Raw genomic sequence first — 72,089 nt, 5'->3', positions numbered from 1 at the left:
AGCTCAGACGATGACTCTGGGGACGATTAAAAGGGCGGGATGGGTGGAGTATTTTTTGGATCACATTTTGGTTACCGTGGGAGGGACAGGGGATGATGAGAATCAATGTGTCAAATGCTTAATAATTAATGTGATCTTGAAGCTTTTACATGCGAATTGTCTTACCGATGATTGTTATATAACCAATAAAAACATTTTTAAAAAAGTATGTTTGTAATACTGTTCAATGTTTTTATGTTTAGTGTTTTTGAAAGCCAGAACCAGGAGACATCAACGTTTTTATTATCTACTTTGAACTGGCATTGGTTCCTTATTTGTCTTTCTCCTTGGTCAATATATACTGTGAGTGTATCCACAGAACCTCTATTGCGCACAGGGTCATTCAAGTGAGAAAGGGAGGAAGAGGGTTGACTTCCCTGTATGACACCTGTCTTCGAATAGGGGATGAGGGAGACACATATTGTATTTCTATGACATCAAACCCATTTATGTGAAGCCTTTCACTGCCCTGTAGCACTATTGTGAGAATTAAATTTGGCCAAAATTCTGTGTGCACTTTGGAAAGATCATGCTTGTTGGGGTAGGAGCCCAACTTTATTTCAGAGTAAGAGAGGGAATGGAGTTGTGGAGACATATGTAATAGCCTTAAAGAATTATTTTTCTATTTAGTAGATCATTTACATTTGCAAAGAGATCCATAATCTCAAGAACTTACTGTCGCAGTTTACTGACGACTTAACATGAGCAGATTGCCTGCTTTCCATAGGGAGTTTAGGACTTGTAAATTCAGGACCAAGCGGATTAAATGTAGCTTGTGTGTCCTTTGCAGATGCAGGAAAGGAAACGAGAAATATATGTGCATCCTGAGTGATTTCCTTTTTATGGTTGTTCTGCTGCTAGCTCCGTTAATTCCAGAAAGAGAATGGTCATCTATCCATGGAAATTATATTCTTCCGGACCTTCTTTTAGTGATTCTCTGATTTACCATTTCCTACTGTTACTCTTTTCCTTTGCCTTAGCCTTTCTTGATTTAACTTCATTTGTTATTGGAGTACCTTGACATAGAGTGAAGGAATTTCCTTTATTATTTGAACTTTTGTGAATGTTAATAAATTGTGTAAAAAGGAGGGGGAGCCAAGTCAGAATGCAGCTCCTGATTTAAAGATGATTCTGTAAATAATTTACTAACGGAGTACACTGTTCCTTTCTCATTCTCTTTCCTTCCTTTTGGTTTTGTCTTGTGTGTTTGAGTTGCACTAGACTTTTTTGAGAGTTCCAATGGCAATTTTATGCCAACAGCGTCTTTACTTATTTAGTTTGCCACTTCCTTATTTACCCTTCCAGCAGAGCAGATATGGAATTGTTTGGATTAGTTAAAGTTTTTAATATCACATTTTGAATTTATAGTGTATGATCAGAGTCAGAAGTTGCTTTTTCTAGTAGCATGAAAATGAATTCAAGTTCCTCTGTAGCGCCTGTAATTATTACATGATCATTTGTGGGGTGCAGAGCAAGAATATTGATGGGGAAATGTCGACAAACATAAATATCGAGGTAAGAATGTCATCTGTTTTAAATATCGATGTAATTAATATCGATGTTGGAAATATCGATTTGTTAGTTGTGCAAAAATATTGATATTGTGAAATATCGATGTAATAAATATAGTTGAAATAAATAGCGATGTAAATTACATCGCTATTATGTTTATAATGGAATTTTTATTTAGTTGTTTAATTAATTTGTTGTTTTTAAACACATATTTGCCCAGGCTCCACAGGACTCGGTCCTGAACACACCGCACAGCTGCCTCTACGCTGTTAGCGGGTTTCAAAACATTCACGGCGCCATTACCGGCGTGCCGATAGGCCACGCCCCCTTGGAGGCCACGCCCCTTTTTCGAGCAGGTACTTAACGCTGCATACTAGTGTTGCCTGCCAGAACCCACGAACCTCCTGAGGCGGAAGCCGGGAGCTAGATGTCATTGCTTTTAATATTTGAGCGTCACTTTGATTAATTTGTTGTTTTTAAACACATATTTGCCCAGGCTCCACAGGACTCGGTCCTGAACACACCGCACAGCTGCCTCTACGCTGTTAGCGGGTTTCAAAACATTCACGGCGCCATTACCGGCGTGCCGATAGGCCACGCCCCCTTGGAGGCCACGCCCCTTTTTCGAGCAGGTACTTAACGCTGCATACTAGTGTTGCCTGCCAGAACCCACGAACCTCCTGAGGCGGAAGCCGGGAGCTAGATGTCATTGCTTTTAATATTTGAGCGTCACTTTGATTAATTTGTTGTTTTTAAACACATATTTGCCCAGGCTCCACAGGACTCGGTCCTGAACACACCGCACAGCTGCCTCTACGCTGTTAGCGGGTTTCAAAACATTCACGGCGCCATTACCGGCGTGCCGATAGGCCACGCCCCCTTGGAGGCCACGCCCCTTTTTCGAGCAGGTACTTAACGCTGCATACTAGTGTTGCCTGCCAGAACCCACGAACCTCCTGAGGCGGAAGCCGGGAGCTAGATGTCATTGCTTTTAATATTTGAGCGTCACTTAGACACGCCCACCTCACCTGGCCACGCCCCCGTGACGTCCTCCCTCTTAGGTATAAATCATGTGCCTCGCCAGGTTGCGCAGCGGACGGGCGCAGCGGGCGCGCCGTCAGCGCGCCGAAGGCGCGCCAAAGGCAAGCCCGTCTGGGCCCGTCCGGGCCTGGACCGGGCCCAGGGCCTGTCCCCCTGTCCAGGCTGCTGATTCCGCACGTTGGTGCTGGACCAACTCCCAGCTCCACTCTCTTAATCCCTCCCTCTGTGCGGTCACTACCTGCAACCCTACCCATCTTGAATCAGCTCCATTTCACTGCCCTCAATGCAACTTCACTCTCCCGCCCTTCCTTCCCCATTCGCTACCTGATCTCACGCCGCAACTCTCAACCTCTAATCATCGGACGCTGAAAGCAGGCTTAGTCAACTGCCGGTCTCTCCCCCGTCATGCCAATGACATCTGGTTGTTGATTTCCTCCGAGGAGTGGGACATTTTATTCCTCACGGAGTCTTGGATGACTGACTCCTCTTCCCCGGACATCTATTTAGCCATTCCATCAGGCTATGACATAAAATGTGTCAATCGTGCAGGGGGAAAATCGGGAGGCGGACTAGCAATCATCTTTAAATCTTATTTCCAGCTGACCATTACCAAACTTACCAACATTGGTATTATTGAAGCACTCTACTTCTCAGTATCCGATTCCGCGGCTGTTATTCTGGCTGGCTCTTTAATCTACAACCCCCCCACGGCGGCTTCCCTGTCTCTTACTGCTCTCACCCACCAGTTAGCTGATCTAGCCTTGAAACATCAATACTTTTTAGCTTTAGGTGATTTTAACCTTCATGTCGATAATTCCCTCTGCGCAAAAGCGAATAATTTACTGGAAATCATGGATAGCCTTAATTTCACTCAACTTGTCACCAGTCCTACTCATGTGGCGGGTCACACCCTGGACCTCATTTTTGCTAATTTCCCCACTATTACTGTTTCCCCCTCCCTTCCTCTTACATGGTCTGACCATTACCTTATCCCTTTTTCTTTGGCCTTAGACCGTAAATCTATCTCTCCTGTGCCCAGGAAAGAGCTGGGAAGGAAGTGGCACAAAGTCACTTGCGCTTCCCTGGACCCGATATTCCATTTCCAGACGGACCATCTATCCCCGGATATCGATTCTAATATCGCCAGGCTCAACTCCGCCCTCATCAACGCTATTGACCACATTGCCCCCCAGAAACTCATCACTTCCACTAGATCCCGTCCTTCCGCTCCCTGGTTCTCCACCTCCCTCCGCGAGGAAAAAAGTAGCTGCAAAGCACTCGAACGGAAGTGGAGGCTAAATTACGATCTTGAAGCTAAGCTTGCCTACAAGGCGGCCTTGAAAAAATTTCTCAAACATAAAAAAACAGCCATGAAAGACCACTTCTCGCTCCAAATTGCCAAGGCCAAAAACTCATCAAAAACCCTCTTCTCCATCGTTAAAGATTTTATTACCCCTCCGGCCAGGACCACTCAGGTCTTAGCTAGCCAGAAATTATGTGAAGGACTCTCGGACTTTTTCCTCGAAAAGATCGATAAACTCTGCGTTTCCTTCCCTAAAGGGCCAATACCTCAGCTCGATAAACTCTGCGTTTCCTTCCCTAAAGGGCCAATACCTCAGCTTCCGTCTACCGATCCCCCTAACTCTCCGTCCCTTCTTGCTTTCAATAAACTTGCCCAGGAGGATGCTATCAGACTACTCATTCATTGCAAGTCTGGTGCACCCTCTGACCCCGTTCCGGCCAAAACTATGGGTGAATTGGCCCCCCTGCTAGCCGACCCGTTCCTCTCCATCTGGAATGCCTCTCTGCACCATGGCTTTTTCCCTACCACCTGGAAGGAAGCCCTGGTGATCCCAATTCTAAAAAAGGCAGATGCCGATCCCACTGTATTCTCCAACTACCGCCCTATATCCCTCCTCCCCAAACCTGCTAAGGTTTTGGAAAAAGCCGTGCAGTTGCAACTCACGGAGTACTTGGAGAACAACTTACTACTGCACGACTCGCAATCTGGATTTCGGGCGGGATACAGTACGGAGACGGCTCTGCTGGAGGTCTCGGAGACCATTCGAGAGTGCGTGGACAGAGGCGAGGAGGCCATGCTGGTCCTCCTCGACCTGTCCGCAGCATTCGATACTGTATCCCACTCCATCCTCCTTGACCGACTACGGCATATGGGCATTGGCGGCACTGCCATCAGCTGGATCGAGTCCTTCTTCTCTGGAAGAAGTCAAAGGGTGCTGTTGCGGCCTTTCAGATCGGAGGAAAAACCCTTATCTTGCGGTGTGCCACAGGGCTCGGCCCTCAGCCCTCTGTTTTTTAACATATATCTTGCCCCACTGGCCGGCGTGGTGGAGTCCTACGGAGTCAGGGTGGTCTCTTATGCTGATGATACTCAGCTAGTGTTCTCCTTTAGAGGCCACTCTGACTCCGCGTTCTCCAACTTCCGCCGGTGCCTTAACAACATCAGTGATTGGATGTCTGAAAACCATCTAAGACTCAACGCAGACAAAACAGAGGTGCTGTTTTTTAACCAGAAAAATTCCATCCCCTCCTCCTGGTGGTGGCCCACGGCACTCGATCCCGCTCCCTCTCCCGTCCATTCGGCCCGCAACTTGGGCTTTCATTTCAATGACTCTCTATCATGCAAGACTCAGATTCAAAAAGTGACCTCGGCCTGCTTCCTGAAGCTACGCATGATCAGGAAAATCCTCCCCTATCTCCCTTTGGATTCCCGCCGGACAGTTACCCACACTCTCATCACGTCCCACCTGGACTATGCTAATAGCCTTTATGCCGGAGCTCCCCAATACCTGATTGACCGGCTGCAGATTGTCCAGAATGCGGCGGCGAGGCTGATTGGTAATATTTCTTATCGTCAGTCAGTTGCCGCATATCGTAGGGAACTGCACTGGCTACCTGTGGCCAGCCGAATTCAGTTTAAGATCCTCACTCTGACTCATCGAGCCATTAATGATCGCGGACCAAACTATCTAAAAAAACGAGTTTCAATATCCCGGTCCATCAGATCTTTGAGATCCAATGACCTATGCCTTCTGATCTCTCCCCGCTTTAGACTGTCCAGAATGGGTGGCAGAGGGTTCAGTGTCATTGCTGCAAAACTATGGAACTCCCTGCCAGTCGATCTCAGATTCTGCCCTTCTGAATCTGTCTTCCGGGCCAGACTCAAAACCTGGCTCTTTTCTAGACTTTGATTTATCATGTCACTTCCCCTGTCCGTTCCTTCTTTCCCCTCTAGGACTCAGGTTCCAGCGCCGGGACACCCCTCCGGGGGTAGCTGTGCGCTTTATAAGCTACATAAAATAAATAAAATAAATAAAATAAATAATAGTTATATTATCTGATATATTCTACATTTTTTTATGTTTTAATGGAAAGAATAAATGTGAATTATTTTTTTTATAATTTCTACATTAATTTTTAGGAGCGGTATGTTTATTTTATGGGGGATAAGGGTGGGTAGTCATTTAATAATGTTAATTTAATTTTTATGTTAATTTTTAAAATTAGTTAATATTTTAGGAGCGGGTTGGGTTTATAGGGGATAAGGGTGGGTAGTAATTTAAAAATGTTGTTTAAAATGTATTAACTTGTTAGAATGTGTATATTATTTAGGAGCAGAATGTTGGGTTTATAGGGGATAAGGGTGGGTAGTAATCTAAAAATGTTGTGTAAAAAGTTTCAGAATAATTTAAAATTAGAAGTAAAAAAAAACAAAATTGATATTTCAATTTTTATGAAACTATGTATTTTAATTTAAAATGATATTTGACTATCCAGCACTTTCCCTGAGTTATATTGGACTTAGAGTTAGAATAGTAAATTATTATGGTTTACTATCCAGCACTTTCCCTGAGTTATATTGCACTTGGAGTTAGAATAGTAAATTATTATGGTTTCCTATCCAGCACTTTCCCTGAGTTATATTGGATCTGGAGTTAGAATAGTAAATTATTATGGTTTACTATGCAGTACTTTCCCTGAGTTATATTGGATTTGGAGTTCGATTAGTAAATTATTATGGTTTACTTTCCAGCACTTTCCCTGAGTTATATTGGATTTTGGAGTTAGAATAGTAAATTATTATGGTTTACTATCCAGCACTTTCCCTGAGTTATAATGGATTTGGAGTTAGAATAGTAATTTATTATAATTAACTATCCAGCGCTTTCCCTGGGTTATATTTGACTTGGAGTTAGAATAGTGAACTATTATGGTTTACTATCTAGCATTTTCTTTGACTTTAGTTGTATTTGGAGTTGGAATAGTGAATTATGAGATTTGATTTGTTTTTTTTAACTATGGGCGAATTTTGGGGCTCTGCAGTCCACGAGAAATCACAAAAAATATCTGCGAATTCTCGGATTTTCCTGCGAACTCGCCGATTTTTCTACTGGCTAATGCAGTAAGTGCTACCTCGTTGGGTAAATGTATAGTGCTTTTCCTACACTGCAGCTACGTAAAGGGCCAGATTATTTGTCTCCACTGACTTTGTGTGCCTGTAACTTTGCCACCGCGCCAAAAGGCACCGAGGTCCCTTGAGTGAGCTGTCCATCATAGTTGGGAAAGGGCAGGAAGGCGTTTGATACCGCTAGTGTGTGGTGCCGGGCCAAACGAGCGGGGCTTCCATGCGTGTCAACATGCCACTTGTGTATAAAGGGTCAGAGAGCGAGCAGGGCAGCAGGTGATTGAAAGCAGCCTCCTGGACACAGGAACTACACAGGGATTGCGCTTGAGAAACTCATGGATGTAAAGACCTCCCTCGAGTATTACAGCTAATTTTCAAAGGCAGATATGGGGTTAAAGCACACTTGGCCAGCCTTGACCGTGCTCACTAATGTTTTGGGCTGATTAAAACGTTACTGAATTTGAGCTTCAACTCGGGCACCTGCTTTATTTATATCTGTAAGTGCATCATGTTGAGGTTTAATTTTTGTGACAGGAGCCTCGTGCCAGAATGAATACTGCCCTGCATAGTTATCCACGAAGATACCACCGTTTTGTGCAATATCTCTACTCAACTGGAGTACTTTCTACTGGCTAATCCAGTAAGTGCTACCTCGTTGGGTAATGTATAGTGCTTTTCCTACAGTGCAGCTGCGTAAAGGGCCAGAAGATTTGTCTCCACTGACCATGTGTGCCTGTAACTTTGCCACTGCACCAAAAGGCGCCAAGGTCCCTTGAGTGAGCTGTCTATCATAGTTGGGAAAGGGCGGGAAGACGTTTTATACCGCTGGTGTGTGGTGCGGGGCCTAACGAGCGGGCTTCCATGCGTGTCAACATGCCTCTTGTGTATAAAGGGTCAGAGAGCGAGCAGGGGGCAGCAGGTGAGGAGAAAGCAGCCTCCTGGTCACAGGAACTACACGGGATTGCGCTCGAGAAACTCATGGAAGTAAAGGCCTCCCTCGAGTATTACAGCTAATTTCTGACGGCAGATAACTAGTGACTCGATCACTGCCCTCTTACCACATACTCTGCCTCTAAATCCCTTCTTTCCTATGCCACAACTGCATAAAGTTTTTGATACATTTCCTTCAGTCACTAAAGCAATAAACATCTTTAACACTTACCTGTATGCTGTGTACTCTGTTTTGTATACCTACGTTTACAGATGGTTACATGTTACAAATGAAATGGAATGAATTGGAATGTGTGGTAAATCTTGTTCATCTAGAATACAAATCTGTCAACATGCATAGTCACACAGAAGCCACACAAGGAAAACATATCCAAGTAGAATTATGTAACTGATAATATTTAGGTAAAGAAAACATGGAGACAGTCAAGAAGCATGGGATCCAGAAATAAGTGGAGGGGACTGAGAGGAATAAATGTCCAAGAGGAAGGAACGACTAACGTAATTCCAAAGTCCAGGTAAGGAGACTGAACTTGGAGTGGTTGGGTAAAAGAAAGTAGAGGGTAGTTTGCAAGGGAAAAGTCTATATTCTGAAAGGGGGAAATATGTCAAACCAGAGACAAAAATCTAATTGAAATGTCCAAGCAGAAGTCCGAATTTGCATCAGAATTTCTGAAACAGTCCTGACACAAATGCAAGGTCAATCCCCCAAACCAGTGGTGTGGAATTCCTATAGACCTATGCCCAGGGCATTTTGTTTTGGGTCAAGGACAACAAGTTTTCATGTTTATTTTGTCCTTGGGAGGGACAAGTAGACCCAACTCCTTGCAGCACAAACAAAGGCTTTGGCTGATAATTTACATTACCACATTATGAATCAGAGTAGTGCATTGTCTGCAGTTAATGAAATATTTGTGTCCATACGCTAAAGCTGTTTGAGCTTGTATTTATGGTTCATTAACGCACACCTTTATTATTAGGGTGAGCACTCTAAGGAAATGTTGTAAGCTGGGACTGCACTACTGACAGTGTTTTCAATATAAAAATGGGTACACACATTTGCAAAGTTTAACAATATGAGGCTACGAACAATGCCCCTAGAATGCTCTATGGTTAGATGCAAATATTTGCAGAAGCTTGAAAGCAAGATTGGTAATTCTGTGCTTTCAAACTAAAATGTTCCCAAAAACTGAATCTCGGAAAAAAACGAACTGCTAAAACTAATGTAAAATTTTAAGTACCATTTCTTTGAAGCATCATTTAGTAAAATGTGTTGATGCATGCTAGTATTTTCCCCAAAAATATTTATAGTGGAAAATCAATGTAATCAGCTTCAACAAGTTCTTGGCAAATATGAAAATAAACAACCATTGTCAAAGCTAAGAGGTTTGACAGTGGTGTTCAGCCTTTTGGCTTTGTCAATAATGTGTCTGTTGTCACATGGTTTTTACAAAACGTTATTATTGTGGGAGCTGCCGTGCCCTCACCATCATACCAGACATTGAAAAAAGCTGAAATAAATTTTGGTCTCAAAAAACACATCAACCAAAGAGAACCTTGGACTGCTTAACCATGTGTCCTACTGAGAGTCAAGTGCAGAAGTGGTACTTGGTCCAGTTGCTCAGAGTTGGCTTGTATTGAATAAAGTAATTACAGCAATTGTATCACCCAACAGAACCAATTGATTTCTATATTACCAATACCCAGTAGCGGCCCATGGTGGGAGTACTGCTGGGCGCTGACATGGGGCGGGGGAGGGGCAGGGTGGGGGGTCGTAAACTACGGATTACGGCCGATTAGAGGTAAGTAAACATAAATAAATGAAACAAATTTCGTTGCACGCGCTGTATCGCACTTGGAGATGCAGCGCCTGCAACGAAATTCATTTTATTTATTTATATGTTTACTTATCTCTAATCGGCCATAATCCATAGTTTACTACCCCCCACCCTGTCCCTCCCCCGCCGGTCAGCGTCTAGCAGCACTCTCACCACGGGCTGCTACTGCCAATACCCAGGTTCTGAGGGACACCAGGTCGCCCCATTATCCTTAATGCAGAGTCCATAGTAGGCTGTGCCATGGGACATCATGAGTAAAAGGCTTCAACTCCCACAGCTGGGCCCATTAGCCCGTGCATGCCCAGTGGTCCTCTGAAAGGGGTTCTAACTGGGTGTCAGAAATATGTAAAATTCTTTGACCATTTTTTAAGCATTGTCCTTTTTGCTGGTATTGTTTTTCCCTGACCCCAACCGATTTCTATGAGATTCCCTAGTAGAATATGTGGGTGGCCTTGTGTGGTGTGTGAAGGTTTGACTAGAGGAGATGTGTTTCTAGTTGTGTAGATGTGGGTGCAAATGGCCTATAGTATCATAGGTGTGTTTTTGTAATTGTGTGGCCCTCCCGGTCCACGCTTTGATTTTCACTTTACTCCTCCATCTTAGTAATATATATTCTCTATTTTCCAGACACTCTCCCTTGTCACTCCCACATTTACACCTAAATGATTGATTCACACGTACGTAGCTCTCAGCAGAGTACTAGACACATTAGGCTAGTCGTGGATATCTGCCCATATGATACCTTTGTGAAATGCATTTATGAGCATGAAAAATTGCAGTACCATTTCTTTGAAGCATCATTTAGTAAAATGTGTTGATGCATGCTAGTATTTTCCCCAAAAATATTTATAGTGGAAAATCAATGTAATCAGCTTCAACAAGTTCTTGGCAAATATGAAAATAAACAACCATTGTCAAAGCTAAGAGGTTTGACAGTGGTGTTCAGCCTTTTGGCTTTGTCAATAATGTGTCTGTTGTCACATGGTTTTTACAAAACGTTATTATTGTGGGAGCTGCCGTGCCCTCACCATCATACCAGACATTGAAAAAAGCTGAAATAATTTTTGGTCTCAAAAAGCACATCAACCAAAGAGAACCTTGGACTGCTTAACCATGTGTCCTACTGAGAGTCAAGTGCAGAAGTGGTACTTGGTCCAGTTGCTCAGAGTTGGCTTGTATTGAATAAAGTAATTACAGCAATTGTATCACCCAACAGAACCAATTGATTTCTATATTACCAATACCCAGTAGCGGCCCATGGTGGGAGTACTGCTGGGCGCTGACATGGGGCGGGGGAGGGGCAGGGTGGGGGGTCGTAAACTACGGATTACGGCCGATTAGAGGTAAGTAAACATAAATAAATGAAACAAATTTCGTTGCACGCGCTGTATCGCACTTGGAGATGCAGCGCCTGCAACGAAATTCATTTTATTTATTTATATGTTTACTTATCTCTAATCGGCCATAATCCATAGTTTACTACCCCCCACCCTGTCCCTCCCCCGCCGGTCAGCGTCTAGCAGCACTCTCACCACGGGCTGCTACTGCCAATACCCAGGTTCTGAGGGACACCAGGTCGCCCCATTATCCTTAATGCAGAGTCCATAGTAGGCTGTGCCATGGGACATCATGAGTAAAAGGCTTCAACTCCCACAGCTGGGCCCATTAGCCCGTGCATGCCCAGTGGTCCTCTGAAAGGGGTTCTAACTGGGTGTCAGAAATATGTAAAATTCTTTGACCATTTTTTAAGCATTGTCCTTTTTGCTGGTATTGTTTTTCCCTGACCCCAACCGATTTCTATGAGATTCCCTAGTAGAATATGTGGGTGGCCTTGTGTGGTGTGTGAAGGTTTGACTAGAGGAGATGTGTTTCTAGTTGTGTAGATGTGGGTGCAAATGGCCTATAGTATCATAGGTGTGTTTTTGTAATTGTGTGGCCCTCCCGGTCCACGCTTTGATTTTCACTTTACTCCTCCATCTTAGTAATATATATTCTCTATTTTCCAGACACTCTCCCTTGTCACTCCCACATTTACACCTAAATGATTGATTCACACGTACGTAGCTCTCAGCAGAGTACTAGACACATTAGGCTAGTCGTGGATATCTGCCCATATGATACCTTTGTGAAATGCATTTATGAGCATGAAAAATTGCAGTACAGGACTACTACTCCTCTTAATCGTAAATTGCTCCTTAACCAGTCTTTACTCCATATTTCAATGTATGTAGGTATGTGGGTGCTCTGTTTCATACTTTAGGGAAAATAATTTCTTTCAATCTATTGGCTGGGGACATTGGCACAATTTTTGTGGAATTCTCACTTCTTTATAAAAACAAAACAACCAACTGGTGAAAAGTAACATGCTTTGTTTACTAAGGTTAGGGGGTTGCCCTGCCTTATATTAAAAAACTGGGCACAAAACACTAGAGCTGTGGAATCACATTATTCCAAAGGTTACGATAACAACTTTTCAAATGCCTTAAATAGCGTCAAATGTCCATTTTTAAATATTTCTGAACGCTTTCCATGGCATTTCACAAATCTGTCCATTTCAAAATTCATCATACTTGACATGCACAAAGAACTAACTTGGACCTGGTGCACAATTAAACAATTCAACAACCAGTGAAAATGAAGCGTGGTTTAAGGGAAAAACATTTTTTAAAAACTTACGGATTTTACTATTAATTGGATATGCACAGAAATAACCGCATCATATTCTCAGACCTTTTGAAAGTACGACATGCACATTATTTCACAAAACTATTAAGAATTCAACTGTGGTTACTCTTTGTTATAAATATGAAATGTTTATTAGATACAATGGACCCACTGATTTTGCAGCAAAAAATGTACATTTACACAGTCACCACACTATCTGAGAATAAAACATGTACAATGTGAACAAAAACATATTTGTTCAGCATAGATAAGCATACATATTCCAATTGTGCACAACTAAACAAATGCGAACAAATAAATACTCAGCTTGGGTAACTCCATACTGTGCACCAAACAACTCTTTTTATTCAGCGACTGCAGCTGGGAATATTACTAATGGGAGATAATTGTGCAACTGACAGAGTACAAAAATGTAAAAAGTCTCAAAAACACTGAACTGCATTTTAAATTGCAAAAGCATAACTGAATAAATTCAGAAGGATAACAATAATTTAGTGAAATGTATTTGTGTGTTCATGTGTTTATATTGGGGTAAATGTTTTATTTACCCCAATTTTATGAATATAAAAACGACCTTATATGATCAACTGTGACAAAAGTACTGTTTCCAGATTAATGTAAAGAAGTGCAAGGCTTGGGGGAGTATATACAGGAACGACTGTGTTACAAGATCTGAGACAGAAATGTTGTAGTTGAGGCATGAGAGGTTTCAGAGTATGACCAAACACTCTCTCTGCTAAAGCCCACCAATTTAGAGAAGTTTTTGCTGCTCCTATTTTCATCAACACCAGAATTCACACACTTTTTTCTGATAAACTTTACCTTTCAAGCTTTGAACGAAACGTGTTGGTTGAGCGGGGCTTTCTAAAACGGACGTGATATAAAGTGGGATGAAGACGGGGCGTGGCCACAGAAGCATTAAGTATGAATCATTTTTTAAAGGCATTATTTATGTAATTACAAGTGTAGCTTATAACACCTAAAGAACAGTTATGTGCTTCCCACAGCATAGCGCCTGACTAGTGTTTAAGTGTCTCTCTATGAGCTTTCCGTCATTGCATCCAGACACGTCACACAATAAGACAAGCTAGACTTACTAGCTTTGCCAAGCTTGTTAGCTGAATTAGATAAGTCATTGGAAGTGATATTGTTGGTAAAAATTCGAATTGAAAATGGCTCAATTCTGAAAATGTGTTTTCAACATTACTAAGGTCTGTGTAAGGATAGTGATCTTCAGAGTATCGTAATCGCTTCTGTTCTCCCATCACACCATTTACCTCTGTGGCCTTTCTCTCAGACAAGTATGATTTTCTCTCCCCACATCACACAAATCCTTCAGCTTCATATTTCGCACCTCATCTCTTTTTCATCTTTCATGCTCTCTTTTTTCCCTTCTACACACACTTCCTTGCTTCTATTTTACGTCACCATCCCCAGACATTAACTTTTTAAGCATTTAATTTTCTTTTACTCCGTCAATATTTCAACAGCTTTGTATCCTTCACACACTTTACTAAACACGTACAATTACAAGTAGCACGTCACCATTGCTCTGTGTGCTCTGAGGAGAAGCCATGGGTGAGATTGTTGTGTTTTATACCTTTCTCTATTTCCACTACTTACAAATGCGCGAGCTGTCCCCAGCGCGTAATTGGTTAAGCCGACTGGAATGTTGACAGCTGAGCTCTGTTATGACAGTTGTGTCAGTTGGCGCCAGGCTGCGACCCTCTCGCTTGCTGTGGTGTGTAGTCTTAAGTAATAAAGCATATCTTAATTGCACCGATCTCTTGAGACTCTACTTAGCAATGTTGGCGACGAGGTAAAAACTACACACCACGAACCTATCTGAAGCTACTCCGGTAAGAGAGGAGAATTTAAAAGGAGAACGAGTTGAAGTGAATCCTGTGTTTGAAAGCAAGTGAGTAAATGAGGAAAGGCAGCAGGAAAAAAAATCATAAATGAATACAGCTATGGACGTGTAGCGATTAAGAATTAAGAGATATGAGAATTTATGTGAAGCATTTAAAGAAACAGTAATGGATTGTACCATCGTCGTAATATAGCCAAGAAAAAAAGGGAATGAATGCGACGAGATAAAAGAAGAAATTACTGTGTTGGCCCAATCTGTGTAAACGAAGAGTGTATCTCGTCAGTGTGTAGTCGAGCGTCAAGCTGATTACTCCATGAGAGGCACTGTAGGAGTGGAAAGACTAAGTGTGTGAAGCGGCACGATTGGGGGAAGAGCACTGCGACGTCGGCTCTGTGTGACCAAAGGAGCGTGAAGATCTCCTCGACGTGTGGCACGAACAGCTGCGCAACGTCTTTGACGTGATTGGCGCCACCTAGCGATTGAAGGAAGAATGAGCTGAGGCACACTGAAGTAGAACGAAAATAAAAAAAAGAATAACAAGTGATTTGAATTGAAGCTTTGCATTAAGCAGGGAAAAAAAAGGAATATAACATTTAGGGTAGTAACCCACCAAGTGAATTTACAATGAAGGCAGCAATAGTAATATAAGGTGTAAAGAGTTATACAACCAGTGAAATTTACAAGCAAGATAATAACTCTGCGGAGGAAAGATAAAATAATAAGGGATTTGGTTAAGTTTGTAAAGGAAGAAAGATGGCTAACAGCATCAACTACAATTTACAACCACCAGAACCTTTTCTAAAAGGAACAGGCACACCACCAGTAAAATGGGAAACGTGGAAGGAATATTTTTGCAATTCCAATTCAACATTTGAGAAAGAAGATGAACCTATTAAACCTAAGGAAAAGAAAAAAAATATTATTGCATTGTTTAGGTGCAGGGGGACTGGATGTTTACAAAAATATTAATAAACGGGCACGCGCTGGATACTACAAACCCATGATTTGTGTGGCAGTCCACAGATACAAATTCTACAGAAGGAAACAAGGGAAAGAAGAAAGTATTGATGACTATGTGGCTGCATTAAAGAACTTAGCTTTGACTTGTAAATTTGAGAACATGCATGATGATCTAATTAGGGATCAAATAGTCATGTGTGCAGCAAATTCGAATATACAGGATGCACTGTGGGCTAAAGGAGAAAAACCACTACAACAAGTTATTGAGATAGTGAAAAAAGCAGAATTGTCAGGGAGATGTGCAAAGGAAGTAATTAATGAAAATAAAGGCAAAGATGATATTTCCAATGTTGTAGCAAAAGTGATCGGAACAAGGAAAAAGAAAACGGACTGCAGAAGTCAAGGAAAAGAGAAAACAAAACAAAGTAATTATGGGAAAAAATATGAAGAACTAAGATGCTATTGTTGCGGTAGCAGTAAACACCTTTCTAATGATTGGAATTGTCCAGCAAGAAATAACAAGTGTGGAAAGTGTGGTCCAATAGATCATTTCCAGAAAGCATGCATAAGGAAAGAGAGAACAAGAGTCAAGTTCGTTCACGAAGAAGAAAGTGAAGATGCAAGCGAGTCATCTGATGACTCAGAATATAATCTATGTGTACTTAATGTCACGGACACAACAGAGGATAAGGATGATGATGAAAACATAATTTTAAAAAAACAGTGCAAAATGACAATTGATGGTGTAGAGATGGAGATAATAGCTGACTCCGGTGCTCCGTGTACAATTGTGAACAAAGAAGTGTGGAAGAACAAATTTCAAGGAGTTCTAGGGAACAAAATGGAAAAACCAGACCTAAAATTGAAAACATTCACCAACCAACCCATAGAACTCGTAGGATATAGAAAGTTACATTTCGTGTTCAAAGAAAGAACCATGGACAGTAAACTGTATGTGGCAGTGACTGGCCCTGCTGTTTTAGGGTGGAGAGACCAGGGGAAACTAGGCATCACTCTCAACCCTAACAGAGCAGAACCAGTGTTAGTCATGCAACTAGACACGGCTACGAGTGAGGAACTTGTGGAGAGGTTTCGCAAAGTGTTCAACAGGAAAATTGGGAAATTGAAGGGTATCCAGCACAAAATCAAGTTAAAGGATAATGCTAATCCATGCGTTCATAAAGTAAGGCATGTACCTTTAACCCCTTCCATGCTGATGACGAACCCCAGTCGTCATGCACTACGGTGCTCGTGTGCTGATGACGGCTGGGGTTCGTCACGGCCCGCCCCTGTTCGTGCTGTTTACAGCACACCAGGGGAATCGCGGCCACATGGAAAGGGTTAACACTAAGAGAAGAAGTCAGAAAAGAACTGGATAAACTACTGGATGAAAACATCATAGAACCCACAGAATCAGCAGAATGGGTCGCGCCCTTGGTGGTCGCGAGGAAATCTAATGGAAAATTGAGGCTCTGCATGGACCTGAGGGACCTCAATAAAAATATTCTCATAGATCAGTACCCTTTGCCAAGAATTGGAGAAATGCTGTCTCTCACAAAAGTAGATAACAAAAGAGAGTTGCCAATACCGATCACCAAACGATTCCTATACTTTTAAGTACAGTACTTGAAACAACATTCAAGACCAATAGCTAATTAATAACTTTTATTATTCTTTGAGATTTTATCAACTCAGAAACTCATATTTTTAACAAATGCATATTCCAAGAGACATACATGAAAAAACATATTCGGCAAGGGGTCAACTTTAAGATTCATTCAACACATCACACATATCACAAGCATACACAATGCAACCATTCAAGATAGGGAAGGGGTACAATAGCTTAAAGCGATACAAAATATACAAAAAGTTTTTCAATATTTACAAGATAACACCAGACGAAGGGGGAAGAGAATTGAGAAAAGAAGCCAAGGTCTGCGGGGCATTTAACACTATGGTCACTTGATAATTAGTCTCGCTCAAGGTACATTCCTATAGCAAAATTAAATGTTATTTGGAAAAGGTAATGTACACGAAATGGGGACAAGCAACAAAAAAATTCTTAACATCAAAGCTTGTCACTCTTGCAGACAACTGTGTGGCTATGGCCTACGCGTTTCGAATCCCGTTGGCTTGTGGGGATTCTCTTCAGGGCCTTGGGTTTTCTCTGGGTAGAAAAAATCAAAAGGAAAAAAGAAAAAAAGAAAGAAAAAGAGTAAATTTCAACATAACTCAGTTAGTTTTACCAAGTAATCAACATCAGACGCAACACATAGTGGCCACCCTTTTCTACACAGACTTACCCAAAACGCGACAAAATGCGCGGGGCTAGGGGGCCTCAACTTTATAATAAGATGGAATATGGCAGAATCTGGAAAGGTTAAAACATAAAGGGAGTCAGAGGATTAAAACCATGGTTGGAAAGCTGAAGCTTTCACGGCTCAGCCTTGCTGATTAGAGCCAACCCTTAGTTGTTTCTTGGTTATTATAGCGGGCGCTGGCTCGCGAGGTTTTTTGTGTTTGTCCATTAAATTTTGGATTAAAGGTTGACCAGGTGCCTCCTTTCTCTACCTTTCCCCTTGAAATTTCCCTGGGGATGGTTTTTTATTGTAGTGTTGTGATTATATGTTGTAAAAATTCTTTTCCCTCTCTTTCTTCTTTTTAGTTTTCTACAGAGTAATGGCAGAAAAAGATACCTTCGCCTACTCAGAAGATCACATTAGAAACTTCCTTAGTGACCCACCTGTTTTCTCCTCAGTCACCCTAAGTGAGACAGCTACCACATCCAACGAATCTGACAAACTCATTCGTTTGAAAAAGAAGCAGATTAGGACAGACCTTCATGCTCATTTTTTGTTGCAGCACCTCCGAGAAGGCACCATCCCGGCTGGACTACAAATTAAGAACATACCTGTAATTTTTACAGAAGATCCGATATTCAAAAAAGGTTTCTCCATGATAGAAACCAAATGTAGCAGAGATCTTATGATGCTGACAGTTGAGACAGCGGTTAGAATATCAAAAGAGGAATTAGTCGAAATCGCTAAGTTAGAGTCCGAAATTAGTGGTAATCCAACTATAGCAGACGCTAAGGCACTCCTGGAAAAGGTAGCCAAAGAAATACAAGAGTTTAAAGACCACACTATAACTCAAAAATCTAACCAATTTGAAAAAGATAAAAAAGGTTTTTCATTAGAGAATACATATCCCTACCTACAAGCTGATTTCTATTCCAAAGCGGAATCTAGACGTTTCCTCCAAGGAAACCAGGGCAGGTCTCGTAGACAATTTATTTCTTTTTCTGATACCTCCTCGTCGGGTACAGACAGCGAGCCCACTGGTAATTATAATCGCCCAAATAGAAACCGCAATTGGAACACTAACCAGCATCAACAACAAAATCAATCGCCGAATTTTTTAGGGAGAGGCCAGACACTCCCCAGGGGCCGTGTGAGAAACAACATCCCATGGGAGATGAAAACAAGACGGCAGCACTACAAAAACTAAACGCGTCGCCTATTTTCAATCTTTCCAAAAAAGTCCTTACACCGGACGAGGAAAGCATCTTAGCTAAAGGATTGTCATTCGTACCCTCAAAAAGGACTGACTTCGTAAAAATGAAGTCAGAATTTATCGAATTTTGTAGAAAATTACGTTTGACTTTGTTCTTCAGTGAAAATCCCACTACCCAGCCCTCTGAGGTTACAGGCCTAAGGAATAAGTCCATCTTTTGCCCGCCAGCCAGTAAAGTCCCTAAAAACCTTTTGATTTTTGAGAAAAGTGTTTTGTCTGCCATATCAGCCATGGAAAAAGAAAAGAAATATATTAAATTTAATACCACCAAAAACCAAATGACGGCTCTAAATAATCTGAAAAATGACAATACTGTTATCATTAAGCAGGCCGATAAGGGCGGTGCGATTGTGGTGTGGGATAGCCAGGACTACACCACTGAAATAATGAAACAACTAGGAGACACTACCTGCTACAGAAAGATAAACAAAGATCCTACCACGGACCTTCAGAACGAACTTTCTGCACTTGTGCAGGAAGGTTTCGATCTAGGTTTTGTTGGTCCGAAAGAACTTGAATATCTGAAAACTAAACACCCTAAAGTCCCCATGTTTTACATATTGCCCAAAATACATAAAGACCCTGACCATCCGCCAGGCAGACCCATCGTGGCAGGATGTGGTTCTGTGCTAGAGCCGGCATCTAAATATGTAGACTGTTTTCTCAAAGACTTTATGATCCAGGTTAAATCTTACCTTCGGGATACCACTGATTTTATCAAGAAATTGGAAAACATTGATTTCAGTGAAGGCAGAGACAGATTAGTTACCTTAGATGTAACTGCTTTATACACCCAGATTCCTCAAGATGAGGCCATAGCAGTTCTTTCCTACTTCCTTGATTCCAGACCCAGGCCCATGCGTGTGCCTACTAAATTTATTGTGGATTTGGCAACATTCGCATTAAAAAAGAATTATTTCTGTTTTAATGGTGAATTCTACTACCAAGTCAAGGGGGTAGCCATGGGCTGCCCCTTTGCTCCAGAATTGGCAGTATTGTTTATGGATATGTACGAGAATGCATATATCTATAATAACAATCCTTTCAGTCAATACATCGGAGCGTGGCTCCGTTTTATTGACGATGTTTTTATGACATGGACAGGCGATAGTGACACCCTTACCAACTTCCATCAATGGCTTAATACCAGGACTGCTGATATTAAATTCAGCATCTCAGAATCTACAAGTAGGATCGCGTTCCTTGACGTGGAGGTCTTCCCTTCTGAAGGGAGATTGGCCACCTCCCTATTTATTAAACCAACAGACCGTAACAAGTCGTTGATGTTTAATAGTAACCACCCACGTAATCTAAAAGAAAACCTCCCCTATGGGCAGTTCCTGCGTGTCCGCAGAAACTGCACCTTCACAGAGGATTTCAAATTACACTCAGAAAATTTAACATCTAAGCTGTGTGAGAGGGGTTACCCCAAAAAACTTGTAAAAAACTGCATGAGGAGAGCCCAGTGGACCCCACGAGAGACACTTCTGGAACGCAAACCCAAATCGGATTTAAAGAGGCAGGTATGCGTCACTACCTTTTGCCCAAACGCTAATCGCCTGAAAAAAGTCATAAAACAAAGTTGGCATCTGATAAAGGATCTTGACGGCAGCCTCGTAAATGAGCCCTTATTTGCTTTCAAAAAAGAAAACAATATTGCGAACCACATAGTCCGAGCAGCCATGCCGGTTTCTAAACCTTTAACTTTACGCCAAATGATGGGGATGCCACCCATCCTCGGACACCACAAGTGTGGAACCTGTTTATGCTGTGAATCGACTGTGGAAGGTTCTTTGTTCCAGCATAATGGAATTTCTTGGAAACATGATACTGTAAGCAACTGTAAAAGTAAGTTTGTTGTTTATGGCATTACATGCCCCTGCCAGTTACTATACATAGGCAAGACTAACCAAGAGGTCCGTCAACGGATCTCACAGCACAAATCAAGGATCAAAAACAAAGTCGAGAATGCCCCTTTGGTGCTACATTGGACACGACTGCAACACGGAGTCAGTGACCTAAAGTGGACTGAGATCTCCAAAATTGAAAAAAAACCCTGTGGAGGAGATCTCAATCTAGCACTATCTAAACGGGAAGCACTCCTTATAGTTAAGTTTGATACTGCAGTATCGGGGCTCAATGAATTGAGCGAAATCTTTAAACTATAATTTGTGGCCAATGGGCTTCTGTTCTTTCATCTAGGCTGTGTCTTCGGAGTTTTCTACTCCGGTCCTTATTTTACTTCCTACCCTGGTTTAAGTTGTGGGCGGACCGCCCCACCAGGAAAAAATATATAAAGGGAGATCAGTGTAGCCATAGCTTGCTACCACGCATGAGCCAGTGACCAGTGCAGACCTTAGACGCCGCCGAGTTTCATGAACTGATCGAGAAATCCACTGTAAGTACTTCCCCGTGTAATCCCCGCCGGTATTTGACCAGTCTATCTTTGAATGGTTCAGCTCATATTTATCTATTTGTCCCCTCTTCTAGTTAACCTTTTCAAATTAACTTCTCCGGATTATGGGCAATTGACACGCCGGTAAGCGTCTTTTGAATCCTTGCAGTAACCTGTCCCCACAGACCGCTTCTCTTAAAAAACTCATACGCATTTCGCTATTTTTTAGTTTCAGGCGCCCGAAAGGGCTTCATTCTAGCGACCTACCCGGCGCAGTTCCACGAGTGTTGTCTATCTACGCGGTAAGACGCCGCCGTTTATTAACAGCTTTTCTTTGCTACATAGTCGCTTGTCAGTTGCTAAATTGTTTCCATTATTGGGTCATTTTTAGATTACCTAAAACGTTAAACGGACCGAAAGAAACAAGTCGCCCCTGCATCTCTCTGCATAAGAGTCTCATTTGAAGCTCGGTATGTTTCTCTAATTTAAAGCCGGCTTTATTGTCATTTCTAGTGTCTGTATATTAAGTGATACACATTTTTTCACTTAGACTTTTTCTGCGAGTCTTCTCTTCTCGGCGTAGGCGAACCTTTAGCAAAGATTATTTATAGGTGAGCACTATCATAGATTTGTAACTACTACCCTGTTGTGAACTCATTTCGATTAGATTGTTCTGATGTACTACCCTATTACCTTCACACAGGTCTCCACCGAGCCTCGTTGCGACCTGGTTCTTCCCCTTGTGAAAATCTTTTTTCAAGAAAGAAAAGTAAGTAAATGTGCAGCCCCCACTTCCACTGAGAGCTTTCCAACCATGGTTTTAATCCTCTGACTCCCTTTATGTTTTAACCTTTTCAGATTCTGCCATATTCCATCTTATTATAAAGTTGAGGCCCCCTAGCCCCGCGCATTTTGTCGCGTTTTGGGTAAGTCTGTGTAGAAAAGGGTGGCCACTATGTGTTGCGTCTGATGTTGATTACTTGGTAAAACTAACTGAGTTATGTTGAAATTTACTCTTTTTCTTTCTTTTTTTCTTTTTTCCTTTTGATTTTTTCTACCCAGAGAAAACCCAAGGCCCTGAAGAGAATCCCCACAAGCCAACGGGATTCGAAACGCGTAGGCCATAGCCACACAGTTGTCTGCAAGAGTGACAAGCTTTGATGTTAAGAATGTTTTTGTTGCTTGTCCCCATTTCGTGTACATTACCTTTTCCAAATAACATTTAATTTTGCTATAGGAATGTACCTTGAGCGAGACTAATTATCAAGTGACCATAGTGTTAAATGCCCGGCAGACCTTGGCTTCTTTTCTCAATTCTCTTCCCCCTTCGTCTGGTGTTATCTTGTAAATATTGAAAAACTTTTTGTATATTTTGTATCGCTTTAAGCTATTGTACCCCTTCCCTATCTTGAATGGTTGCATTGTGTATGCTTGTGATATGTGTGATATGTTGAATGAATCTTAAAGTTGACCCCTTGCCGAATATGTTTTTTCATGTATGTCTCTTGGAATATGCATTTGTTAAAAATATGAGTTTCCGAGTTGATAAAATCTCAAAGAATAATAAAAGTTATTAATTAGCTATTGGTCTTGAATGTTGTTTCAAGTACTGTACTTAAAAGTATAGGAATCGTTTGGTGATCAGTATTGGCAACTCTCTTTTGTTATCTACTTTCACGGCTCAGCCTTGCTGATTAGAGCCAACCCTTAGTTGTTTCTTGGTCTCTCACAAAAGGCATGAAAGTATTCTCAACATTAGATCTGGCGGCAGCGTACCACCAGGTACCCTTACACCCCGATAACAGACATCTCACAACTTTTATGTCACCATTCGGGTGTTTCAGGTTCAAAAGGGTACCTTTTGGCATAGCGTCTGCTGCAGCGTTATTCCAGAGACTAATGCAAGAAATCTTTGAAGGTGTGGAAAACATACTCATCTTTCAGGACGACATCCTGGTCATGGGTAAAGATCAAAGCGAACACGACGGAAGATTAACACAAGTACTGAAGAAATTGGAGAAATGTGGGTGGACAGCTGAATTCAAAAAATGTAAATTCAGTAAAGATCGAGTCAACTATCTTGGGCACGAAATCTCAAGTGAAGGAATTAGACCGAAGAAGGAGCTCATCAGAGCAATCAAAGAGGCGCCAATACCAACCAACAGGGATGAGCTAAGAGCATTCTTAGGACTGGTGGAGTACTACTCCAAATTTGTAAAAGACTTTTCGGCAAAAACGTATAACATCAGGACACTTCTTAAAAACAAAAGCAAATTTGAGTGGACCAGTGCATGTGAAGAGAGCTTCAAGCAACTTAAGAAGGAAATTTGTGAGGCACCGGCTCTGCAAGGATTTGATGGTAAACTGGAATGCGTGATAACTACAGACGCAAGTGGAAAAGGGCTTGGGGCTGTGCTCACTCAAATCGAGAGCAATGGTAATGAGGTAACCATCGCATTTGCCTCGCATTCACTTACAGCGACAGAGGAGAGATACTCTGTTATCGAAAGAGAAGCGTTAGCGTGTGTTTGGGGAATGGAGCATTTCCGCCAGTACATCTGGGGAAAGAAGATAATTTTGAGGTGTGACCACAAACCTCTTACCAAGTTGTTGACTGTGAAAGGGCTGTACAATGCCTCACCACGTTTGGCACGAATGTCCATCAGACTGTTGGAATATAACTACGAGGTACAGTACTTGCCCGGAGCGAAAAATGTAGTGGCAGATTTTTTGAGCAGGTTTCCATTGAAACACACAGGAACAGTAGCACAAGAAGAGGATCTATGTGTTGCTAGCATCAGTGAAGAATTCCCTACCATAAAAAGGAGTGAATGGACAGAGGAATACAACAACGATAGACTAATTCACGATGTCAAAAATCACATTATAAAAGGATGGCCACAGAAGAAGTACTTGGATAATGAATTACGAATATTTTGGGAACTGAGAAATGAGCTGTCGGTGGAGGATAATCTCATCCTAAGACAAGGAAAAGTTGTACCTCCGAAAGGCCTCAGGGAAAAAATAATCAACATATGCCACGAGGGACATTTGGGTATAAATAAAACCAAACAAAGAGTAAAATGTTGGTATTGGTGGCCAGGTTGTGACATGCAGGTGAAGAGAGCCATAAGAAAATGCATTGAATGCGAAAATTCAGACAAAACTCAGATGACCCTGAGACCCTCACTACAACCATTACAATGCCCGGATGCACCATGGGAAAGAGTCGGCATAAACATCATGGGACCAGTGAGATGGCAGGATGAAGGAGTTTATGTCCTTGTGCCAGTGGATCATCTTTCTAAGTGGCCGGAGGTGAAGGTCTGTGGAAGAGTAGAAACTAGTGACGTTCTCAAGTTCATGGAGAAAGTATTCATCAGGGAAGGAATTCCAAAGACAATTGTCAGTGATAATGGAAGCCAATTCACTGCAGATGCCTTCAAGAAATTTGTAGAAAGGAATGGAATTAATCATAAAACCACATCAGTATACCACCCGCCGGGAAATGGAGCAGTGGAAAGGTTCAATAGAGTGATAAAAGGGACCATCCAACTTGCGAATAACAATGGAAAATGCTGGAAGAAAGAAGTGAACAAGATGGTTTGGGGATACAGAATCACACCAGGGGTGAAAACATTGGTGAGTCCATTCGAATTTATGAAGGGTAGAACTCCCATCTCAAAGGACAATATTGGATGGTTCAAATCTGCGATGAGAAAGGAGTGGTCAGTAGATGCCATCAGAGAAAAGATCAAAGATGCACAAGATGCTTATAAAGATGAATACGACAAGAGCAGGAATTGCAAGGAGTTCAACATCAGAGAAGGAGACAGAGTCAGAGTAAAGAAAAGCGGACACATTACCAAAGGTGATAGCAGATTCTCTGTGACTCTGGAAGTAGTGAAGGTTTTCTGTAATTCAGCCTTGCTTAGTGATGGTGGGGTAAGGCATGCCTCTGAAATGGCTATCTGTCATGGACCTGAAATTAACCTACAGGACGGAAGAGAACAATTTCCTGTGCAAGAAGGCAAATGTCGCAGAGGATCACAGTTTGAGGAAGATGAGTCAGAACAATAGGAGGATTGTGATGGAGAAATGCATGAAACATGTAGTAACCTGGCTAGACAAGACTTTGGGAACATTGAGTCTATTGGTGAATGTGAGGACTACAGCACAGATGCCTCTGTAGTATCCCAGGTCACGTGGGGGAACGGCACACCTGGAAACAGACAAGAGGAGGAAGAGTCTGAGGAAGCAGAGAGTAATTGTGTGTACAAAGAGGCTGGAGAATCCTTACCTTGCAAGGAGGGAACTGTTGCAGCACCTGCAGACGCACCCATGTGTGATGCAGATGGAACTAAAGCAAGCACAAGCAGTTTTGGCAGGGTTTTTAGTAAACCCAGTAGATTTGATGACTTTGTTTGTGAATAACATAACTTTACAAATTACTTTAAATCTGCAGCGCGTACCCAAGTGCCTTCCCTTAGGGAAGGAGATGTGTTATGTTTTATCCCTTTCTCTATTTCCACTACTTACAAATGCGCGAGCTGTCCCCAGCGGGTAATTGGTTAAGCCAGCTGGAATGTTGACAGCTGAGCTCTGGTATGACAGTTCTGTCAGTTGGCGCCAGGCTGCGACCCTCACGCTTGCTGCGGTGTGTATTCTTAAGTAATAAAGCATATCTTAATTGCACCGATCTCTTGAGACTCTACTTACCAGAGATAAGGATGGATTTTCAACACTTTTAACCGCATCCGTGCGGCGCGAATTCCCCGCCCATGCTGACTCCGCCTTGCGCGGGCGGAGTCATGACGGAACGGTTCCGTCATCAGCACAGCTCAGCCGATGCTGATGACGGAACCGTTCTGTCATCAGCATCAAAGGGGTTAAGTCCCACTGACAGGCACTGAAAACCCGCACTACCTTCAGCCTCAGCTCCACAGCTCTCATTCGTGTCCTTTATGAACACACGCAACCTGAGCTCTCACAGACACCCACAGAAGTCTAGTACACCATATACCCAAAATAAGGCTAATATGCTGGATGATAAGGACTACAAATAAACAATTACCTTATGCACTCTTCGCATAGCTTTGAATTTAGATTTTTGATTTGAAAGATACTGAGTGCGTAAGTATTTTACAGCTTTAAATAGGACATTTTAAACACCTACGATAAAGACAAACTCTCAGTTCACTGAATTTACGCATTGTGTGTGGGGAACTTGTTTACAGCTAATGCCGCCATTATTACAAGTTTCGTTGGTAAACTGTCATATTAAGCTACTTTCCAACATCAAATTCATTACCTTTCAATTCTGAAAAGAAAAGGAAAAGCAGATAAATATGGTAGGGACGGCAAACACATACACACATTCGTACCCCACACTTCTTAACTGAAGCAGTGCCACTTCTAATATATAATAAAAAACAAATACGTCATTCACTTTTTAGACATTAAAGTTATGGAAGAATGATTATCCGCAGCCTTAATTTGTGTTTTGCTTTTTGAGAATGTGTTGACAGTCCATAGCAGGCAATGGCATTTGTAGCAGGTACGCAGGAAAAACATTACTTCACATATATCTTTCTTTCTCTTTACAAAAAGGACTCCCAACTGCGTCTTCTCTCGCTCAAAAAGGCGAAGTGGGACTTTACCTCACAAACTCTGCTGCCTGCAACCGTCCGTAGTACGATGCCCTTAGTAATTTTAAATGCGTAACGTGCGTCCTCGACCGCGCGCCTTAACGAGTCGCGTGCCCTTTCTTCCAGTTCTTGGCAGCGCGCGACACGAATGCCTATCAGTGCATCATATGCGTTCTGCTTTGTACTTTTCCCAGGTTATTGCGTGCAACACATTCTATGCAAACTTAAGGTACTGTACCTTGAAAGTTGACTATGTGGGGGACAGGGAATCAGGGGGCAAGAGCGTTAATCTACTCCCACTGTAACTCAGTGGTTGAACTGCGTGTCACTGAAGTGTGGGTCGGGGCTAGAGACGTGGCTAAAAGGACCAAAATATATTGCAACTATTTCGTTGGTCTTTCTTTTACCTTCAGCTAAATGCATGAATTGTGATAAGCACACACCTTAAATGAAAAATAAGGTAATTGGTGGGAAATGCACCCTTTTTATGCTATAAAACGTGTGTTATTTAATACGATTAATGCAGATGTGTGTTTGTGTGTTAGTGTTTGTGTGTGTGCGTGTGCGTGTGTGTGTGTGATGCAGTGAGGAATAGTGATATGTATTTGTAGTCTTACGTGTGATAGAGCACAGGCTCACCTGCTCGTTTACCATACTCACCTGAGCCCATAAAACTATATGCACAATTGAACAGGTAAACCTACACTCAATTGAAGTTTTGTTTGTGTAACCATTCAGGACCTATACCATTTGACTTACCAATCCTTGTCACTGGTACCTAGAATTCTAAGGGATCAAGGATGTTAGCATAATAGGTAATAAATAATATTTGCACTCATTGAATAACCACAGACTCGGGAAAAGTTTTAACTCTTTAACTATGTAAATTTTAAAATGTCAATGTTTAATACTGCATTAATTGGAAAACATGATCAATCAACAGGAATTATGATTAAGCAGAAAAAGAACTTCTGTTGTAGCATTTGAAAAACAGAGGAAGGGTAGAAAAAGGAAACAGTACAAAGACAAACCCACATTTATTATAGTTACCTAGAATGGTGTGAAGACCAACCCTGGCCACGGGCTGGATCAAAAGGACAGAACCCCCAAAGCAGCAGGCAAGAACAGGTGCAGACCAGAATCAGGACAGGTACGGACCAAATTGAATCAGGACAGGACCACCACAGGTTAAGACCGGCACCCACAGCTATTTATTTATTTATTTATTTATTGTATTTATAGAGCGCTACAGCTACCCAAAAAGTGCTACCCGGCGCTAGCGAGACAGTGAGCTAGATAGCTAGAACATTATTATCCTGTGAGATCAGAGAGAGTTATTGATCAAACAGCCAGGTCTTGATGGCCCTGCGAAAACAGACACAACTGGATTCCCTTCGGATAGTCACCGGCAAAGAATTCCACAGCTTTGGACTCAGTACAGAAAAAGACCTGCCTCCCATTCTGGAAAGGCGAAACTTGGGCAAGCTGAATAGGTCAAGAGATGAAGAACGCAAGCAGCAGGCAGGAGTATACACATGCACCAAAGATTGTAAATATATCGGGCCATACCCCATTTTATTTTGTGCATGTAGCTAAGAGTTTTGAACTTGACTCTGCTCTCGACTCTTAGCCAATGTAAAGACCAGAGATGACCTGACATGTGTTCCCTTTTATGAGATTTACATAACAGCCTAGCAGCAGCATTCTGGACAAGCTGGAGGCGTCTGGTGACCACCTGTCATGCCGCTAAGTAGAAGATGTTGCCATAATCTAACCTAGAAGTGACCAGGGCATTTACTACTGACTTCGGTGAGTCTTCTGGCAACATCCAAATGATTTTTCTTTAGCCAGCGTAAGATAATGAAACATAAGGCCGTTAACTTCCTGACCTGGGGCTGCATAGTCAGGCCTTTATCAATAGTCATCCCCAGATTTAGCACCTGATCAGAAGGAATGGGCAGGGCTCCCATTTCCGATGGCCAGTGTCTGGGACTCCAGAGGTCCTGCTTAGGACCCAAAATAAGGACCTCAGTTTTCCCGCCATTTAGCTTGAGCAAATTATCACTCATCCATTTGGCAACAGTCCTGAGACCGTTTTGAAGGAGGAAAGGAGACGCTTGATCAGAATATGACAGTGAGAACGTAACTTGCGAGTCATCTGCATACATGAACATAGTCAGGCCTTCCCGTTCAGCAATCTGTGCGAGAGGTGTCACATATAAGTTGAAAAGTAGAGGACTTAGTACCGAACCCTGAGGTACCCCATAAGGAGACAGATGAATTTTAGAGGAGGCCGAATGTGAGACGATTTAAAATGTTCTCCGAGTGAGAAAAGATGCGATCCAGTCCAGGGCAAGACCACGGATACCCATTGCAGAGAGAGACCTTAATAGAATGGTGTGAGAAATGGTGTCAAATGCTGCGCTGAGATCAAGGAGTATCAGCGCAGCTGTGTCCCCTCTGTCCAACCTGAGGCGTAGATTCTCAGTAACGCCCAACAATGTGCTCTCTGTAGAGAACCCTGTGCGGAACCCCGATTGAGATAGATGAAGTAAAGCATTTGCCTCTGTAAACTGGGCTAGATGATAATGAACATGCCGCTCCAAAACTTTAGAAAAAGCAGGCAGAAGGGAGATCGGTCTGAAATTAGCTAAAATCGTAGGATCAGCTGATGGTTTTTCCAGCAATGGTTTCACCATAGCATGCTTCCATATAGATGGAACATTAGCATTTGATAGTGATTGATTAAGAGCTCTACAGATCTCGGAGAGCTGCGGAGTGTCCAGCATTTTCAGTACCGAGATTGGAAGTGGATCAGCCGGTGATCCGGATTTGAATTTGCCTAAAATATCTTTTAGGCCTTGCACATTAATCTCAGGCCAAAAGTAAGGGGCTCATACGTCAAACAAAGTTGCGGGGCAGTGGCCAGATCACTATTGCCAGTATGATCAGTAATATTGACTTTGGACACCAGATGTTGATTTGCTATGTCCAAGTAAATCGTCTCAATCTTCTTTGAGAAGAAACAGGCAAGTTCCTCACATTGACCACTACTCAAAGGCAGTGGACTGGCTATTGTTTGGGCACCAGCCAGTTCAGCTAAAGTTCAACGCCAGCGTTGTAAACCCCCTCTGCAGCTAACAGCCAGAACCCCAATTGGATCATCAAACTTCTTCCATTACCCCAATTGGGTTATCGATATCTTCTGACCGAGTGCTTCACCAGCACCTCTGCTCCCGATCACCTATTGAGTGCGTTGGGTCAGTGACAGGTCAGCTATTCGGACAAGTCGGACAATCTAACTAGCTAAGCCTACCCTAGTTAAACCATTTTCCAGGACAGTGTACCACCCCCAAATGTTGCAAATGTGTGAATCCCACAATTTTATTGGTCAAAAAGACAAGAAGAGATCATCACACCATATTGAATGAGGTAACTTGCATGTCATATTTAAATTACGTTCCCTCCCATAACTTTATCTTCCCATGCACTTTTATTCCATCCGGCAATGAATGTATCAATATATCAAAATGTTTAACAATTTGTTCAATCCAGCTTCCTCTGGCAGAGTTGAGAGGTCAGCTTCCCATAGTTTTCACAGTTCATGCACGGTTCTGGCACTGATTCAATGCCATAGCTTCGGTAACTTGAGTTTTTCTTTGTGAAGGCGCAGTTTCTCCAAAGATGGAGGTCAGAAGTACATTTCAGGCCCAAAAGAGATACATGCGAAAATAGAAAAGAAACGGTTTTAAAACACCGAAATAAATGAATACACTGTATACCACTTATCTCTATTCTATTCCCATTATTTTATTTTAACTATTGCATTACGTTTTAGGCTGAACGAACAATTTAGCAAAAGCAGCGATGCAGGCTTCTTGCACGTTAGTACATAGAACAGCCATTTTAGTTCTAGTGTGCAGAAGCAAAAGTTTCCCACCAAGCGAAGTAATAAGTCATGTCACATGAGTGTGACAGAAGCTTGCGCAGTAGAAAATCCCGCCATGTTAATGCAAGTGAATTACAGTTAGTAAAAGCACATTGGAAAGCTTCCCCTAGATACAAGAAATGTTATGAAATGCAATATTAATATAACGAAACATGTTAGTACATTAATATTATTTTCGACAGGGCTGAATACAAGCAAGTCGCTTTACGTGCCCAACCTTGCTCCATCAATCCCCTCTTTGATGATATTTTATATCATCACAAATTAATGAAACAGATGCCAACTTTCACATTTCTCCAAACTCAACTTCTTCAAACTTTCTGTTATGCTTCTTTTCATTATTCATGTGCAAGTTTTTCACTTTTTTGTACAAATGTCCATTCAACTCTTCTAATTCCATTTCATTATTATTTCTCTTCTTTCCTTTCGTATTTACTGTATATGTCTTTTTATGCTTGCAACATTTGCATCTAATTATTATCCCTAAAATCAACAGTGCTACTCCCACCATTGGCATCAGTATTCTACCTACAAAACTTTTTCCTACGTTAGAGAACCAACTACCTACAGAGGAGAGACCATCTGTAAGTCTCCTCCATGCACTATCAACCTCCAGTGGTTTGAGTTATTTTTGTAAATGTGTAATATTCATACATACCCCTTAATTTCTACACTCTTGTCAGGTATGTAAGTGCAATAATGTTGCACGTTCAACATTCTGCAGACCCGGCCCTCTTTTACCAACAATGTGCCAAGAGCAAGTCAATTTAGTAAAACCATTGATCTTATCGCACCCGATTCAGTATTAATCATTAAGAATCCTCCAGCAGCGTCAGTCGATTAGCGATCCACCACTGTTGACAATTTGCTAATTCTTTGAGTATTCAGAACCACTCCCACTGAAAGTATCAATGCACTAAAGATATCACCTACAATTTCTGCGAAACTAGCTCTTTTACTACGTATTAGTCCATTAGTTTCTTCCTTGCTTCCAGTGATTTTGTTTACATGATATACCTTTGGGAATACTATTCCAAAATAGCAACTCCCATACCAATGATCAGGCAATTTATAATATGCTTTGTTTCCACATATGTAATAAAGTCCAGGAAATACTGGCTCAGTTCCATCTTTGAAACCCCAACCCCCAATTACCTTATAATTGGGTTCACATTCACTAGAACCAATGAATATATTGTTATAATAACTTGTTCTCTCTCTATGGAGACATAGTTTCCCTTTCTTTTCAAAGTCCAGCAACACAGCAGCGTGAGTCTTGCCATTTAAGGTGTACTCTTTATTTTCTGCCCATTTAGGAATCTTTCGTTTCTGATCAGTAGCCTTCTTCTGGAAATCCTCTCTCCTTTTCTCAACTAAGTTAAAAAAGATCTTTTCTTCTTCATGTAAAATGCATGTTAAATTGTTCTTGTGTGCTTAGCTATATCTATTGTACCTATTGTTAGAAAACATTCACCCATATAACGAGTTATGTCACTTTTAGTATGTACAGGATTCATGTTACTATGTATAGAAAGTTCAGAGAAAATCACATCTGAATTAGAATATTAATAATGTAAAGGTCCTTTCTTATAAAATAAACTAGCTAAAATACTACATGAAATACCATAAGTCAGGGGCAAATGATGATAAGTAACACCCTCGGCTACAGATGTGGGTAATTTCATACACACATAACAATCACTTATTTCCATAGTTTCTGCATAATGTACTAACAGATTAGCAAATACGTTCAAGTGTGTTCTATTTCTAATTCTACTATAGTGTAATCCTTCCTCATCTGATGCTTCTAATTCTACCTTTTGCTGTCTAAAACTATCTATTCTTCCGTGTATACTTAACTTTTCTGGTGCATCTACTTTCTCATGTATGTTAGTGTTATTCTCCATGTTTCTACTCATTAGATAAGGAATAGCTACCGTCAGTCCTAGCCATACTATGAGTACTATCACTATACTACATGTGCATATTCTACAGCATGTCTTTCGGTAATTTCTTTTCGGTTTACCATTAACAGTATGATCAGCCATTTTCTGAATAAGGAGACTTAGCCCCTCTTTGAGAATTTTCACAGAATTTTCAACCTGTGAATTTTTCAAGTTGGTCTCACTTCTTCATCTGTTGGATCATCAATTAGTTCATCATCATTTTCATCACTTAATTCTAAGTTTTCAAAATCTTCAAGGATAACATAGGTCCATTCAGGGCCTCTGAACTTGTTATTCAGTCTTTTCAGTCTTGGCTCCTCCTTCTTGGTTGCTCAGTGGAAGGTCCAGCTTGACTTGATATCTCATTCACTTGTTCTGGTTCTTCAGTCATTGTTTTAAGGCAAAATTTTAATCTTTTGACTAAACCAGGCCACTTATCTCCTTTTCTGAGTCTTTTAGCTGGCACTGTGGTTTTTCTTCAATTGTCCTTTTATTTTCATTCAGTTGTGGCACAATTTGTTCATTTTCGTCTCCTGTATCCCCCTCTATCTGACTTGGTCCAGGTCTTACTTCTGTTTCTTCTGCCTGGATGATAATCTGGCCTTGTTTAGGAGTGTGCTGAATGTGACTTTTATTTTGTTTTCTTTCTTCTTCCTTAACACATTTTTCTACAACTATCTGATCCTGCTCAGGTATCTCGATCTCTTGTTTTTCTTCTTCCTGAGCCTTTGCCCTATTATCTATCTGTCCCTCCTCAAACTCAGGAACTGTGACAGGTATCTGGAATGTCTGAGTATATTGATCTCCCCTTATCTTTTCCTCCTCAGCATTACCATTGGCTTTGATTTCTGTAATCTGAGTACGTTCTTCTATTCCTGACTCATCATCACTATCACTCTGTCTATCTAGATAGGTTTGACTTCTGGTTTTCACAAAAACTGTAGGAATGTCAATCACTGGAATCCATTCATCCTGACTGGTGCTCGGTTGTTCATCATCAACTACTTTGGAATCACTTTCCTGAGACTCCTCAGTTGCACAACCTTCAGCTTCAGTTTCATCAGGTTCAATCACTCTTTTGGTATGACTCACATGGATCCAATTTGGAATTCCCTTGCACTTTACAGCTGTGGTGGTGACCAATATCACTTGATGTGGCCTTCCCCACCTCGGAGTTAGGCAAGATTTTTGAGTATGTTCCTTTATCACAACCCAGTCACCTGGAATCAGATCATGTGCTGGAGTTGATTGTCTGGCGACAGCGTCTTCTCCAACCTGGTGAGAGATAGAACGCTCTTGGTCACCCAGTTCTTTGCAGTACTCTAGTACTAAGTCATCAGATATATTTATCAGCTTGTGTCTTGACACCCATGCCTGCCTCATTTCTCTTCCCATGAGTATCTCATGGGGAATCAAGCCTGTGTTTCAGTCTCGAATACTTCTGAGTCCCATCAGAACAAGAAGTAAAGCATCAGGCCAATCTAATCGAGTAGATTCATATATCTTTCCCAATCTTGACTTGATTGTGCCATTCAGTTCTTCGACCACTCCAGAAGCTTCTGGGCGGTATGCACAGTGCAGCCTTTGCTCAATTTTAAATCCTTCACAGATTAGACCAATTATTTCATTATTAAAATGACTTCCTCGTCTGATTCAATTGTTACTGGAAAACCAAAACGTGGAATGAGCTCTCTGAGTAGGAGTTTTGCTCCAGTAATGCTATCATTTCTGCGAGTAGGGAACGCTTCCACCCATTTTGAAAATAGGCAGACAATGACAAGGACGTACTTCAGTCCTCTGCAAGGGGGTAACTGAATAAAATCAATCTGAAGTCGGATAAAGGGACCCTCTGCCTTTCCAATCTTTACTGGTAACACTACAGTTTTCTTCCCAGGATTCATTTGCTGACCACTTAAGCACCTATGCAAAGGCTCTCTGCTACATTCCTGAACCTTGCATTGAACCAAGTTTGCCTGAACAACCTAATCATGGCATCCCATCCTAGATGAGAATCACCATGGCACATCCAAGCCATAAGAGCAAGCATACAGTCTGGTAACATAGGCCTACCATCAAGGTAAACAATGACACTATCTTCAGCCCTTTTCTGGCAACCTATTTTTGCCCACCCAGTGTTTGTGTGACTCACTCAACACTTACTTCAGTGACAAAATCAAGGATATAAAAGCTTGCATTACCCAATCAAAAACTCCAACTTTTTACCCATAACTCAGGACCAGCTTTCGGAGCTACTGACGAGAGTTAAATCTGGCTCCCCATTAGATATCTTCCCCCCCCCGCATCCTGAAAGAATGCTTCTCCGCCTACCCTACCCCTGTTCTTGCTCTCCTTAATGACTCTCTATTGTCGGGCATAGTCCCGTATGCTTTCAAAGAAGCAACGGTCATACCCCTATTGAAAAAACCTGGGGCTGACCCGGCATGTAAGGCAAACTACAGGCCCATCTCGTTGTTGCCTTACCTGGCCAAAATTTTAGAGGCACACGTGGCGAAAATTCTCTCCAACTTTTTGGAGGAGTCCTCCTGCTTTGACCCCCATCAGACTGGATTTCGGCCTGCACACTCTACGGAGGCAGTAGTCACTGCGGTGTTGGGCACTCTCCGAGATTGCGCAGACAGACGCTCTCCCCAGGCACTGGTGCTCCTGGATCTGTCGGCCACGTCCGACACGGTCGACCACAACATCTTGGTCGACCGTGTCGGACAGGCCGGCATACAGGGCACAGCGGCCTGTTGGTTGAGATCCTTCTTGGAGGACCGCTCACAAGCTGTACGCCTGGGGGACCTAACTGACGTTAAACAACTTACCCCATGCGGAGTGCCACAGGGTTCCTCCTAGGCACCTCATCTCTTCAATATATATATACTCCCCCTGGTGAGAGTCTTTAACTACGCAGATGATCTGCAATTACTCTTCACCATTGATAACTCTGAAAAATCCGTCAGTCACTTCCAGTCAACCATGAGGTTTATTAAATCCTGGATGGACCAAAATCAACTGAAATTGAACCCGGGGAAAACAGAACTGGTATTGACTGAGGACAGCTCTAAACAATGGGGCCCTCAATACTGGCCCTTAGACCTGGGTCAAGCCCCACAACCATCACCATCGGGTAAAACGCGGGGAGTCATCGTGGACAGTGACCTTTCATTAAAGGCACAAGTGGGCCAGGTGGTTTCCAAGTGTTTCTATCAGCTAAGAAAAATCAGGAAGGTTCGGCGATTACTGACGCTAGAGGCCACTACCCAGGTTGTGATCGCCACTGTTCTGTCCCATCTGGATTACGCGAACGCCATCTATTTGGGTCTCCCAGTCTTTCTACTCAAGCGTCTCCAGATGGTACAGAACTATGCTGCCAGGATGATACTGAAGCAACCAAGGTGGCAAGCAGTGACCCCCCTTCTCACTAAACTGCACTGGCTCCCGATCACACAACGCTGTGCCTTCAAGGCAGGCTGCATGATTTTTTAAATCACTGCATGGCAAAAGCCCCAAATTCATTAACCAAATAATCACCAGATATGTTCCCCCCCGCAACCTTCGCTCACTCCACCTAGGCCTTCTTCAGATCCCTCCGTTCAAGCTTAAACGTTCTGGTGGACGTAGGTTTGCAGCACTTGCCCCCCGCCTATGGAATACCTTGCCACTGGAAATTCGGCTCTGTCAAGATCTTCTAGCTTTTCGGAAAGCACTGAAGACTTGGCTTTTCGGACAAGCTTTTTAAATCCTATTCTTTTACCTCTGTTGTGTTACTGTCAAACTCAGCGCCAAGAAACTAATCAGTGTTAGTGCGCTTAATAAATAATTTAATTACATAACATAACATAACATAACACTCTTCCTTTTCCTTCTGTTGTTCATCATTTTGTAATTCTCTCACTTCTTCCCACGTTTTCACTCTTCCAAGCAACATAAGTTGGCAGCTGTTTCCATTTGTTTCAATTTTCTTGTTTATTGCCATTTTATTTTTGGCACAATATTGGGCTAATTGGTCAGCATATCGTTTAACTGCTGTCACTCTGTCATTGCCAGATTGGTGAGCAGCACATTTGACCACAGCCACTGTTTCTGATAATTGGATTGCCTTTAGCAAGTCTTTCACATAATTTCCATTTTTAATAGGAGTGCCTGATGAAGTCAGAAACTCCCTTTGCATCCAGAGTTGGCCAAAGTCATGCACAACCCCATAGCCGTACTGGCTATCAGTATAAACGGTCACTTTTACATTTTTTTCCAATTTTGCAAGCCTTTGTCAATGCAATTAATTCAGCTACTTGTGCAGATTTGACTCCTGATAAATAAGCCGCTTTAACTGGACCCCATAGAGTACACACGGCATAAGCAGCACTCAAACCTCCTTCCTCATGTCGCATGCATGAACCATCTACAAATAGCTCATGTTCTGAGTTTATTAATGGCTCTTCTCTTACATTTGGGCGAGGTTTAGTGCAATATTCTGTAAGGTCAATACAATTATGTTCAATTTCATTTTTGACTTCTGCAAAATTTGAATCAGGCAATAACGTTGCTGGTTTCAGAATATTACACCTAGCAATATTCAAATTTTCTGCACCTAAAAGAATTCGCTCATACTTAGTCTGCCGACTAGGAGTTAGGTACTGAGTTTTAGTTCTGGTCAACAAAATCACAACTGCATGTGGGACATACACGATTACTGGATGTTCCATAATAATGGACTTACTTTGCTCAAGACTCATGCAAGTTGCTGCTACTGCTTTCAGACATCCTGGCAATGCAGCTGCCACTTGATCGAGTGTAGTAGAAAAATATGCCACAGGACGATTCATCAGACCATGGGTCTGAGTCAAAACTGAAAGTGCACAATTGTCTTGTGTATCACAAAACAATGCAAAACTGTTTTCAGTAGTCAGGCATCCCTAATGCTGGAGGTGAACATAGACAATCTCGTAATTTTAGGAAAGTTGACATGCTTTCATCATCCCATTCTACTGGATCTTTTGCTCTTTTCTTTGTAATTTGTATCAATCGTTTTGCTAGGACTACAAATCCCTCAATCCATTGCCTGCAGTAGCCTACAACTACAAGAAACATTCTGATTCCTCTCTGTATTTGAGGTAGATCCATGTTTCGAATTATTCTGATTCTTTCAGATGTAACCCTTCTGACACCTCTCTATCTGGTGCCCCAGATATTTCACTGATGTAGTACAAAATTGCAGTTTCTCAGGTGATACTTTGTGTCCTCCTTCACCTAAATGATTCAGTAGAGCAATGGTATCAACAACACAATCATTTCAAGTTTTAGACGCCACCAGTAGGTCATCTATATACTGCACAAGGACTGCTTGTCCGGGCAATATTAAAGATTCAAGGCACTTTTTCAAGATCTGATTAAAAATCGATGGGCTTTCTGTGTACCCCTGAGGGACACGATTCCAAACGTAGATTTGATCGTCAAATTTGAATGAGAAAATATATATGCTATTTGGATGTAATGGTATGGAGAAAAATGCATGGCACACATCTATTACAGTAAACCAGCCTGCTGTCCATGGTATTTGATACTGAATAACAGCAGGGTTTGGTACAACTGGACAACATGGGACAACAAGTTTATTAATTTTGCGGAGGTTTTGTACGACCCTGTACTTTCCCCTCGGTTTCTTTATGCCAATTATGGGTGAATTACATGGACTGCTCAATATTTCCTGCAAAATACCTGCTTCAACTAGTCGCTTTATTTCTAGTGCAACTCCTGCTTTTATTTCTGGGCTCATTTTGTACTGCCGAATATTTGGGTAAACTGCACCTTCCTTTACTGTCAATTTTATTGGATCGACATTTGCCATTAATCCTACATCTTTTCCTGGGAAATCCCACACATTAGGATTTACTGTATGTTGTAATTCTTTTGGTAAATCTTCTAAAGTCAACTTTTTATTTTCAGTTCCTTGTTTGGCTAACATCCATACTAATATAATAAAGAGAGAGCCTAAACCTTTGAGGCGGGTAATCTCAGGAACCACAGCACCAATCACAACACCCAATACAGCGTTGTAAAGGGCAGTTGCAGCAGAAGGACATGGACTATGCAGATGCCCACCATATACATTTAAGAGGTAAAAGAACCATACCAGCAAAGTAGTCCCTTGTGGGCGTGTCTGCATTGTGCTGTGGGCGTATGCTGGGGGCGTGACAAACGCTGGGGGCGTGTGGTACGTTCCGCCCTTCATTCCATGTCTCATATCATGTGCTAATCCCACCCTGCTCCCTTTAAATACCCCTGCACCCCATAATCATAACCCACCCTTACTCATTAAAGTACCCCAACACCCTTAAACACGAACCCATCTTAACCCTATAAATATACCCTGTACCCCAAAACCCAAACCTATCCCTAAAAATACCCCTGTACCCCAAAACCCAAACCTAGCCCTGAACCTTATAAATACCCCTATACCTCAAACCCAAACCTACCCCTAAACCCTAAAAATACCCCTGTACCCCAAAACCCAAACCTAGTACTGAACCCTAAAAATACCACTGTACCCCAAAACCCAACCTACCATTGAACCCTAAAATACCCCTGTACCCCAAAACCCAAACCTACCCCAGAACCCTTAAAATACCCCTGTACCCCAAACCCCAAACCTAGCTCTGAAACCTAAAAATACTCCTGTACCCAAAACCCAAACCTAGCCCTGAACCCTAAAAATACCCCTGTACCCCAAAACCCAAACCTAGCCCTGAACCCTTAAAATACCCCTGCACCCCAAAACGCATACCTATCCCTAAACCCTAAAACTACCCCTGTACCCCATAACCCAAAACTATATCTGAACCCATAAAATACCCAAACACCCCAAAACATATACCTCAGTACCCCAAAACATATACCCCTATACCCATACTTACCTTATCCAAACATTTTTAAAAAATGCTTTTACCATTCATGCATTTACAACAAATTTCATTGTAAATTTATGCGTGGTAAAAGCATATAAAATGTAATGCCATGTGTTATAATGGCATTGCGGAGTCATGGTACTTTCGTAATTAAAGTATGCGGAGTGATGGTATGCAGAAAGAAAGTTGCGGAATAATGGGTGTTTACCCTCCCCGGTAAGTACATTGGTGGCACGGCCGCCCACATCTCCAGCAACATACTCTTATTTTTTTCACCACCCATTTGAAAAATGCACAGGTCTCTCTCATTGATGGTCAGCACCGACATACACTTTTAGACACACCTCCCGCCACAAGTTCTAGAATTGCAAACTTTAGAGCTGGGGAGCTACGTTCGAATCTCTGCATCAGCTCAACATTCTGTGATTCCAGGCAAATTGCTTTGTCTCCCCGTGCCTACCACAAATGAATGTGTTCTTCTGTAATGTAAATTGTGCTCATGCCATGTTGTCGATTTCTCGCTATGTAATATTGCAAGGAAAAATAAAGTAGGGAAACTCGAGTTCACACACTACTGAACGCGCACTCTTAAGTGCATCAGCAGTACACTGTGAATCGGAGCATTTCACAGGCCTGTCACAGATAAGAAATGCTATCTAAACGAAATCCTACAAAACAATATACTACTGGCTGGCAGCAATTCATACCCGGACAACGTCGGGACGGGCAGCTAGTTAATTAATAAATTCCATCTTCATCTGCGGTTTGAATTGCAACACCTAACAAGTTTACTGGACTGGAATCACACACAACAAACTTGTGCATTTCTTTAAAATTGCCTATTCTGACTTCCATTGGTTCTGTAACTGGGGTACTAATTTGTTTATTAGAAACGCCCACTACTTGGATCGCTTCTCCCGAGAGGGGTACGTTTGGAACGCTGCTGTTTTCACGGTAGAACGGGTAGCGCCAGTGTCCAACAGGAAAGTAACATCATTCCCTTCAGCCTTTCCCTCAATGTATGGACCTGACTGATCTACCTGCAAGGATGCGCCAAGTACGCACTCCTCGTCTTCCCCTCTCAGGCACCGTCAGAAACTGTCTTCATCAAAGTATGAGTCACTCAAAAGAAATTGGGGTGTCACTGTGTCCCTTTCACCACTTCCCTCTCAATTTGTGGTATCCACACTGTATGGAGTTTGACTCCCAGGATTTGGCATAGGTGCCAATGGTAACTGGTTTTGTATTACCTGTTGTGGCTGCTTTCTCGATACCTCATTCTGCGTCTGTGAATTCAAATTGTTAGTTTCTATGTTATTATTTAATACAGCCTTACACTCATTTCTCCAATGCCCCAACTTTCCGCAACCATGACAAGAGAATTTCTTTTTAGCTTCATCTCGGTTAAACTTTCCCCTAGGTTTACCCCCACTTCCATCTCCTTGGGTCTGAATATTTTTCATTTGGAGTTCTTGTTGCTCTGCTAGTTTTACTTGAGCGCCCACAATACTTTTTCTTCTAATATACTTTGCATATTTTAATATTTCATCTATCGGCTTGGCCTGCCAACAGATTTTATGATCTTTAATCATTTGCGAAATTTCTGGCTTTAATCATAACACAAACCGATAAATGAAATGAGTCATGTCTTTTGTATCAATGCTTTCTAAGCCACTGTACTGCTTGAATACCTGTAAAAGGCACTTGTAGTATGCATGTACTGATTCATCCTTATTTTGGGTAGTTCTGTCTATTCTTGTCCAATCTGTTTCTTTTGGGGGTACTTTCCCTGTCAAGTACAGTATTACTTTATTATATGTTTTCATCACTTCATCTGATGGGGCTCCTGTTTTTCGATCTCTGGGGAATCTACAGGCCTTAAGTAGCAATGTACTTCCGGACGCGCAGCGGCCGCGTGCAGCGGGCGCCGACTGCGTGCCGAAGGAGCGCCAAAGGAGGGCCCGTCTGTGCCCGTCCGTGCTGTGGACGGGCACAGGGCCATACCCCCTGCTTATTCACAAAGTCGGCCCAAAATCACTAGAGTGAAGTACACACATACGCAACTTCTTGCACTGAATACCGTTAGGTGTAGTGTTGGGTCCCCTTGGGTAGCTGAGGAGTGTATTTCCAGTAAATGCATTGACTGCGAGTTTTCGTTTTTTCCTTCTGTTTGTGGCCCCCTACCTGTTAGCACTGTCTCTGGTTTGATCAATGCGGGGCTTATCAATGCTAAGTCTTTAGTTAAGCATGCAGCTGATGTTTTTGAGCTTTTGATGGAGAATAAGTTGGATCTTCTCTTTGTTACTGAAACTTGGCTCACAGATACCTGTTCCCCGGTGGTGGAGCTGGCTATCCCTAGAGGTTTTAAGATCACGAGGGCTGACCGCCCCGTAGGCAGAGGGGGTGGTGTAGCCGTGATATATAGGGATAAATGGCAGCTCTCCTATGAACCTTCTGGTGATCTGGTCGACAGGGAGTTGCTTCATTTTGTCCTTACTCTCAGCCCACATTTTACCTTGGGGGGCACGCTGGTGTATCGACCTCCGGGCTATGTGGGTCAATTCATAGAAGCTCTGGAAGAGGTAATTGTGCCTCGGGCCCTGAGATTTGCTAAATTTCTTTTATTGGGGGCCTTTAACATCCATGTGGATGTGCCAGATTCAACAGAGGCTAGACGTCTGGAGGAGGCCCTGAATTTGGCCCAGCTTAAACAATGGGTCAAATCCCCAACTCATGTAGGGGGGCACTTATTAGATCTAGTGTGCTCAAATTTTGAAATTGGAATGTCCTGCCCCCAGAGTGTGACGTGGTCGGACCACGGGCTGATTAGGTTTTCCTGGGCCTTGGTAAAGTCTGCTGGGGTTGGGAATTCCCTTCCGTATGTGTATCCTCATAAGATCAATCTAGCTACTTTTTCAGACATACTCTCCCGTGAATGACCGTTCCTAGGTCCCACAGTGGGTGAGGCAGTGGGACACTTCAATGGGTGGCTGGAACAGGGGGCGACTGCTTCAGTAAATCAAGGCCGTGTTCATAGGCTACGCTTTTCCCCCTCTCAACCTTGGTTTTCTCATGCCCTCCGTGAGTTGAAATTGGGGTGCAAGAAACTAGAATGAGTGTGCAGACAAGCCTATTGCCCTGAGGCTAAGACTGCCTTGCGCACGGCCCAGAAGGAATACTATGCTGCGATTAAGGCAGCTAAAGGCGGCTACTACGCAGGCAGAATTACCAAGGCAAACAATAATAGCAAAGACATTTTTTCCATTGTTCAGACCTTCTTATCACCCTGTGCCGCTCAACCTTTGTTGCCTTCTTCTAAACATTGGTGTGAAGAGCTGTCGTCTTTCTTCTCTGAATTTTTTTTTTAAATTCAGGAGGATTGGTGGCTGTCTGTGACATTTATAAGTCCTTTCCAGTGTTGCCGTCCGTACCCATGCCCAAACTGACAGATCAGTTTGTGGCTTTTTCTCCGGTTGGGTAGAAAGATGTCCTGATGGTTCGACGGTCTGTAGGGAAGTTACTCAGATCATTAATCTCTCTTTCTCCACGGCTAATGTTCCTATTGTGTGGAAGAAGGCGAAACGTCTGCCGCTCCTCAAAAAAGCCGGGTCGGATTTAGCTGCTCCGTCAAGCTATCGGCCTATATCTCTGCTCCCGGCCCTGGCTAAAATTTGTGAGAAAATGGCCTTCCGCCAATTGGATAATTTTGTAGAGTCTTCTCAAGCTTTACATCCTGCCCAATCGGGCTTCCGGGCTGCCTATAGTACTGAGACGGCCTTGGTTGAGGTTTCAGAAGCAATTAGGGGGTGCTTGGACGGAGGCGACAGAGCAGTTCCGGTTTTACTGGATCTCTCTGCCGCCTTCGATACGGTGCCCCACGGGCTTCTACTCTCCAGGCTGTCTTCTATCGGCATCTCGCGGTTGGCTCTGGACTGGCTAACGTTGTTTCTGAACGACAGGACACAGCAAGTCTGGATGCCACCATATACTTCTCAGCCAAAGTCACTTTCCACAGGAGTTCCCCAGGGGTCTACATTGAGCCCCCTGCTTTTTAATTTGTATCTGACTCCCCTGATCTATCTAGCAGAGTTTTTTGGGGCAAAAATTATGGCCTATGCCGACGACACCCAACTTTTGTTCACCTGGCCAGGTGATAATTTTGATACCTCGGTTGTGCAGGACTTTCTTACCTCAGTCTTTCGTTGGCTGGCCCAAGCACAGCTTAAATGTAATGAGGAAAAATCAGAGGTCCTCTTCTATGGAGCCTTTCCAGATAATTTTAGAACCCTTCTCTGGCCTTGTGGCATCCCCAGCCCAAAATCCATGGGTGGCCCGGATAGGAATTTGGGAGTCTGGTTTGGGGATAATCTCAAATTTGAAGACCATATCAGAAGACTTACTGGTGTCTGCTTTGGCACCCTAAAAACCCTGTAAAGATTCTTCCCTTTGCTCCCGAGAGATGCTTGAGAGACAGTATCGCCTGCACTCATTCTCTCCAGGTAAGATTATGCGAATGCATTGTTCATTGGCATACCTGCCTATTTGATCAAAAGGCTGCAGGTGGTGCAGAACGCTGTCGCTAGACTCCTGTTCAACATCCCTAGGAGGTCGAGCGTCCGCCCCCACCTGCATAGCCTGCATTGGCTCCCAGTGACGCAACGTATTCTGTTTAAGGCTCTTGCTCTCTCCTTTAGGGGCGCCCATGAGCTTGGGCCTCAGTATTTAAGAGAACGCTTTTCCCTGTACATCCGTAACCATGCCTTGTGGTCTGCTAACCAATGCAGGATGGTCATCCCCAGATTTAGATATGCCAGGCTGGGAGGTCAGTTTATATCTGTTCTGGCGGCTAGAGCTTGGAACACCCTTCCTCTTTCGCTCCGCTCTTCCCATAATGTTGCCATCTTTAAGAAAAACCTTAAAACTCATCTGTTTAAAGTAGCCTTTTAGCTTCCTCTTTCCCCCTCTGCACGCCTTAACCTCTGCCCACCACGCCAGGATACTTCCGAGTAACAGAGCGCGTTACAAAATCCTTAAAATAAAAAAAATTAAAAATACAGGAACAACAATGTCAAATAACCCATCCAAATCTTTCAGCAACACTTTAGAGACCTTTACAAATCTTTCGACCTGCCTGTACCACTTTACGGGTTTCTCTCTAAGTTTTGGGAAATCATTCGTAAATGATAAAATATCCTGTCGTGACAATGGGACATGAACATCACCTCCTCCTGACATTTCTCTCATTGGGCACATTCAGATACAGTGTTTTTCGCTTGGGCTTCTTCCTTTTTCTTTAACCATCTAGCTTTCCATCTGTCCAAATCACCCCACATTTGCCATAGTGATAGCAATTCTTTGATCTGTAATTTTTGTCCAGACACATTCATGTTTTCTAAATCTTTGTCAGAAAATTCAGCTCGATATGGTTTCTGTAACACTTTAGATTTACCAATATCAATTCCCATTTAATTTGCCAAACTCGATAATTTTTCATGAAGTGTTTTTGTATTTCAGGTGATGCTTTGGCATATAAACAACAATTCATCTTCATTTAAAGCATTTAATCTGTCTAACCCCACATTTCCAGCAAGCAATTCTTCCAATTCAACTCTTAATTTAAAAATATCCAATGTCTTTGGCTGTGATTTTGGCTTTCCTATTTCTCAGGACCATCTCTCAATTTCTTCCGGGGTAACTACTGTAGTACTTCTTGTACCTGAGGATGTTTCCATTTGTACCTCTCTAGAACTTATAGGAGTAGTTTTCCTATCTGAGCTACTTACCGGTTCTCTTATAGGTAAATCCATCAGAGAAATTTCTGACTCACATTCACTTGCTTGATCAAACACTATTAATGTTTCTTTTGTTGACTGCACTACAGGTGAAGTCCGGGACTAGTTTGCTTATCTCTGTATAAAGGAACAACAGGAACTATGGTCACTGGAATCGTTAAGGCTTCGGACTTGTATTTAACTGTGTAATTTTCTGAATTAACTCACTTCTCTGTTTATTTATGGCCTCTCGTTCTCTTTCTTGCAACACTTTTTCTAATAAAGTTTCATGTATTACTTGTGAAACCAAAGGTGGCTTTAAGAACGGTGCACTAGGATTAACTTGATTTGACTCCTCATTATAAGGTAGCTGATTTTTCATTAACAAATCCTCTAGGTAGTCATCTTCTGGATCAATACTTGTCATTAGATTTTTACTTTTCTCAGCCCTTGTACTCCCAGTTTGTTCCTCTAAGGCTCGGACAGGATATAATCCTTCCACTAGCATGGACTGCCTCCATTGCTTCATTTGCTTATATCTTGTTTCTTTGGGAAATCTGGGATAACATTTACTCCAATTTCTATAACTTCTGGGCGTATCGCATTCAAAATCCTCAGTTTCCCATTTCTCTGATGCTTTGTACTGGGTTAATCTAGGTCTAGGATCTAATTCAGTCATACGTGTTCTTAAATTGTACAAAATTCTACCATTGAAGGTACCATTTTCTGGAAATGCCAAAACACCCTCATCTTTTGTGTACTCTATCCAGTTCTCTAACCACACACAAGTGTGATAGCCCCTTTCAACCATCATGTATGATGCGGTCGTAATCGGTGGTGGAATAATAATTCCTTCTATGGTTTTAATCGGTTTATCCTTTTTAAAGACATTTTTAACTTTCTTAATGAACGACAATTTTCTTTCATCTCCTTACATGATATAAGGTCTTCCTCTAATGTATTGTTCTTGCGTAAAACCTAAATACCTCCTATCGGGTCTATTTCCTATTATTGCTGAATCTAAATTCTACATATAATTTTATGCCGCTTTTAATTTTACAAAGACACTCGTTTGTTTACTAATAGACTTCCAATACCAGCACGTTTCCTAAATTTCAATGACCAATCAGCAATTAGAATTCAAATAAATCCAACAAATAATTGCGCGGCTTTTCCCATGAGACGAGTTCTCACGCTCCTGTACTCACCCCTGCTATACAGTATTACCTCAGCTATACTCCCGCTGTTTCAACCAATACCAGTGCGGCTCTAAGTGAATCCAGCGCAGCTCCGCAACTGACTCTTCTCCTTTGCAAGGTAATACGAGAGCTTACTTCTATTCACTTTTAAATGCTCGTTTTCATTAATTAACAACGTAAAAACATTTGCCACTGTGCCTGAGAGACTAATTCAAAGGAAAGATAATTGCACTCACTGAGAGTAACTCCCTTCCGTTTACTCTTCATATACTACAAGTAGATCCCTTCCGTCGACCTTTCGCGCAAGCATCGGTGAACTCGTTACTCTCTCGGGCTTACCCTTTTTAGGTGATATAAGGCCAAAGTTTCACTAGCAAACCCCTTAGCTGTCAATCAAGCTCAGAAGAACCTGTTACTCCTTCAGTGTGACCCTTTCTAGGTGATATCACACCAAAGTTTTACTAGCAAACTCTTTGCTATCAATTATTCACACATTTGTACAGAAAATCCCTAAATAGTGCTGCCGGTTTTCCCTAACCATGCACTTACTTCCACAGACAAGTGACCTCACTGCAGTGTGGCTTCCATTTATCACCCGCTATTCTGCCCCCGGGGATTCCAAAACAAACATATAACAGGTACGAACAAGTTTGGTTAATACATAAAAATCAATATAATTTGAAATACGCAAATACAATTCAATAACCCAACTAACAACAACTAACTACCTATCTTAACTAAACCCTAACCATCCTGCTGCTACCAAATTAACTGATAGAGCGCAGGCTCACCTGCTCGTTTACCATACTCACCTGCGCCCATAAAACTATATGCACAATTGAACAGGTAAACCTACACTCAATCAAAGTTTTTTTGTTTAACCAGTCAGGACCTATACCATTTGACTTACCAATCCTTGTCACTGGTAGCTAGAATTCTAAGGGATCAAGGGTGTTAGCATAATAGGTAATAAATAATATTTGCGCACATTGAATAACCACAGACTCTGGAAAAGTTTTAACTCTTTATCTATGTAAATTTTAAAATGTCAATGTTTAATACTGCATTAATTGGAAAACATGATCAATCAACAGGAATTATGATTAAGCAGAAAAAGAACTTCTGTTTTAGCATTTGAAGAACAGAGGAAGGGTAGAAAAAGGAAACAGTACAAAGACAAATCCACATTAATTATAGTTACCTAGAATGGTGTGAAGACCAACACTGGCCACGGGCTGGATCAAAAGGACAGAACCCCCAAAGTGCAGGTGCCAGCAGGTAAGAACAGGTGAAGACCAGAATCAGGACAGGTACGGACCAAATTGAATCAGGACAGGACCACCACAGGTTAAGACCGGCACCCACAGCTAAAGTTCAATTTCAGCGTTGTAAACCCTCTCTGCAGCTAACAGCCATAACCCCGATTGGGTCATCGAACTTCTTCCAGAACCCCGATTGGGTTATCGATATCTTCTGACAGAGTGCTTCGCCAGCACCTCTGCTCCTGATCACCTTTTGAGTGCATTGGGTCAGTGACAGGTCAGCTATTCGGACAAGTCGGACAATCTAACTAGCTAAGCCTACCCTAGTTATACCATTTTCAAGTACAGTGTACCAGCCCCCATATGTCGCAAATGTGTGAATCCCAAAATTTTATTGGTCAAAAGATGAGGAGAGATCATCACAACATATTGAATGAGGTAACTTGCATGTCATATTTAAATTACGTTCCCTCCCATAACTTTATCTTCCCATGCACTTTTATTCCACCCGGCAATGAATGTATCAATATATCAAAATGCTTAACAATTTGTTCAATCCAGCTTCCTCTGGCAGAGTTGAGACATCAGCTTTCCATAGTTTTCACAGTTCATACTCGGTTCTGGCATTGATTCAATACCATAGCTTCGATAACTTGAGTTTTTCTTTGCGCAGGCGCAGTTCTCCAAAGATGGAGTTAAGAAGTACATTTCAGGCCCAAAAGCGATACAAGCGTAAATAGAAAAAAAAGTTTTAAAACACGGAAATAAATGAATGCACTGTATACCACTTTTCTCTATTCTATTGCCATTATTTTATTCCTATGGACTTCAAGGCCCATAGGATTCAATGGCAAATACCGATTCGGTAATTAATGAATCGGTAAATACCGAAACTTACCGATTCAGTATTGAATTCGGTAAAAATACCCACATCCCGATTGCCAGTTCTTAATTACCGAATCGGTATGATTCGGTATTTAAGAATCGGTAATCTGGGATTACCTACCCTTAGTGATGATAGAGAGTTGTTGGACCTCAGACAGGGGAGAAATGATCTAGTCACTTATTTAACCTCCTTCAATAGGTTAGTGGCTGTAACAGCCTGACCAGAGGAGAAACAAATATCATTGTTCTATTAAGGTCTGAGGGAAGGATTAAAAGATATCATAGCACAGATTGATCCTCACCTACCTCTTGTGCAGATATGATTAATCTAACCTTAAGATTAGATGGTAGGTTGGCTCAAAGAGGGGGAGAGAGGAGAAAATGGGACAGAGGTTATTTGCGGACCGACACTACCTCTCGTCAGGTCCTGTTTCCAACTGGGGACGGGAATGAACCCATTGAAATAGGCGCCGTCAGGGCTCCATTGACCAGAGAAGAAAGAGATAGCCGCAGAGTACAAGGTCTCTGCATGTACTCTGGCAAAAAAGGGCATTATGTGAGGGAATGTCCTTCCAAACCTAAAACCACTGTAGGCTGGTTGCGGAAAAAGGTAGCAGTGCCCTCAATGAGCCTTAGTACTGGTAAAACAGAGGAGTACATAGAGAGACCAGAGGGGGACACTAACTGGAAGATCCCTTCCTTGTCCGTATTGGCATTGCAGGACACACAGTTGCACATTGTAATTCCCATGAGTTTAGAGAGCAATCAGAACTTTCACCAGGTTCTAGTCATGATTGACTCAGGGGCTACAGGGAACTTTATTGACAATAGGTTGGTGACCAGTCTGGCTTTAAACCGTGTGACTAGAGCAACTCCAGAGGAGGTACGGGCTGTGGATGGAAAACCATTAAAATCAGGGTTAATCACAGAACAAACTGAGGTAGTAATATTGACAGTTCCAGTCGACAATGGCAAACATAGAGATGTACTGTCCTTGAACATAATAGATGCCCCACAGTATGAAGTCATTCTAGGGATGCCTTGGCTGAGTTACCATAACCCTACCATAGATTGGAAAACTAAGACTGTGCAGTTCTTAGCCGAGGAATGTCAGAGCCATTTCTTTTCTCACCAACCCACTCAGTCAGCGGCTCCGTCGGTTCCACTTATAATAGCTATCGCTGTTGAGAAGGAGGTGATATTACCCATGGAATACCAGTCATACACGGATGTGTTCAGTGAAATCAAGGCAGAGCAGTTACCACCACACAGATAGTATGACTGTCATATAGATCTCGTGGATGGGGCTACTATTCCTTCCTGCCGTGTGTATGTGTTGTCTGTGCCAGAGACTAAGCATTTGAAAGACTACCTTGAGCAATACTTGAAGATAGGGTTCATTAGGCCTTCTCGATCCCCTGCTGCCTCTCCTCTGTTTTTTATAGCCAAGGCGAATGGAGATTTGAGAGCATGTATGGACTATCGAATGCTAAATAAACACACAGGTCACAACCGATACCCTTTACCCCTTATTTCTGTTTTACTTCATCAGGTGAGGGATGGCAAGATTTATACTAGGCTGGATCTCAGGGGGGCGTACCATTTGGTGCGTGTTCGTGAAGGGGATGAATGGAAGATGGCCTTCAAGACACGTTACGGGTTATACGAATATACTGTGATGCCGTTCGGCCAATGTAACGCCCCGGCTGCATTCCAGTATTTCCTTAACGATTTCTTGAAGGCGTTTGTGGACCTGTGTATAGTCATGTACATAGACGACATCCTGATTTACTCAGAGGTAGTTGAAGTACATACAGAACAAGTCATCAAGGTATTGCAGAGACTGCGGGACCACAGCCTTTTTTGTAAATTAAGCAAATGTGAGTTTGGAGTGACGGAGGTGGAGTTTTTGGGTGTCATGCTTTGCCCGGAAGGGTTGCACATGTCAGAGCATAAGGTGCAGGCAGTAAAGACCTGGCCCACTCCTAAAAACATGAGAGATGTGCAATGTTTTCTAGGATTTGCAAACTACTACTGAAGATTCATCCTCCGTTTTTCTCAAGTTGCTGTTCCTCTGTCACGCTTGCTCAGGAAAGGTGTACCTTTCCATTGGTCCAGGGAAGCTGGAGAGGCCTTTGAGTATCTTAAACAAGCATTTACTTCTGCTCCAATCCTTGCCCATCCTAAACCTGAGTTCCCGTTCATAGTAGAGGCGGACTCTTCGGATGAAGCAATAGGGGCCATTCTGTCACAGAGAGATCAAAGCACTGGACAGCTGCATCCTGTGGCCAATCTGTCCAAAAAACTGAGTCAAGCCGAAAGAAACTACACCATTGCTGAAAAAGAATTACTAGCTATAAAAAAGGCTTTTCAGGAGTGAAGACAATACTTATAGGGAACTCTTTTCCCAGTCACAGTGTATTCCGACCACCGTAACCTTCAATATATGAAGATAGCCCGGCACCTGACTCCGAGACAAATGAGGTGGATGTTGTTTTTCCACGAATATGATTTTATAGTTACATTTCGGCCCGGCAGTGACAATTGAAAGGCGGATTCTCTGTCCAGACAGGAGGTTAGGGAGGAATTTGTTGTCAAACCGGCATTAGAAGTTATCGTAGAACCTTCCAAAGTGATCTGCGTGCTAGGTGCTGATAATTTTTGGGACAGTATAAGAAACCAAAAGAACCACCTGGGATGGGTGTCTTGGGCTACAAAAGATAAAGGCTGTGAGGTGAAACAGGGGTTGCCTTTTGTTGACAATAAGCTGTACTTGCCACTTTAGAGACACAGAGAAATGCCTTTGTGTGGTGGCATGAATCGCCGGTGGGGGGACATCAGGGAATTAAGAAAACGATCCATCTAATGAGCCGCCATTTCTGGTGGAAGACTATGAAGACTGATGTGTCTTTGTGGGTGGTTCAGTGAGATACTTGAGCCCATGCTAAAGGTGAGAACAGTAAGAAAAAATGAAACTCATGACTATGCCTACCCCACAGAGACCTTGGCAAAGCATAAGTTTGGATTTCATTACTGGTCTTCCTCGCAATCAAGGGAATTCAGCTATATTGGTGGTCCTTGATAGTAAGCATGGGCTGAAAATTCATTCTGCTCGTGGAATTTGCGGATTTTCAGCGATTTCGTGATCCGCGAATCTTGCGAAATCGCGGTAAAATCCGCCAATCAGCGGGACGATTTTTCAGCCAAGCACTTACAGGGTTACAGCAGCAGGTGCAAAAGTTGAAGCTAATTTTTTGTAACCTTTTACAAAAGGGTTACAAAGAAATTAACTTCAACTTGGGCACCTGCTGCTGTAAGCCTGTAAGTGCTTCCTGGCACCTCGTTGCCTACTTGCAACTATTCTCTGACCCTTGAAGCAGGGTCAGAGAATAGTTACAGGTGGGCAATGAGGTGCCTGTCACGAAAATTAAACCTCAACAGGAAGCACTGACAGATATAAAAACAAGCATTTGCAATTCAGTAGGTCTCGCATTAGGAAAGTTTGAGCTATTGGTCTTGTAACAATTGACAATTTTTTTAATTTATGTGTTGGTTTGGAAAATAGCTAAATTAATAGCTTTGTCATTTGCAATGCCAATAGTTATAACTTTCGCAAATGTGACACCTATAGCATCTGTAATGCAACATGTTTTGTATTTACGTGACTTAGATGTATTGATATTACAAATTACAATGGCTTTTAATTTTTTAAATAATTAATACTTAAATAAAAGGGATTTTAATTTATAATGGCAATAGCTTAAACTTTTGTAAATAACTTTTGTGAAGATTATGTTAAGTGTATTTTATTGTGACGAAAATCCAAGAACAGAAGTGAAATATTAACATCTTTTTGTGACATTTGTAATAAAGCTTGAAACATTGAGAGAACATATTTGAACCAGTTGGTGTTGAATGGTTGCGCAGATTGAGGCTGGGGTGGCGCTGAGTGGTGCTGTGGTGGTGCTGAGTGGTGCTGTGGTGATGCTGAGTGTTGTTGTGGTGGTGCCGAGTGATCTAGGGATGGTGCTGAGTGAAGCTGGGGTGGTGCTGAGTGGTGCTGTGGTGGTGCTGAGTGATGGTGTGGTGGTGCTGGGTGATGTTGTGGTGGTGCTGAGTGGTGCTGTTGTGGTGCTGAGTGATAATGTGGTGGTGCTGAGTGATGCCGTGGTGGTGCTGAGTGATGCTGTGTGGTGCTGACTGGTGCTGTGGTGGTGCTGTGGTGGTGCTGAGTGATGCTGTGGTGGTGCTGAGTGATGCTGTGGTGGTGCTGAGTGGTGCTGTGGTGGTGCTGAGTGATAATGTGGTGGCGCTGAGTGATGCTGTGGTGGCGCTGAGTGATGCTGTGGTGGTGCTGAGTGGTACTGTGATGGTGCTGAGTGGTGCAGTCTATCAGAGGGCAGAAGGGCACAAAAAACGAGTCTAACGGGTAGAAAGGCACAAAAACGAGTCTAACAGAGGGCAGAAGGGCACAAAAAACGAGTCTAACAGAGGGCAGAAGGGCAGAAAAACAAGGGAATAACAGAGGGCAGAAGGGCACAAAAAACGAGTCTAACAGAGGGCAGAAGGCAGAAAAACAAGGGAAAAATGAGTCTAACAGAGGGCAGAAGGGCACAAAAAACGAGTCTAACAGGGGGCAGAAGGGCAGAAAAACAAGGGAAAAACGAGTCTAACAGAGGGCAGAAGGGCACAAAAACAACGGAAAAACGAGTCTAACAGAGGGCAGAAGGGCAAAAAAAGAAGTCTAACAGGGGCAGAATGAATCCCGCCCTGCGTGTTTGTCCACAAAGATGCCACTGTTTTGTGCAATACCTCTACTCAACTGGAGTACTTTCTACCGTCTAATCAGTAAGTGCTCCCTCGTTGGCAAAATGTATAGGGGCAGATTTACAATAACGGGTGCATCCCCAGGGATGCACCAGTTATTGTGCGCCGCAGCTCACCAACCATGGTCCGCCGCATTTACAATGCGGCGCACCATGTGACAAAAACGGCACAGATGCGTCACGCTTCTGTGCCGTAAAAGCAGCGCATTGTTGGAGCTGCGTCGCAAGCGTGACGCAGCTCCAGCAATGCTCTGGGGGGCCCTATCTCCCCAATGCTGCGTCAAGCCTTGCGCCTGCTTCAAGCAGACGCAGGGCTTTGACGCAGCATTGGCCTAAAAGTGACTGAGTGAAATCTTGTCAATTTCACTCAGCCACTTTTAGGAGGCATTCCTGCGCAGGAACGCCCTCCCCTGCGCTGCAACGCCTCCTGATGGTGCAGGGCTTTACAACATGACGCATCTCTCAGATGTTAATACCCAGCACCATGGCACATTTTTTTGTGCTGCCGCTGCATCACAAAAGTGACGCAACTGCGGCGCAAAAGAGACGCAAGCGGCTTGTAAATCTGCCCCATAGTGCTTTTACTACACTGTAGCTGCGTAAAGGGCCAGAAGATGTGTCTCCAGTGACTATGTGTGCCTGAGCCTGTGTTACAGGCACACATGGTCACTGGAGACACATCTTCTGGCCCTTTACGCAGCTGCAGTGTAGCAAAAGCACTATACATTTACCCAATGAGGGAGCACTTACTGGATTAGCCAGTAGAAAGTACTCCGTAAAGGGCCAGAAGATGTGTCTCCAGTGACCATGTGTGCCTGTGCCTGTGTTACAGGCACACATGGTCACTGGAGACACATCTTCTGGCCCTTTACGCAGCTGCAGTGTAGCGAAAGCACTATACATTTACCCAATGAGGGAGCACTTACTGGATTAGCCAGTAGAAAGTACTCCAGGGAAAATCGCAAAAGAATCTGCGATCTCGCTGGAAAATTCGCAAATTCAGAGATTTTTTTGCGATTTCGCAGGGAAATCCGCGAATTCACGGAACGCGAATTCGCAAATTTTGCCCATGCTTAGTTGATAGTTTCACCAAGATGGGGCACTTCATTCCATGTCGGAATCTTCCCACAGCCGGGCAAAACGGCCCAGTTACTGTTGGATAATGTCATCCGTTTACATGGTGTGCCTGAGGTCATTGTGTCCGACCGGGGCCCACAGTTCATTGCCAGGTTCTGGAAGTTTTGGTGTCAAGCATTACATATAGTTTCCACGCTGTCTACTTGTTTTCACCCACAGACGGATGGGCAAACGGAGAGGTTAAATCAAACCTTGAAGAAATATCTCCACTGCTATGCTAAGGAAGCCCATGAGTCGTGGGTGGCCCTGTTGTGGATGGCGGAGTAGGCCTACAACAACACCTGCCATTGTTCTGTGGGGGTGTCGCCCTTTTGTGTCAATTATGCATTGATGCCAGAGTCCTCTCTGTATGCATTCCAGGGGAGGTGGCTAATCAGCCTACGGTCATGGGACTAGTGCAAAGGCTACACTCTGTTCAGCGGCTGGTGAAAGGACATTTGATCAGGGCCAAGCGAGAGTACAAGCTATTGGAGGATCGTCATCGGCAGGTGGGGCCGGTATACAATACATACCGGTATGGTTGTCCACTAAGAATATTAATTTTAAGCTGCAAAGTGTTTTTCACCCTCGGTTCATTGGGCCATACACTGTCCTAAAACATATCAATCCTGTGGCTTATAAGCTGAGGCTGCCTGGCTCGCTCCGAATCCATCAAGTGTTTCACTGCAACTTGTTGAAGCCTGCCTTGTCTGCCTGACGCCGTGCCCCTCCTCCTGTGATGTGTAATGGGGGTTTGGAGTACGTGGTAAGGAGCATTAAGGATTCTAGGTGGCATAGGGGTGCTCTGTTGTATTTGGTATCATGGAAAGGGTATTCGGCTGAGGATGACACCTGGGAGCCATGTCTGAACGTGCATGCGCCGGCTGCAGTGCGTTACTTCCATAGGCATTTTCTGGCAAAGCCTGGCCCTAGGAGGCGCTAGGAGGGAGGGCCTACTGTCAGGACTGGTTGTTTGGCACCTACCAAAACACCTAAAACTACATTTCCCATGATCCTCGAGCGGAAAGAAGTATATTAGGCACGAACGAGCATCGGCTGATGCACGTTAATCTGGGTTTTACAGGTCAAATCTGTTGTTGTGAGGATTTCCAGTTGGACGTTTCCCTTCTGCTTTTCGATTCCTGCTTTCCCCAGGATCTGTGGTGTGGGAAAGGCTACAGGCATAACAGTGAACTTTCCTGCAAGAGGTAAAGCGATGGTGAGCGGAGCGCGGTGGTGAGATAACCACGCGTTACTGTTTCATTGGAATATTTCATTTTGGGGGTTCTAGCGGAGCGCAGTGGTATTCAGGAACACGCGCTGCCGTTAACTTTGGTTTAGCCAATCTAAGTTACAAAGTGGAGCACGGTGGTGGTCACAACCACGTGCTGCCGTTTTTCATTTTGGTGTCTATCTTTGTTTTGCCAAAGCGGAGAGCGGTGGTGGTCGCAACCACGCGCTACCGTTTTTCATTGAATTGTATATTTGGGTATCAAGAATCACGGAGCGCTGTGGTGGTCGCAACTACACACTGCCGTGTATAGGTTGTGCTCATATTCGAAAAGGCGTGCGGTGGTTGGCACTGCCACGCGTTACCGGTTATTTAGACACTTTGGGACTCTTGTTTAGGAGTTTTTACATTTGGGCTTCTGTATCTACCTTCCCTTTCGTTCTGTGTTCTTTATATTGTTTCTGGTGTTGTGATTTGGGAATAGAAAGGAACCCTCAACACTACTCAGATACTCTTTCATGAAAGGTGTTATGGATGGAAGGATTTACAGTGTTTGCTTTCATAATCAAGAAACCCACCTTTTTGGAGAACTCTCTCTTTTACTGTGGGTTGTGTTTTTGGCATAAGAATGCACATGGAAATACTTGTCTAGGGTATATAGTGACTAAAAGGTAATGACATATCCTTTCAATTACATGTGTATCAGAAAGAGAGAGACGTTTTGACTGCTTTAGAAGTTATGTTATGTTCATTCTCCCGAGCAGGTATATACTGACCTAGTGAGACCTAATGAGTGTAGCATTATATGTCAGGCTTTGTTTTTATTTTGTCTTTGTGTTGTTACAGGTTCCTTTCCCTGCAGTCCCTTCCCTTTCCTTTCCCTTGCCTGATAGTTCGAATCCCCCAGTGTCCTGCATTCAGGGTGTTGGTAATATCAGGAGGTGGACCCTTACTTGCGGCAACCGGATCCTGGGGAGCAACCCCTGACAACAGGAGTCTGGTGGGACAAAGGAAGGGCCCTGCCCAGGTGTCAACTAATATGTACCTGTGAGAGGAAGGGTTCTATGAAGTTAATGCAAGTCCTGGGCCAAACCAACTGATCATCCTGTAAAGGGAACAACAACACCTTCCCACACGGGGCGTGGCTTGGCGCGCGGCAAGATGGCAGCACTGTAGTGCGGCTCTGCCGGTCGCCACTTAAATCCTTTCAGGTATCCTGTGTTGCTGCGGTCGCCGAGCCAGGTGTGACGACGGAGTGTGCTGGAGTTTTGGGCTATCCCCTGCTGTGATTTTGAGTGCGGGAGACTGTCTCTGGGTCCCGCTTTGTACCCTGCAATGGAGACTGCTGAATTTGAACATGGCGGCTGCCTAGAAGCGGACGCAAATGCGAGCCAAAGCTTTGCACTTCAGTGGCGAATTGTGGAAGTTACTACAGACACTTTCCCCGGAGGCGGAGAGAAGTTCAGTGGTCGGACGCAGATCCGGTAGCGGGCACGCTTTGACACACTGGAGCACTCGACTGTAACCTCCAGAGCCAACAACTGCTGCCACTCGCAGGTGCCGGGGGTGAGTTCTACGCAAAAGCCCGGATTGGCTTCGCGCATTAGGCCTCACGTGGGAAATTGGCGGCGGTGCTGCGTGATTGTGTGCTCAAGGATTGGCACTGCAGCTCTTGTGAACTGAGTCACTGGCTTGGCACGGCCCAGGACCTGCATGTGGCCTTTGGTACTTCAATCCCCTGTTTTGTTGGATTTTTCTGATCACGGACTGTAATATCTGGGTGAAAGTCGGGTTGCCTGAGCTGAATGGCGCCAAGTGCATGATTTGCAGGTCAGCTATCTGAGGTCTGGTTTCTTTTTCTGATGATCATAGAGTGCACTAACTTTTAGATTATTCACAAATGGTGGATTACACATGGAGAACATGGGACAGTGCTGAGTGTGAAAAGCGTTTTGTTGGCACGCTCGCTGAAAACTTGAAAACGTCAGCGAGCTTCTTCACAAGTGCGTGGCTGGAGATTGCACGGGCCGTTGGAGGTGTGAGTCACGCGAGGGTCTGGCTTGGAGACATAAATTAGGCCTTACTGAAGAACGGACCGACCGAAGCTGCTGGAGGTGGGCTGTTGGCTATTTTTGTTTATCACACTCACTCTGGACATTATACGGGAACGTGAAAAGGAGATAGCACTGTTTTTCAGATCCTAGACATGCGGATTTACAATACGCGTGGTGCAGCGAGCTGGACTTGATAGTTTGATACTAAGACCATTATAAGAGACTCAAGGTTTTTTTGGGGGCATTCGCCGGGACTGGCTGTCTTAGTGGACTCTTACCTCATTCGTCATGGGCAAGCCCGACAAGAATCAACCTCGGCTGACTTTTGAATTGAAAAAGAGTGGCAAATCGGCACTAAATATTGCATCAGACTCAGAATTGGACTTTATTGAGCAGGCACCAACCGCATTAGAAAAGACGCTAGCGACGATTCAAGCCAGCCTACAATCCATAGATGGCAAGATCGAGGCCCTGAATGGCTGCATGGAGACTATATCATCTTAACTAGATCAGCAAGCAGTCAGACTGGGCGAGGCCGAACAAAGAATATCAGACACCGAAGATGGATTGCAGCAGGTGGTAACCAAGACTTCAGACATTGAGAAGATACTAACTCTTATCAGAGACAACAATGAGGACATTGAAGCGCTCGAGGCGCAACAATGTGCGCATTTTAGGCCTAGGGGAATCAACGAATGTGGGATGACTGGAAGAGTATGTCAAAGCTGTGTTTAAAGAGATATGTGGTCCGGAAACTATTCTGAATATGTTTGTGGTGGAGCAGGCTCACAGATCTCTGGCGGCCCAATACTGCGCATGGCCCGCCAGAAATGTGCTGTGCACCATCAAGGAAATGAGCTCTCATTCTATCCCGATTTTACTGCTACGGTACAGGCTGCGAGGAAGGAGTTCCAAGGCATCAAGAAAATGTTGCTAAAGGAACAGGTGCCATACGCCATTCTATATCCCGCACGCCTTCGTGTTGGCGTTGATAATTCGGCAAAGATCTTTACTAACCCGAAATTAGCTATGGAGGATGCAAAGACCTTGCGACGCATGAAGCAGATTTCGGGCCCTACTTCCGATATTGATGAATAACATTGTGTGTTTGTATTCTCCTTTTTCTCTTTGTGAGCAGGGTTTGGGGGATTGCATTGCTACGTGTTTGACCGCCTAGTTTCGTCTCTGACACAGCTGAATGGTACTGACAGGCTGATCATCGATTTCAAGTTGTAATGTTAAGTATAATATTAAGTTGACTGACTTGGTCTTTTACAATCCAACAGCTAGACAACACCAGGGAGGAACGTATGCATTTGGGCCTGATGGAGTAATATTTGAAATGGACAGTTGAGATTGATGAGCTGTGACTTATAATATGGACCTGTAACGATATTGTTGGGGGGTCATGCCTGCTTGCTGTAGGTACTCAAATGACTTTACTAACTGTATGAACCTCACTGGTCGCGTGTGGGCCGTAGCAGCACTTTGCACATTTGGTGGGGACAAACTCCCTATTACAAGGGAGAGAGGTGTGTGCCACAACGTTCCCCCCTTATGGGTGTACCCCATCAAGTTCTGTTTGTACTGAGTTGTTGGTTGAATGGGGCAGTTAACGGGGTATTGGCTTTGGCGAATTGGGGTTGCCAAAGTGGGTGGGGGAGTGGGAGTTTTATGGCACAGAACTAGAGATTTTGATGTGTTTTGCAGTTTAGAGATCGATGCAGATCGGAATATGCTTTTATTGGACATGAGTGAGTTACTCCCTCAGTATAAAATCAAACGTAGCAGCAGTAGCAATTGGTGCGCGATATAACTGTATAACGTGGAATGTTCAAGGCCTAAATACCCCTAAAAACATGCGGCAAGTCATAGCATATTTTGAGAGGCACAAAGTCCACATTGCTTTATTACAAGAAACGCATTTGAGTAAACACAGGGGCTTCACTATTGCACACAAATGGGCGGGATATAAGATAGCGTCATCGTTTTCTACATACGCAATAGGTGTTCTGATTTTAATAAAAAAGGCATACCGTTTCTCCCTATAATGTCGCAGGTTGATGACGAGGGTGGATGGGCCATGGTACAGGGCAAGTTAGGCAACACATTGATAACACTGATTAATGTATACGGTCCAGTGGTAGATGAGCCGCAACCTTTTATACAGTTGCTAGGAGCGTTGAGAGCATGGCCGGAAGCGGCGACCCTTTGGGGAGGTGATTTCAATACGCATCTTGACCAGAGCCTTGATAAATCCAATCCACAAAGGGAACGAACTATTAAAATAGCGCGATGCATTCGTGACTCTATGACAGCGCTAGGTCTGGTTGATGCTTGCCAGCTACGCAATGTTTCTAACAAGGTGAGCACGAATATAACTCCTGAGCATAAAAGCTGGTCACGGTTAGACTACTGGTTATTGAATGAAGAAGCTAATGGATGGGTGACAGGTGTACACAACTTACCACGCACCCTTTCAGAACATAATCGGATACGGTTGGAAATCCAAATACCAGATAACACGCACTTTCCTTTCACATGGAGATTTAGGGCCGAGTCCTTACTTGATCCCCTGTACGTGGACACCATAAGACAGGCAATAATACAGTATTTTGAACTGAATGTGGGAACGGTAGACAGCGTGGCCATCTTGTGGGAGGCATTTAAGGTAACGATCTGTGGGTTCTACATTAGCACAACTTCTGGTATTTTGAAGGATATCAGAGGTCAACTAACAAAGACTGAAAAGCAGTTAAATGAGGTAGAAACACAATATATCGACAATCCATCAGCGACTCCTCTTGATAGACTTCAGTTTTTATTGAAAGAGTATGAAGAACTAGCAGAATCAGAGGCGCGTTATAAGTCGTGCCGACATGTGGCAAGTGTGTGAGAACAAAAATGGGGTTGGCTCTGATCAGCAAGGCTGAGCCTATACAACAAATAACGAAAGAAATGCCAGTACTGATGATATTTATTCAATTATCACACTCAACATCCACACCAAGAAAACTAATTCAAAATGGGGTATTGCTCATTACTCGCAATTTTTTATTTTTTGAAATGTAACAGTTATTACAAAATGTATCTATTTTATAAAAAGAGAAGCATATAAGAAATAAGGACACATCAAAAAACCGCATTCAATAGAAACTTCATACATTCTAGAGCTTCAATCATATCACAATCAACACAGCATTCACCACATTCATATCTCAATCAGTCATACCACATACTACCACTATAGTAAAACAAAGAATATACTGGATCTGCACAAATTATACAATCATTTAGTACAATTTAAAGAAGTTACATTCCTGTCTGTTGATGAATTTAGAATCATTCATTAGAACTTAATACAGTAAAAGGTAATGTACATAGGATGGTGAGGAGCCTGGGAGTAATAATGCCTCCTAGATACTCAAGCAGACCAGTAGGAAAATGGCAAGAGCTTACGGAGAGGCTGGACGACCTGGTAAGAGGCTAGCTGAGACGCTCTGATTCAGGGCCGAGCACCAGCATGTTGTTAAGATAGTGGATAATGGGGGTGTGGAGCACTACAGGCCGCAGGGAACAGTGGAGCAGTTTAGGGGATTCTATAGTAACTTATACTACACACAAGGTGCATGCGTCAAGGCTGCCCTGTCTGAATATCTTGACGATGTCACGTGTGTGGTTGGCGGATGGGCATCGTGAGTACCTCAGTCAGTCCATAGAGGAGTCAGATGTCAAGGAGGCTATCATGTCATTACCTAACAATAAGGCCCCAGGTCCCAACGGGCTCACTTCTGAATTTTACAAACAATATGCAGACATTCTTGTCCCGTACTTATTAGAGGTGTATGTGGAGGCTCATGACTCGGGGGTCTAACCTCCATCTTTTAGACAGGCTCTCATCATCACTCTCCTCAAGAAAGACAAAGATCCCACGCTGTGTGAGTCATACTGCCCTTTGTTGTTAATTAATCTGGACGCAAAAATATTAGCGAAGATATTGGCCATTAGGTTGCAACCACTACTACTCATCATGATCCTGCCTGACCAATCTGGCTTTGTGCCGGGGCGATCCACATGCAACAATCTCCACACAATATTCGCCATGTATGATATTTTAAATCCGGATCTCCAAGCGGCAGTGGTCATGCTTGATGCCGCAAAGGCATTTGATTCCATTCAATGGGGCTATATGTTTAATATCTTGAGAAGAATAGGGTTTCCAAGTGTTCTACGGTGCTGGTTGCAAGTACTCTACACCGAGACATCAGCAAGGGTCAGAGTGGGTGGGCTTACATCCAATCCCCTCCAAATAGCACGCAGCACTAGACAGGGGTGTCCGCTGTCGCCTCTCTGGTTTGCCATCATGATGGAACCCCTAGCTTGTATAGTACGGCAGCGCCACAGACAGACTGCACTCAACTTCAATCACAGATCCGTAGGTATTTCTATGTAAGCAGACGACATGGTTCTTTTCATACGTGATCCACAGACCCATTTATCGTAGGTTCTAAGGGAATATATTAGTTTTGGTCGGTTTTCAGGCCTCACGATAAATTGGTAAAAGTCTGTGGTTATTCCACTAACATTGTGTGCTCAGCCTCCCCCTTTAGAGTACCCTCTGGTCTAGACAACTGAGCCTGTTAAATATCTGGGCATTTGGGTACATCGGGACCCAGAGACAGTTATCAAAGAAAATTATGGTAGAGCATACAATAATTTGGAAAAGCAGGTTGGAAAGTGGCTTCATCTCCTTTTGTCTCTGGCAGATCGTGTGGCGGTGATTAAAATGGTAATTCTACCCCACTTTCTGTACCTTTTCTGTAATATTCCGATCCAACTAAATAGGCACTTCTTTGCTATGATTAAAACACAACTTTTAAAATTGGTGTGTTGGGGCAAGCAGGCTGGAATTAGTTGGTCCACGCTTACACTCCCATATGCTAGAGGAGGATTTGGGGCGCCTGACTTGTATGTTTATTATTTATGTGCGCAGGCTCAATACGCCTAGTACTGGTTCAAGCCATATGACTTTGCCTCGCACATAGCAGTGGAAGATGGTGACGCGCATCCCATACCATTGACAGAAATAATCATGCATACTAACAGGGGAACGCCTAAGCAAGAGATTACCCCATAGGCGTAACAGTAGAGGCGTGGCACACCATTGGAAGATTGGGAGGCAAGCTTCCTCTTTATGCGCCGGCGCTGCGGTTGCCTGGACATGCGGCTCTCTCTTTAACTCAGGAGGCCGGCCGCGTTAAAGCTTTGAAAGACGTGGGACTCACAAATATAACCTATATCCAGAAGGTACATATATAAATTACATTGATTTAGGGTTGATTACAAATCCCACACTGCTATTTCTGTACAATACATATCGTCTGAAGCGTGCCTTGAGCAGTCATTACGCATCATTTCCTGTAGAGCCACCACTCTCATTTCTTTGCAGCTTCTGATTGTAGCTCCCACCAAGAAAAAGCTAATTGCTAGATTATACAAAGCAGTCCAAGAGGAAACACTAACAGGGGCGGATTATGGCCTTGAGCGCTGGAACTCCTTTTTAGAGACCCCAATAACGGTGAAGGAATGGGATTAAAATGCTCTCTGACCGGGAGACTATCCCCTAATGCAAACCTATGAATTATTCATTTTAGGTTTCTGCATCAAGTGTACCACACTCCCCTTAAATTGTACAAAATAGGCCTTCGCGACTCAGCTCAATGTAAGAGATGTGGCCAGGGTGAAGCTGACTTTTATCACCTTGCGTGGAACGGTGGGGCAGTTTTTACCTACTGGAAAGAGATACTTAGTCATATACACAGCATGACAAGAATCACACTTCAGTGTACACCGGTCACATGTTTGCTCTGTTACGCACCGCAACTAAGAGGAGTGGTAGGCAGATATGTTAGAATTGCTCTTCTACTAGCCAAAAGAAGGGTGGCTATGACCTTTGAATGCAGACTTAGTCCTCAAACTAAGGATTGGATTAGAGATTTGATATACTGTAAAGAAACTCTTGAATTGTACCCTGAGGAGCTGCCTACTACATCTAGGCCAAGAGACATCTGGGAGCCACTAAGGTAGTATCTGTTGACACATACCTCTAATGTGGTTGCATCATCCTGAACTGTAAATTACATGCTGCATTACTTGATGTATTTGAAGGGATTGATTCAGAACTGTGATTTAACCGAAGGTAGATATCTTGCTCTGAACTGTAATTCACATGCATTCGCACAAGCCTGTTGCTTGTGCTTTTTGATTCATGCGCCCTGCGAGGCGGAATGTATGTTGTTTCCCGCCTTAATCTGAAATTTAATAAAGAGATTAAAAAAAAAACACCTTCCCACAACCAGGCCTTTTTTCTTTGCTCTACAAGCAGTTTTCACACCACTTGAAATGCTAAATACTCTCTGGAAGAAGTGGAAGAACAAATAAAAATGTTGCCACAGGAACTTGAGGCAGATTAAAGCTAACTTTCTAAAAGTTACTGTTCCATGGGTGCTTCATCTTTTCCAGACATAATAACCTCCACCCATCTCTTCAAAAAGAATACTTCTGCATTGCTGCAGAAGAATAATCCCTGCCCATAAAATATCACCCACTCTTGGGTTCTTGTGCTTTCACCACACCCTCCATGTATGTTATGTTGGTTGATATCTTTGCTTTTTGTCATTTTTGTTGACAGGCTATTTTAAGCCTGAATGTTTTAATTTTTATAGGAAAGGCACATCTATTTTTGATGACAAGAACACTGGATCATTGTTATTTTGCCTTGGACTCATATGTATGCCTTGTAATCTGTCAGCCAATGATTTGTACTACATTGGAACTGTCATTAGCGTTCAATTGCTGTCGGCTTGCAATATATCATCAGTGTCATGAATATTTATGCACCCTATAAAATCAGAAAGTTTGATATAAAAAAGTTACTGTTTCTTATTATGTATTTAAAGTACGACTTCAGCTTTTAATTGCTTTTTATAATTACTATTACAATAATTGTTTAAATATTTGTCTATCTAGTCCCATTCCCAAGTTACTGTTTCAGGATTTTTAATTTGTACTCTGTTTTCTATACAGGAAAGCTAGGGCTGCGGCAGTAAAAAAAAATATCTCTTTAAAAATGTTCAAGTCCTTCCCAAGCTCCTACAGTCCAGGGTTTTTAACCACTGTTAAATAACAAGCACTGGCGTTGCCAATAGGTTTCGCATTTGGAAAGTTGGAGCTATTGGTTTTGTAAATGACATTTTATATTTATATATCGTTATTGGCATTGTCAATAACAATATATAAATATAAAATGTCATTTACAAAACCAATAGCTCCAACTTTCCAAATGCGAAACCTATTGGCAACGCCAGTGCTTGTTTTATAACAAATGTTATTGATTTTATTTTAAGACCTTACAAAAGGCGGATGTGACATCAAGCAATACAGCATAACGAAGAATTGTGCAGTACAGCATCACGAAGAACTGTCAAGGTACAGAAGTTGGTCATTTAACATCAAAACCCACCCCCTTCGCAGGGCCAATAACAAAGAAAACATTATCGTTTGTCCAATACAAAACTGTCCCATTTCAAGTGAATGAAATAGTTGTTTGCTGTCCCTTATTTCATGTGAATATGGCACCAAAAATATGGCTGTTTTTTCACTCTTATAAAGCATTTTATCGGCGCGAAATACATCTAATTAGAATTGCCCTGCTCACTCGCAAATACATTTTGTAGTTTCAGGCACAAGCTGGAATTAATTGATGGAAATTCAAAATGTGTAGTTCTTTCACATATTTTTGAAGGTCCAACTCATGGAACAATAGGGAATGGAGAAACGTCCGTGACCTGTGAGGCGCATGAAATGTTACTTTTCTTTGTATTTCCCATGTTGCTTGGTCTATGATAATTATGACAATGTTGTGTGTGCAACAGTGCAGAGCAATGTTCCGACCATTAACTCTCCTAAATTCGCCAAATCTACGTGGTTTGTTTTTATCAACAGCTGAAGAGGTATCTACTTTAAAGAGATTTTCTGTTAAGCGTGTATTTGATAAATGCACTGTAGATCTATAGAATTTAAAACCAATAAAATAAATATAAAAAGGGAAAAAAAGTCTTATATGTAGCAAAACTATTATAGTCCTTCCCCAGTTACTTCTCTCTGTTTCCATGGGAAAGGCTTGGACACGGTGACGAGCTGTGCTTTACCCACACTAAACACAATTCATGCAGTTCACCGTCTAAATCCTCTATTTCTAATTGTAATATCTCATTTGAATGCACCAGTAATAAATCTACTGCTTGCCGTTGGCAACGTGGTCGTGGACACCTTCAAAATGAACAAATAACATAAATAAAGATATTTCCATATGTGCTAGTGCAGCCTATTTATGCAGATACAAGCTATTGATCGTGAAAAATCAATGGAACATAAAAATCCGCATTTTGGGCCATTGAAATGCGCCGTTAATCACGCCCTCTCCCCTCTGGGTCATTGGTATTCATTTATGTGAGGTCGATTGTCCCGAACTCTTCTGGACACTAGCCATAATTAACAAGGGAATCGTCTTTTAAAGACCTGCTACTTACTTGGGGAGTGGGGGGGCTGTTTCATGCATGCACTGCCAACAACCAGGCCAGTGCCAACACTTGCATCACCCTCTCTGCCTGCCTTATGCTCCATGCTTCTGAAAGGTAAGAAAAAAACGTGCATTTGCGTTTCAAATGTCCGATCCTACAGCAGCACACTTCCAAAGCCCATACATGCCGTTAACCCGATTCAAAGTCCCATTGTCCCGATTTTTTTTTTAATCTCCCACTTTGCTCTCCTGAAATGTTGGTATGTATGTCACAAAAAGCCACTCGGAACGTTCGTTTCTGCACCAAAGACACAAATAAACAGTGTAACAAAAGTCTGCGCACAAATGTGGGCAAACGATTAGTAAACATACACCCTCGTGCACACAAACATACTCTCCACAATATAAGAGATGACCAGTATCACCCTAGCATGCACATACACTTTTCATGTTTCTATTGTATCGACACCTCCACAATCTTTATTAAATCGCCTTTTTGTGGCACTGTGTACTAGCATGCACATAAAACCAAGGTGCACAAAGTCCATAATAATCATGTTTTGTGGTTTGGTCACAATCCCTCACGCACACGCATATTCAACTACAAGCGCATGCATAGCATATGCACTAGTGACGACAGCCATTTTTAAATTCAGCACATTCCACTTGTTGCGTTATTGATAATAAGCAGGCAATCGTAGTGAGTGGACTAGTTAGATCTCGACCCTTTGACGTTCAGCAGCAAGGCTTGGTCACCTCTTTGTTAAAAAATGACTATATTTCCACAGCTACCCACTCCCTTTCATAAAGCACAACATTAACAGCGGTCTTCTGTGTTGGAGGGTGTGCTTACACGTCTCGGTGAAACTGCCTACACTCTAAAACACAGCATTCAACTCAGACATGTTTTTGACAGGTGAGCTTCTGCTTCATAAAACTAATCTAGGCACTTTATGCCGAGCCGCCAAGAAGGTAAGATAAGGCAAAACTCACACCCGTTTTTAAAAATATCAAACATAATAGATAAATAAACACTGACGAGATACGTCTGCCTCCTTCCTTTCCTCTATGAGCTAGGGCACCGGATCTGCACTTCACCAAGCACAGTAACTTTTTCTCGCTCTCACAGGTTTCGTTGCAGACAGAAGTCCCGTTTGCAGGCGCAGCTTTAGATACGTAGAATAACTTCCTGTTCAGGAGAAAGGAAATAGACAGAGGACTAGCATACATTCACAGTGACACAATGTTAAACTCAAAAATGTACCAATAACAACTAGCCTTAATGTGTAACCCTTATGTTCTCTTTTCTGCTGGGCACACCAGCTTAATGGCTAGATTTTGTTGTGTTCAAAGTGAAATATTTCAAGTCTTTTTCGGACTGCGATTTTAGCTCGTGACTTCAGTAGAAATGAATTCAGTTTTATTATCGTATTCAGGTATTCTAGTTATTATCTGAGGCACAGGAATTATGAAACGACGGAGAATTGAAACTTCGCAATGTTTTTTCGCCATGCTATACAGCACGGTACCTGCTGTGCACCATGACTGAAAATAATGTTAAAACAAGTCAGGTCCCGGGCCGGCAGCCAATCACAGCGCGGCCCGGGAAATGACGTCACTGGGGTGTCCCGGGCCGGCAGCCAATCGCAGCGCGGCCCGGGACAAAGGGGCGGGGCTTAAAAAAAGCACCAGAAACGCCCCCGAATCGCGTTTTCAAGAGAAAGCGCGATTGACAGCTTCTGTCTCCCAATGGCTAGCCTCCATTTATGGAGCTAACCAATGAGAGGCAGAGGCGGGGCCGACGTCCCTACTGAAAACAAAAGTTTTCAAACTGGGAGGGGCTGTGCCCCTCGCCAGGTTCGAAACCTAAAAAGTACGTGCAGTATTTTTTCACCTCCTTCAGAGGGCATTATACCACAGGGTTAGAAGTTGTGCTTGTATGAGTAAATGAGCTAGTCAGTGGATGAACTGTCCACATGATTAAGCACACATAATACTGCTGAATATAAGCAATGAAAAATCATACATCAAACTAATTTATACATAGCGTATGCAAGCATGTAAAAAATTCAGCTTGAAACAACAACACTTTCAAATTATGAAATGATAAGTACACAACCATTTCACGTTATCCCAACCAGAACGAAGGGATCACAGGTTGTAGGTCATAAAGGGTGATAATCATGACGTGAAGCAAACATTTATGGGTGGCTGAAGGGGTTTGGAAGCAATTTCCAAAATAGACTGGTGTGCATGAAAAGGAAGAATGTCTAGTCTCAGGTGCTGTCATACTAAGACAGTTCCTCTGAAAGGTTGGTCAAGCTGAGTCAGTGCCAACAACACTGCAAGTTGGTGACTCTCTTACTCTGTATATAGACCTTCTGCCCCACCAGAGGCAATGGCCTAATGTGCAATTGACTGCTTCTTAAAGATGTCTGACGTCATCTGCGATTTTAATCTACATTTGGCTATGTGATCATAGTTAGTTTAAAGTAGCAGTGGATGTGCAGGAAACTTTTACAAATTGTTTTAGGATCATCCATCTTGCTAGTTTCTTTTTTAAACCCCTTATTTGGCCCACTGGCACTTTAGAATCAGGTAGGATTAGCATGAGAGGAGGACTCCATGCGTGTTATATGAGAACTATTGCAAGAGTTTGTCCTACCCTCCCTCTTGAATTACTGCTTCCAAGGCATGATTCATGAGGTTGGGAAAACTTTCTTGGCAAGATTGAGTGCTGAAAATGTGCAAAGGTTCTGTAACCAGAATGAGGAGTGGACTACAGAAACGCTAAATGAATAAAACTGGCTTCATTAGAACCAGTCCTGAAGTACTGCACTAGCCTAGGATGTTATTAAAATGCCACTCCCCTTCTGAATCATTGAATAATAAGATATATGGAGCCAGTAGAGGCAGGGACAGCTACAGTTCGCAAGGTTTCTTCTCCTAGAGAGAGTTTTTCTGCCTCAACAGCACCAGCCTCTTTTAGTTCTTTGGCAGCATATTTGAAATCTTAGAGATGGGACCAAAGACCAAGTATTTTACCCAAATGGGATTTCAACCTCACCACAATGGGGATTTGTTGGACTTGGCTCTTTCTGCAAGGTCATCCCCAAACTTTTTGCCTTCACCCTCCTGTTTTCTTAAATCCTTTTTTGTTGGCGTTTAGGACTCTGCATACTTTACCATTGCTAACCAGTGCTAACATGCTTGTGCTCTCTCCTTTAAACATGGTCAAATTGGCTTACACCCAATTGGAACGTTTAATCTACTTGTAAATCCTAAAGTGATGCAATGTGTACTCAGGCTCTGTAAATTAAATGCTAGTAGTAGGCCTGCAGCACTGATTGTGCCACCCACTTAAGTAGCCTTTTAAACCTGTCTCAAGTCTGCCATTCCAGCCTGTGTGTGCAGTTTTAAACTGCCATTTCAACCTAGCAAAATAAACCATTCACAAGGCCTAAACTTTCCTTTTTAATACATATGTAACCCCTAGGATAGGTTGTAAACAGCACATGTGGCAGAGTGCAGTGTATTTAAAAGGTTGGACAAGTACTTTGAAGTTTTACATTTCCTGGTAGTGATAAACTCTTAAATTAGTTTTTCACTACTTCAAGGCCTGCCTCTCCCATAGGATAATATTGGGTTAACTTATTGAATTTAATAAGTGATACCTGTCAATAGGGAGCAGGTGGAAATATCAAAGTTCGTGTCTAAAGAATTGTAATTTGAATCACTCTTTAATAGTAAAGTCAGATTTAAGTCACACTTCTGAAAATGCCACTTTGAAAATATTAATAATAATGGGGTTACCCTGTGTCCCTCAGAACCTGGGTATATAAGTATAAACTACAAGTGGTCCTGTCGGGTGTCACAATTACAGCAGAAATTGTGAGAAATGCTTTTTATTAAGCATGGAAATAAAGGTTCCTTGTTGTCCCACTGAGGAAACCAGTTCACAGAGCTAGGGTCTCAGAATGCCCCTGGATGTTTGTGAACATTTGACCATGGGTATCAATATTCTGTGTTCAGGTACATGCTGTGCTGGGGACTGCAATTGATTTGATCCATTTACTCTAAGAAACCTATTTCGAATGATGAATCAATACAGCATAATTAAGGCAGGGAGAAGTTCTGCTATACAGAGGAAAGCTAGCTGAACGTTAGAGCTGTCAAAGCTGCGACACAGTGTACATTTGTGGGACCAAAACACTGTAGCATGATGGAAGAAATAACAGAGAGATTAGTATAAATAGTATGTAATGTATATGAAATTATAACATTTTCAATCACAGCCCCAAATCCCCTCTGTTTATGATTTACCAGTAGTATCTTGTTTTTTAGAGGTCCTATCTTATGATGTCAATTTCACAGCAATAGCACTGACAGTCTTGCACTCAGCTAGGGGTCACCTACCTATCTGGCACCTTTCCTATAAATTTAAGTGTGGACATGTGTTGAAATACATGGCGGTTTTGAGTGCCTGGATTGTTCAGACAATGGTGTGCCCCAGGGGCACTTTCTGCATAACATGCTCTGCATTATAGGTCACAGGCATATGTCTCAACTCAATTGACCTACCCACTTTCACATCCAGCCTATGACATGTAAATATGGTGGTGTCTGGGATGTTGCATACAAAAGAGCACTAGCCCCCATCTGAGCGCTCACACATTAGCTCTCCATTATAGGGGTGATAGACACAAGACAATTGTGAGAACGTGAATTATTAGTTTGGGTGGAAGGACGCCACCACAAGTATTAATGTCACTATGCTTTTTGGGTCTAGTAAAGGATTCAGTAATTAAAACCTGAGTTCACTCCTTGTAGCCATGGCACAAAGAAAATGTGTAAAGCATTTAGAGTACCAGAACATTTAAAAAGTCGAAAACAACACAATATTAGTCCCACTCCATTTTAAAATAATAGATAATATCTTAATGAACAAAATGACAGCAACACGTCATAAATCCTATAAGTGGAACCAGAGAAGAAAATGTTAAACATTTTAAATAAAAATAGTGTCAAAAAGCACAAAGCACCAACTGTGAGTGACTGGTTGCACTAGACCGGGACAAAGGTAAGGTTTAAGGCCAAACATGATGGCGCACAGGTCGGATAAATAGACCAGGGTCGTACAGGTCAGAAATGTTACCTTCTGAAATCCACTCTAACTAATAATCCACTTTCTCACAATGATCTACTGCATGCAAGTTGTGCCTGTGCCAACCATTTCTGCTGCTGATTTTGCAACCAAACAAGCAGTCTGCCGTCTTTTTCTGCTGGCTGCAACCAGCATGTGCCTTAGGTAATATCACAAACAAAACAGGTAATGGACCGAATGTGGATCAATGTCACACATTCACCCCAGTCCAAAGATCTGGGCCCAAATCCATCGTTTTTTTGAACTCCATACCACCCTG

This window comes from Lissotriton vulgaris, chromosome 5, assembly GCF_964263255.1.
Source record: "Lissotriton vulgaris chromosome 5, aLisVul1.2, whole genome shotgun sequence".
In the NCBI taxonomy this organism is placed as follows: Eukaryota; Metazoa; Chordata; class Amphibia; order Caudata; family Salamandridae; genus Lissotriton; species Lissotriton vulgaris.
This window is presented reverse-complemented; position numbering follows the sequence as displayed.